The sequence below is a fragment of the Prosopis cineraria genome, unplaced genomic scaffold (genome assembly GCF_029017545.1).
Source record: "Prosopis cineraria cultivar Desert tree isolate PC_DT_omini unplaced genomic scaffold, ASM2901754v1 PC7, whole genome shotgun sequence".
In the NCBI taxonomy this organism is placed as follows: Eukaryota; Viridiplantae; Streptophyta; class Magnoliopsida; order Fabales; family Fabaceae; genus Prosopis; species Prosopis cineraria.
Genome location: NW_026555338.1, coordinates 16,653,314 through 16,725,402, shown reverse-complemented (window position 1 = coordinate 16,725,402; position 72,089 = coordinate 16,653,314). Strand labels below are relative to the sequence as shown.

The 72,089-nt window shown below is 33.6% G+C and overlaps 3 protein-coding genes and 1 pseudogene across 3 annotated transcripts; 3 read left to right on the top strand and 1 right to left on the bottom strand.

The window, feature by feature from the left end:
- The first annotated feature begins 14,941 nt into the window (after positions 1-14,941).
- Positions 14,942-15,921, top strand: LOC129316520 (uncharacterized). The gene is made up of 2 exons (XM_054960943.1): positions 14,942-15,232; positions 15,382-15,921. Exons 1-2 carry the CDS (start codon positions 14,942-14,944, stop codon positions 15,919-15,921), a joined length of 831 nt encoding a protein of 276 aa, XP_054816918.1.
- A 19,821-nt stretch (positions 15,922-35,742) lies between these two features.
- Positions 35,743-42,652, top strand: LOC129316519 (uncharacterized). The gene is made up of 4 exons (XM_054960942.1): positions 35,743-36,174; positions 36,262-37,449; positions 37,519-38,975; positions 39,202-42,652. Exons 1-4 carry the CDS (start codon positions 35,743-35,745, stop codon positions 42,650-42,652), a joined length of 6,528 nt encoding a protein of 2,175 aa, XP_054816917.1.
- Positions 42,653-53,525: 10,873 nt separating this feature from the next.
- LOC129316518 (mannan endo-1,4-beta-mannosidase 5-like) lies at positions 53,526-58,081 on the top strand. The gene is made up of 5 exons (XM_054960941.1): positions 53,526-53,670; positions 56,357-56,518; positions 56,733-56,857; positions 56,968-57,170; positions 57,721-58,081. The coding sequence occupies exons 1-5, from the start codon at positions 53,526-53,528 to the stop codon at positions 58,079-58,081; spliced, it is 996 nt and encodes a 331-aa protein (XP_054816916.1).
- A 12,719-nt stretch (positions 58,082-70,800) lies between these two features.
- LOC129316517 (alpha-farnesene synthase-like) overlaps positions 70,801-72,089 on the bottom strand; it is a 3,813-nt pseudogene continuing 2,524 nt past the window's right edge.

The window sequence follows — 72,089 nt, the reverse complement described above, 5'->3', positions numbered from 1 at the left end:
GTGACCACGAAAATGCCCTTATGAGCTACGACCACGTGAAGTGAATGGGGGATGTCAACCTCTGCCACCATGATAAAATAAAGGAGATGGGATAGTGTTGGTAGAGATTTTGTGAACAGCATTGGCAGAAATATCATGGGGTAGAGTAATGGTATTTTCTCTAAGCAAATGATCTTCAAAGGTGAGAAGATGACTGAGAATCTCTTCTATAGAAAGGAAACAACATCGAGTTTTCAAGGATGTGACCATAGAGTTGAAATTAAAGCCTAAACCAACAAGAAAATATGTAATAAAGTCATCGTTTGCTACTAATTTTCCAGCGACAGAAAGTGAATCAACAAGAATGGTGGTTTTTCAATGATACTCAGATAGTGTCCCCTTCTTTCTTCATGGTTGTGATTTGTTAGTGAAGATGAATAAGCTTAGCCTAAGTTTGCTGTGAGAACAGAGTTTCAAGAGCAACCCGCATCGCACAAGATGTTTTATGGTGAAGGACCTATGGAATAAGTTTTTCTAATAGGAAGGCAATGAGAACAAAAGGATCTACTGGTCATGTTGAAACCAAAGATGATAATCACGGTTAGGGAGGCTAGCAGATGTTATGAGAGGTGATGAGGGAATAGAACCATTGATATATCCAAATAGTTGCTGCCTATAGAGGTAGGACATGAGTTGAGCTCTCCATATGAGATAGTTGTCCGCAGTGAGGTGCATAGTAACAAAATGATGGAATTGGGATGAACGAGCAGTGTGAGGAGCGAGAGGAGGAGGTGGTGGTGGAGATGAATTGGTGCTTGTAGATGAGGGTGGTGGTATGTGGGGAAAAGACATCCTAGAGGTTGGTTAGCAGCTCTGATACCATGTTTGAGCAAGAAAAATAGCAAGAACACAATGAATTACATAAAAGCATCATTGTATTTCTCTTAATATTTCCATGTACATTGTAGGTCTATATATAGAAAACTTTAACCAATACAAGTGTAACAGGTGTAAAGCTAGGAATGTTCTAGAGATAAACAAAGCTATACTATCACATGACTTCCTTGATGTTGGTTTGATTATGAGCTGGGTTGTGTATTTCAACAAATGTAATCAAACATTAAATGTAAAAAATGAACACTCGAAATTTTCAAAATTACAGTTGTGTCAAATGATAAAGCCACTCATTCTAAACTTTAGATAGATGAAATCATGTACATTTACTACTTTCATGACTTTGAGATATAACCATGATACAAATAATACTTAAGATAGTCTTGCTTGTAAAAGAAAAGTTTATGTAATACTTTTAAGATATTTATATTTCCACAACTATATATAGGCCATAACCAGTTTTGGTTTCAAACAAACTCATTTACATTTAAGCCCATAATAGGACTGAAGCATTTAGAACAGTAACAGCCACTTATATATTATGCAATTAATTAAAAAATCAATGTATTTAGTTTAAAATTAACCAATGCATTTGTAACAAACGGATAATTTACCTTCATCGAAATTGAAGTCAATATTCATTCTTTCTGGCCGCACGCAGAAATCATGTATTTAAAATAACAAGAAAAACAATTTTCTTAAGAGAAAATCAAGATCAAGTTTTCTTAAGTCAAAGCAAAACTTGCTATTTTTAAAAAACCAGACAATTTTTTTTTCATAAGTTAAGAGCCAAATATCGAGTTCCTTGATATGGAACACGAGCTTAAATAGTTATAACAACAAGAGCAACTTTTAATTCAAAGGAATCCAAAAATGGAAATTTCATTTGGCCGAAACAAAAATTAAAATTCTCCCTTTTGTAATTTGCGGAATTGGACCAAGAACTTGATCTGCTCCAAAATGCATAAACTATAATCAAGTAGCTTATCATTGATTTTAATTTTTTTTGGTTAAATTTCTCCCTTTTACCAGTAATTTTAATTTACCTTAAATTTCTGTGTTATTTCACATCTAATCCAAAACTTTTAAATATACACTTAAAATATCTTATAATAAATTTTATTTATTTTTTCTAAAATTCCAGGGATATTGCTTATATACAAGAGTAGCAAAAGTGAAAAGCAACAAAGGGTCTGGCAGAATGGTACTGCACCGACCAACACAATTATGGTTACTTCATTAACAGCGGCTTTCATGGTTGAGTGGGAAACACCGAGGCATCAATATGTAGTATTTAATTTGTTACTATTAATTGTATTGATTAATTTCGCGCAGGCCATGTCACCGTTCTAATATGGACTTGTATACTCTTTTTTTTTTTTGGGATATAAATGGACTTAGATACTTTTTCATTGTATCAATAATTAATCAACGGTGTGAGGACTGTGTAAAGCCAATAGCCGACAAAAAAGGCTAATATTTAGAAGGTTTTGTTTTTTTTTTTTTAAGGAAAGGTTAACATTTTATTATCAATAAAAATTTTTCTCCGTAGCCTACGTTTCAAAAGCAATTTTGCAGTACATTTATGTCCTCGTAGTGGATTAATAATTAAAGTTTTGAATATCTATTCATTGTTATATTGGACCATTTTCATGCTCTTTTAAATCATCCCAATAAAGATAAGTCCGGTTTAGTAAGGGTTTGACCATAACCCACAAAATCGTTGGATAAAAATATAGCTATATGAGAATCTTGTTAGTAGGCAACCTATAACTATCTCTATAAGCTCACTTAGTGCCTGATGGCATGTTCTAGCTCTGATGAACTCCTGGGACTCACGTTACTAGGTTCCATCGTCTTGCCCTATATATACAAGGACTCGTACGTTCCCTCTCATCGCTGATCTCAAGTAATTCTTTCTCCCATATTCGTCCTCCAGGCTCCATTGTCTCTCCATTGATTAGTACGTTCCCTCATGTTCCCCCATTATCATCTTCGTCGACCATTATCATCTATCAGCACTCAAATTTAAACATCACAAAATTTCGACATGGTTTATCTTCGCGTTGCTTTGGCAGTCTTCTTGGTTCTCTTTGGTATGCATATATTCAACTCTATCTCACTTACTTTAACTATATCACAGTTTTCTCTTCATTTTTTCTATTAATTCCCATACATACATGTAATGTTATAATGTACATTATTTTCATGTAGAAACTAACTCTGGCATTTTTACTAAGGCAGCAAACTATGATTTTCAATTAGGGTGACGTTTAATTTCTTATCTCTTAGTAATTTATTTATCTTTTATAAAATTTATGTGTAACAATCAATCTCGGTAACGTTTAAAAAGAGACAAAGTTTATTTGATTTTTCAAAAAGCTGCAGTGATTTTTTTTGTTTCTTTAAAAAATAAATCCTTCCATTCTGTAACAGACCCTTAGACATTGGAAGTTTTTTTTTTTTTTTTTCAAGCGTTACCGACTGATTATATTGTTACTCATAATTTTTTATAAAATTTAAATAAATTATTTAGAGATAAGACATTAAATTACCTCACCCTAATTGAAAATCATAGTCCGCTTCCCCAGTGAAAATGCCAGAGTTGGTTTTCGCATGAAAAAAACGTATATTATAACATTATACACACATTCATATATATATATATATGATGAAGAAAATAGCATATGGAAAATTAATATAAAAAACTTAAATGAGGAGAAAACTAAGATGTAATTAAAGTAAAACAGCTATAATTGAATATATATGCATACCAAAGAGAACCAAGAAGACGGCCAAAGCAATGCGAAGATTAACCATATCGAAATATTTGTGATGTTTGAATTTGAGAGCTGATAAATGATAATGGTGGGCGAATTGAAGGGTGTGTTTGCGAAACTTTCTGACCTAGCTAAGTTGGGCTCATGAGTGGAAATAGTTGGGTTGAGTTAGGCTTTGACTAAATAGGACTAAGTCTAATCTAAAGTCTATATAATACATTTTTTCATATTTCAAGCCTGATAAGTCTGACTTGGCTTTGAAGCCGATTTAAAAGTCTACTTAGCAGGCCCTCCCTTCCGTGGTCGTCGTCCATTTTCAAGTTCGCCAGATCTGCTCCTGCATGTCCTTCATCTCCTTGCCAGGTAAAGCTTGGCCTCCTTCCCAAGAGGTCTCAACAGAAGAGACCAAATATGCATGTTGTTTTGGGCTTTGATGTGATCGGTTTTCGGTTCTGATCTGATATGTTTTTCTGATCAGATTTGTTATTCCTTTGCTTTCTGGTGTTTTTTTTTTTTTCTTAGAAAGATTGTGCCGTTTCTTGGTTTACGATAGATCGAACTGGTTAAGTTTCTTAAGTACTTTCATATTTTGTCTGGAGCTGATAAAAAAATATTATCCCTTCATTGTGACTGCTTCTCCTTCAAAATTGTGATAGTTTAGGCAGGATAGTATTACTATCATTCTCATCCTTATATTTTTGGGCAAAACCTTTATCCTGCATTCCCTTTGTTCTTATATATTCTTTGTTTACTTTTGTTCAAATTTCTGTTCTGTTTTGTTTTTCTTTGTCAGGAGAAATTCAATTACTCGTGCAATTTATACGATCTAAAGATGAAAGATTATATATGAGCACGATTAGGACAGTGATACTAGTGAGACATCATCATAGTAATAAAACTAAACATCAAATTGTACATAATAAGAATTGAATATTATGTAATTTGTATATTTATTTTAACATTTTAGAATTGAATATTTTATAATTTATGAATTTATTTTATCTTTTTAGAATTGAATATTTTGTAATTTATGAATTGAATTTATTTTTTCATAATTGAATATTTTAAATTTTATCATTTAATTATACCTTTTTAAAAATTTAGATTTTGGATTATCAATGTATTTTATAGTTTTAATCTATTTTTTTAAAAAAATGTAATTTTAAGTTTAACTTTTTTTCTAAAAATATCAAATTAGTCAAAAAAAAATTATAGAAAAAAACTCATGTTCACTTTTGTCATTGTATATCTTAATTGAATTTTGAATCAAATCATCTAAATAAATTTCAGTTTGTCTAACTTACTTCTAAAAAAGATGTTGAAACATAAATCATGTTACATCACATATTTTTATTTTAATCTCCATTTATCTAACCTTAATTGAGCCTAACCTTGGTCCAGAATTTTTTAATCCAAACATACCTCATGATAATGAGAGAGAATGGAGCCTAGCCAGAAACATACATTTGAAATATATTTAGTTTACATAATTACAATATCAAAATATATTAAATAAATATTAATATATCAATATATGTGTTTACTGAGGTATTTATAGATCGCCTATTAACAAAATTTTCATATCAACAATAATATTTGATCATAAGACCTTGTCGATTCTAGGTCAAATCCTTAACAAGTAGACCAACCTTTGTTGGTTATTAGAGTTTATTCATTTTGTGGAAACTATGAAAAACAGCATCTTTTTTGTTCTAGGTTTGAACTCTATATAGCGAAAGTACATAAACTATTATACAATATTTATATATAGTCCCACGAGCATATAACTTCTAAAAAAAAAAAAAAATCTCCTCCTCATGTTTAAATGCATTGCGTCATTCTTATTCACCCAGATAATATAATATTTGCATATGGAGGATCTATATAAGGATTGATTTGAGCCGCACGCAATTAATCCAGCAAGCTGTTGTTAACTCTCATTGTTATTTAAAATGTAATAATTGGAATGTGCAAATTTTGTTTTTTTAATTTGTGGACCTTGAGATGGAGCTGTGTATCAATTGGAATGATTTAAAAGAGCATGAAAATGGCCAAATATAACATTGAATAAATATTTCAAACTAATTTTTAACCCACTAAGAAGACATATAGATGTGCAAAATTGCATTTGAAACATGAACTACAGAGAAAAACTTTTAATGATCATAAATTATTAACTTTTTATCGGCTATTGCAGTAAACGTAGCTTTACATTGCTACAATCTGAAAATAGTATGCAAGTCCATATTGGAACGGTGAAATAGCCTGCACGAAATTAATCAATACAATTAATAGAAACAAATTAAATACTACTAAACATTGAAGCCTTGGTGTTTCCCTCTCAACCGTAAAAGCCGCGGACCCTTTTCCAATTTTTAGACTTTGCCATTAATGAAGTAGCCAAGTATGCCTCATGAGTCACGCCCCATTTTTGTCCTCATTCATCTAACTATTAACTCCGTTCACACTATGCTGTACCATTCTTTATATATATATATATATATATAAACAAAAGCAAGTTGGATCTCATGAGCTCATCAGAGATAGGATATATCTTCAAGCTCAAAAGACAAGAGGAGATGAAGAGAGGAAGGCTCTGATATAGCAATTAGAAGAAGGATTAGCATTGATGGAGAATGCTTAGCACAGCATTATTTAGCAAAGGCAAACCCTTCTAGTTCTATGGCTGTGATCGGGTCGGGTATCTGGATATCTCATTTGGGTGCTTCCTTGCAGATGGCTTAGGGTCGCTGAGACACATGCTGGGCTCAAATTGTTAGACCCTACTAAGACAAGTAGATTTTAATGTTCGTAAAATATTAACATTTTCTTAAAACATTTCTTTTCTTTTCTTTTTTTTTTTTAGTGGGGTAAACTTTCTCAAAAAAATTCTTATCTCTTAATATAAAGCGCTTCATAAGATATTAAGAAGCATTTATGAGTTTTCTTTTTTAAAACATATCATTCATAAGTTCATTCAACAGATACCTTCTCTATCTTCTTTTAGAAAAACAATGAAATGATTAGTAATTTTTTTTTGGGGGTAGAAATAAAGACTTTCAATTATATGACCTCACTCACTTTCTTTAATTGATTTTTTATTTGAATCACTTTCAACTATATTAGTTAATTCTCTCCTTTAAATGTTGTTAAGAAAAATCTTCAACTGCTGATATTCAATTATAAAATGAGGTAAGTTTTCGTAAGTACTTTAGGAACTAAATCATAAATATTACGAGGACTGTTGCTATTCCTTTCTAGCTTTTACAATCATTCATCATAATGATATATAATTTGAACACCAAAACATAATCATTGTCCATTCTAATTTTATTTTGATTTTATTTCCCTCTTGAGTGGTTTTCTTCAATTAATTTGAAAGTAAATTGATTGCTAAGTTTTTGAGTGATTTTTGTTGTTCATAGTCATGAGGCTATGTATCTCCTATATTTTCCATTTCATTTTTGTAAAAGGGTATTGCGTTTTCATAGTTAAATCAAATGGTCAAGTCTATTAACATATTAGTTTCATGCATTTTGAACATTAATGAGTTTGAAATTCAATAAATTTTAAGTTAGTACGAGAAGTAGAACCTAGTTCTTCCCATTAATTAGTTCTTGTTATCATACGAAGGGGGTGATTTGACCTGAGTTGCATGACGAAGTCTTCTCTAACTTTGCATTGCTTGCAAAGGGAGCAAGAAAATAATAGGCATTTTGAAGAAGCTTTATTCATTCAACTCAGGTATGAGAATTCTATTTTGATTATACTGTTCTTAACATATTAAATATTTTGAAGGCCCTACATTTTATCCAATATATATATCTTAAATTCTTACAATCAGATGCTCAAAAACCATATTATAGTGTTCTTACCCCTAGGTTAGCATTTATTTTCATTAAAAATATTTATGGTTGAGGTAATTTTAATGTTATAAAATGTAAGGGGTTAAATAATCCTAGGTTCCATTTTACACTTGAAGTTTGAGAATCATTTGCTTTTTTTTTTTCAAGTTTTAATCTTATTTTCAAAATCAATTTTTCCCAATCAATTGTATTTTTCTTAACTTGATTGAAATTTCAAAGTCTTTTACTTGACCATATTTTTAATACAAATCTCTATGAAAAAGATACTCTAATCACTTTATATTACTTGGTACAACCTATGCACTTGCAAGAAGCACAACAGACCATTCAAGGTATTAGGCTAGATTAGACCAATCAGCTTTTCAACCGTGAACCGGAATATGAAATGAGGCACAAATTGGATCAGATACTAAAGAACCAGAACGAAATGTAGAGGAGGATGAAGAAGAAAGAGGATGACAAAGCTTAAGATAATGAACAAGAAAACTAAATTAAAGAACAACAGGGTTTATACTCTTATGTGCATGACATGGAAACGATTCTTCTCTGCTCTAGTCTTGATTTATACCTCTCCAATTTTCACCACCATCCTTCATCTCTGACAACAACAACTAAAGCAACGGGGGAAAAAAAAAGACCATGACACAAGGAAAAGCAAGAGATGGAACCAGGGGATTGAAGAAGATGAAGCCTTAGGAGTAAAGAAACTAGTGAGAAGAAAAGAAAGCCTTGATAGTTGGGAGTGAAGATAGAAGAAACGTATCTCATATGCTTGGTGACAGGAAGTCAAAACTTAAAATAGGGAGGTAATCTGAGTTTTGGAATTTCATTTTCCAATATCAACTTCTTCGATGATGGGATTGAATTAATTGTGGGATTTGATTTCAACTATCCCCAATTATAGCAAAAAAATTATTATTTATATTATGTTTTGATTATTACTTTTAAAATAAAATTTATTACTATGAAATTAAATTATAATTTTTTAAATATTTTTAACTATCTTTATGTAATATTTGTTAGCATACTGTGCTTATTTTGCATACTTCTGTTTATTTTGTAAAGTTTATTTAACACTATTTTTATACATGAGTTATCACAGATAGACAGAGAGTGAGAGAGAATATTTTTTTTTTTAATTATTGCATCACTAGTTCAACATATTGATTCAACCAATCGGACTATTAAAACCATTACCTGCTTGCATTTTTGGTTCAATGTCCAATCTAGTTATTAAAGAATTGATTTTAGGAATTGAATAGGATGGATCGTCAACTGATCCTTCCTGACACCTCAGTTTGGACTTTTAAATATTTTTCATGGTTGAGTTAGGTTAGATTAGAGTTGAGCTATCATTAAGTCAGAACCTAAAGTTGAACCAAAAGCTGGAAAAAAAGGCCAATTTTGCTTTTGCACCCTTCACAAGTATATAATTTCTAATAATTATTATTTGCATTTGAATACATCCCTCATATATGGGAGCTGGCAACTTATTAGCAAAAATGGATGAGCTTGGTGAGAAAGAGTGATCTTGTTCTTCATAGAGTCATGAAACCATTTATCTAACAAAATCAAATTACCAAAGAAGCCTTAGGAATGAGTACATAGTCAAAGGCAGCATCCTGATCAAGAAACAAATTTAGGCGTTGTGACTTGTACCTTATCCTTGCAATATTACCACATACACTAGCATTTGGGCAAAACAAAAACTTATAGTCACCAAATAACTTATATTCCTGAATCCTGAAAGGCACTCAAAATGTCACTACCTGGATGGTCTCGAGCACTCCCAAGGCCCACAAACCAAAAATCTTCACCTTTCTCCTTAACAATGATCCACTTTGATGTTTCAGCACACTTTATCTTCTTTGAAAATGAGATCTCTAAATCATCATTTACACAGATAATCCCCTTTTTCCCAAGTGTTGAAGATAGTCTCAATAGCTCTCCCTTGTTTGTGTTGTGTGTGTGTCAAAAGTCCCACATTGCCCAAATGAAGAATTCTCTTGGTGTATATATACTAAGGAAGGAAGCAAGTTAGTAAAATGGGCTTGGAGGAGAAGTGAGGTCGCGCACACAAATTCAAAAGGCATTGGTTTTTTTTTTAACAAATTATTTTTACAAAATAAATAATTATTTTTAGCTTACTTGAATTTTCACTATTTAAATTTGAATTTGAAGCCTTGGTAGTTTTTGGGTGTTAAACCACTTCTCAAAACTGATTTTTTTAGTTAATTTCTTAAATGCCCTTGTCTGCCAATGGCTTCAGGTTAATGTGTTTTACGTTCGTGTAACCCCCCCAACGTTTTCAGACAAGAACTTAAACATGTTTTACATTTGTGTAACCAATGCTTAATGGGGTTTAATTGGAATTATGAGCCCAACATCTACCTTTGGCCTATATATAGCCATAGGTGCAGACAGGATCAATGCCAGCCTCTTGAGCTTTCAAGGCATTCTTCTCCCCCTCCAACTTCTCTTCTTTGTCTAAGTTTTTTGTTAGTGCTGCTGTTTTGTGTCCTTGCATTATGCAGAAAATGCTTGCTTAATCCTGGAATACTATCAGTCCATTAACCCAGTGTGTCAGAATAGTTCTTAAGAACAATGTCCTTCTAGGCACGACTCAAGTAGCTTGTGATTTGCGTCCGTACCGCCAACAGTTTGCAAGGTCTTCGATGATACTAACTAGACAAGTCATGTTAGAGATCTTGCCACGACCAAATTCACCTTCATCAGGAGCTTGATATGTTATGAGCCAGTAGTATTCAGCACCTGCCACAACAGCATGACCTTTAGTGTCAATGATTGGTTCATTGACATTTGATAATGCTACTTCTATGAAAGCACATGAAAGCAAGAGGCTAAGTATAACATAACTCATTGATATATTTTGTTTTGTTATCGTCATGAGAATGGTACATGGAGAGAGAAGCCTTGACTTGTAGACGTGGGTACAATTTAATTTGCTCGTTAAGGCATTTAATGTAATAATCTAGGAATTTTAAGTAAAAATTTAAAATATATAATATTGAGTTTTAATTGTATTTATATTAATTTTGAAAATATTTTACCAAGAAGGAATATTAGTCTAGTAAGAGTGTAATGACCTTAAATTTTAACTTAAATAAATTCTCTCCCAATTAATATTAAATTTAATTATTTTAATTTTATGATGAATGAGGAGGTAGTGGCCTGATTGAATTTATACTGGTTACTCATATGGAAATTTAGATTTTAAATCTTATTTAAGTCAAATATGTTAGTTTTATTTTTATATAGGGAAATTATTAAATGTGGCCTTGCCTATTGTTATAAAAACATTATAATAATAATAAAATCTGATGGGGTATTTTTCTATAATTTTTGCCATAAACTTTACATTTTATTTTCTTCTCCTTTTCTATTCCATTCGGCCAACTTCACAAAGCTCAAATGGAGAAGGATCATCATTTTTCTTCACTGCTCTTCTCCTCTTCCCCGTCACACTTTCCTCTTCCTATTGCCATTAATTCGTCCGCCATTCTTCTCTTGGTTCACTTTTGTCAGCCACAATGAGTTGGATCACTAGATTCTCTAATCTTCCTCCTTTGTTTATGTTGTCTTCCTTCTACTCTCCATCACCAGCTATTCCTTCTTCTCCTTTATCAGAGTCGTGTAGCATGTTCCTCTATTTTGTGTTGTGGGAGGTGGTTGATGGGTGTGAAATGTTCAATCTATTTGTCTTTTTGCTTTCCACTATGACGTCGCTCTTCTTCTTCCTTGTTCAAGTGTTGCTGTTGAGTGTGTGTAGCTACGGGAAGTATTGAATCTTTATTTCTTCTTCGCTACTCTGCTGGGCGTGACACCATAGGACCACTAGCCAAAATCAATGTTGAAGATACTTTCTCACCTCCATGCCGATGTCAGCTGTGTTCCTTTGCATGTATAGTTGCTCAAGTGGGTCAAGATTTTTCCTCTCATCATGATTTACTTCTTGTTTGTGTTGTTGATGATTTGAGGTAATAAACTTTGATCCTTTACTTCCCTGTTGCTAAATACTTGTGTTATGGGTTGAAATATTGAAATTTTTCTTCTTCCTTTCTCTTCCGTCATCATGGCTTGCTCTTATGATTTCATCGAGATTGCCTACTAAGCGTCATGCCGTAAGCGAAAAAAAAAGAAAAAAAAAATTCATATTCTATAAGCCTTGATTAATTAGAAATTAAGCTAAAATATTGATGTATGTAAGTTATATATAATAATAAAGTTTGTAAAGTTTTAAATATTTTGTAGAAATTTTGAAATAATCTTTCCTATAATTTAAACCTCTTGAAATTTCTATAATAGCAACAAAACCTACCAACTAGACCAACAAAGAGACTAGCTCTATTTCAGTAATTTACATAATAATAAAATAATGTTAGGACCTAACCATGGTGTATGTAGAGTACTAAGTTATCATTACAAAATATAATAAATAGTTTTACCAAAACAATAATCGTAATAGGCTTTCTCTTTAAAAAAAAGAAAATGGGCCCTATAATAATCTGCTGGAGGTGTAGGGTCAATTACAATATTTGAGACCAAAGTAATTACTGGTGAGTAGCGTTCCAATCAAATTTATAATAAAGAAAATATGAGGATAATAAATAATAAGATAACTCAAAATGGCTTAATGAAATAATAAATCATATACTTAACTAGAAATAAATAATGATTTTTTTCAATAATATAATCATAAAATTAAACAATGCTAATAGAATCACATGTATGTATTATTTTTTTTTACTGCTCATAAATATAAAAATTTTCAATAATAGTGCATTTTAATAAAATTCTTTCAAATAATTGCAAGAGAAATGATAAATTTTAACTTAAATTTAAGAGGGCTTTATCATAATGAAAAACAAGCATGAACACTGATGACTTCCAATATTTTATTGAACTTATTGGTATTTTTAATGTAATTGGAAGTCATCTATTTAAATTTTTGTTAGTAAAAATATGATTAAGTGGATGAATGTGTGAAAATGAGCTTGAAAATATGTTAGAAGTTAGTGGACCAATTCTATCATTTATTATGGGTTTTATGTATGTAGGGAGGCCTAATTTAGGGGCCTAAATAGGATAATTTCAAAGTTAAAGTCAAAGGAATTAAATTTAAAAAGAAAATTTGAACAGGTCATGTTCATTGCAACAAAGCGTGATTTTAGTAAAACATATAGTTTTGACTCTCAGTAATTTTTAGGGTTTGGGCATGTCATTTTCAACCATTCTTCACCTCTAGCAATTACAGAGTGTTCAGGAAGAGGGAAAAGAGCCAAAGAAGGGTTAGAGAAGCTTGGATTTGGTGGAAAATCAAGGGTTTTGCTCAAGATTACTCCGATTTAGCTTTTCTTCTCCTTCTTCTCTTTACTTTACTATATATATTGCTAATTTTACTATCATGGAAGTCATGTGTGGCTAGTTTTTTCTTAATATAGGGTGGCTATGAACTGATTCTTGGATTAGAGTATGTTTGAATCATTTATTTAAGCTTAATATTAGTTTTGTTTACTCAATCTTATGCTTGTTTGTCTACTTAATGCTTGGCCACCATTGAGTGTGAATTTAGGGGTTTAGGTTTTGTCTTAGAAGAGAAAAATCTAAATTTGACTATTAGATTGAGTAATGTGAGATTAAAATTTATTCTAATCTGCCTATAGGATAGAAATATACCTATTGGACCCATATAATCATATTAGAGTGAATTTGTGCCATTTTGCCTCTTTGGTAATTGTGTTAGAAATAGCAAATTAATTCAAGAGAGGGGTATAATTAATTAGAAGATAATTATTCCTATTAATACTCTGGATTAACATATTAATATTAATTAAATTTATTTGGATAATTACATGCTCTATGAATTAAAGAAGGGAATAGCCACCCTAGGTTTCCTTAATTGTTTATGCTTGTTGGAATTTTAATTTTAATGAATTTTTCTAATTTCCATCTTTATTTTGCAAAAAGTCAAATTCATATCTTGGTTTGCTCAACTTAAATGAAAATGGAGACTTTATTGCCTAATTACCAATTAACTTGATTCTTTGTGGGATCGACCTTGATTTGCCACTTACTAATTATGAATCGTACACTTACAGCAAAACATAATTGTGTGCTTCAAGTTTTTGGTACTGTTGTCGAAGAATCTAGGCAATTGGTGATTAGAAATAAAGGACCTTGGGTAGTATTAGTTTGAGCATTTATTTTGTCTTTTTTGTTTGTTTCTTGAGTTAGATCCTTGATCTTGTCTTGTTTTTGTAGGACTATTTTGCATGCCACATAAAGCTAGATCAAAAAAGACACTTGTGAGAACAAGGAGTCTCAATTTTGGAAGCTATTTCACCTCAAACTTAACCTCCAATTGGTGAAAAAGTTATAAATGAAGAGATGGCTAAAGATGAGAATGACAGGCTGTGTGTCACTAATTTCTTGGGCAGACAAGCTAGAAGATACCAATCTGGGATTAAAGTGCTTGACTTTCAAGTGAACAACTTTGAAATTAAGCAAACCATGCTTAAGATGATTAAGATGAATGGGAAATTTCCAAGAAATCAAGATAAGGATCCTAATAGACATTTAGTGAACTTCCTTGACATATGTGACTAATTCAAGCAAAATGAGGTCACTTAAGATGTCATCCGTCTTTACCTCTTCCCTTACTTTCTACAAGGGAAAGTTAAGGATTGGCTAAATAATTTAGATGAGGGTAGTGTCTCATCATGGGAGGAAATGGAAAGCAAGTTCAAATATAGATTTTTTCTCACATAACAAGATGTTCAATTCTAGAGTCAACATTCTTAATTTTAATCAACAGTTTGGAAAACATTTATATGAAGCTTAGGAAAGGTTTAAGCAATTGGTGAAGCAGAGTCCTAGGCCTAATCAAGAGAAATGAGGTTTGATTCAAGTTTTTAGTTGCTGTTTGAGACTTGAATCCAAGTTAGAAATGAATTCAGTTACTAATGGTGGGATTATAAAGCAATCGGTGAACTATGTTTGGAACTATTTAAATGATCTTGCTATTGCTTACGTCTAGAACAACAACAAGAGGTGACCTAGGAGACCATAAGAAAGAGTTACTGTGGTCTATGGGAGCTCATGCCATATATGCTCAGTGTAATTATTGTGGAGATGCATATGCTGCTGAATATTGTCATCTTTCTCAACAAGTTGAGATGGTAAATTATGCTGGGAATTATCACGGTAATAATCAAGTCAACCCATTTTCAAACACTTACAATCCTGGGTGGCATCAGAATCCTAACTTTTCTTGGAGAAATAGTGCAACGCTCAATCAAGCTTGATCTTCTAGTGCAAAGCCACTCATTCCTCCAGGTTTTTCCTCAAGTAGAAAAGCAATCTATTCCTATTCAAGAGTTAAAAATTAACTTGGAAGAAGTGATGGCAAAACTAGCAAAATCTCAGATTAAGAACAATCAAGAACAAGCTACCATTAATGTAAGAGTTGATTCATCTCTGAAGAATCTTGAGGTTCAAATGGGGAAAATTGCAACTGTAGTGACTACACTTTATAAAGGGGGATTACTAAGCAATACGAAGACTAATCATCGTAGAGAAGGAAATGAGGAGTGCAAAGCAATTACCTTATGGAGTAGAAAGCAATTATTTGAAATTTCCCCTCCTACTTCTAAGTCAATACTTAAGCTAGAAATTGATCAAACTGAGCAAGAGGTATCTTGTACACCTACTAAAGCTAAAGTTGTGATTGTTGAAAATGATATTAAGAAGGAGCCTCTAAAAAAGGCAGTGACAACATTTAAGAAGAAGGGACCGACTAGTGATCATCTTTCTTGAGTGCCACCACTACCATTCCCTCAAAGATTTCAAAAGAAGGTATTAGAGGAGCAATACAAGAAATTATTAGGAATCTTCAAGCAATTGCACACATCAACATACCTCTTATTGAAGCATTAGAGAAAATACCTCAACATGCTAAATTCTTGAAGAAGATATTGAGTAAGAAGAGGAGGTTGAGTGAATGTGAAACAGTTGCACTTACTGAAGAGTACAATGCCATTCTCTTGAACAAATTGGCTCCAAAATGCCATGATCCAGGTAGTTTCTCAATTCCTTATGTGATTGGAGATAAATTTCAAGGTGGGGCATTATGTGATTTAGGCTTAAGTATCAACTTGATGCCAGTTTCTATATTTAGAAAATTACAACTTGGTGAAGCTAGTTCCACTTCAGTAACTCTTCAATTATCTTATAAAAGTTTGGCATTTTCTAAAGGTAAAATTGAGGATGTGTTAGTCAAGGTTGATGAATTTATCTTTCCTATAGATTTCATTGTCTTGGATTATGATGAAGATAGAAATCTCCCACTCATTGTGGGTACATCATTTTTAGCTACAGCATGAGCTCTCATTGATATTGAGAGAGGAGAGATCAAGCTTAGAGTAAATGATGAAGAAGTTAGCTTCAACATGTATAAAGCAGTGAAGTATCCTGGGGAGTCTGAAATTTGTTCTAGAATGGAGATTCTAGATGAAGTAGTTCAAGAGACTTTAAAGTCCTTTGTTGTGAAAGACTCATTACATGTTGTATTATTAGGAGATAATGTGGTTGAAAATGATAATATTGTTGAAGGCAAGAAATTACTTCAAGCAACTCCTCAATTTCTGAATTCAAGAAGAGTATTTAAATATCTAGAGTTGGAATCTAGGCAAGCTCCTTCTTTGAAGCCTTCAATTGAACAGACACTAAATTCAAAGCTCAAACCCTTACCACCACACCTTACTTATGCTTATTTGGGTGAATCTGAGATATTGCCTATTATTATTTCTTCTACTTGGTCTAATGGTCAAGAGGTAAGGTTACTCAAAGTTCTTCGAGATCACAAGCAAGCTTTGGGATGGACAATTGCAGACATCAAAGGTATTAGTCCTTCTATTGTGATGCATAAAATTTTGTTAGAAGATGATCATAAGAAATCTATTCAAAATTAGAGAAGGTTGAATCCTGTGATGAAAGAAGGGGTAAAGAAAGAAATTATTAAGTGGCTAGATGCTGGGATAATCTACCCCATTTCTGATAGTACATAGGTGTAATAACCGTAAAATATAAAAAATAAAAATATTCTCCCAATTTATATTTTATTTAAATTATTTTCATGGCAAATGGAGAGTGATGCTTAGTGAAACTTATTTTAATAACTTATATGAAGATCCAAAGTTTGAATTCTTTTGAGCAATAGGTTAAATTTTATTAGTTTAAAATTTTAGGAAAAATTAAAAAAATGCCCATTTCACTTATGTTATTAGAAGAAAATGCCGTGTTGTCTTTTGTAAATTTTGCAATTTTCCAATACTCAAATATTTATTCTCCTTCTTCTCGGTCAGACACATGCAAAAGGAAAAAAAACAATTTCTGGATCCTTCGACTGAGGTGGTCTAACGATTGCTGTCTCCCTTTATTCTTCCTTGATTTTTTTAGTGAGTTTTCATCGTTTTGCCTCTGGTCAAGTCTTCCCCATTTTTCCTCCTCTTTTGTTCTCTTTTCTGATGGTGCACACACGTTCTGGATCAGAGGAAGAGAGAGTTAGAGATTATTTTTTTCTCGGTTCCAGTAGCTTCGAACCTTAAATCCAAAAATCTTTTCTTGTCATCTTTCTCTTCGTGGTCTTATCCTCTAGCCAGTGACAATAGCATGCTTGCCATCACCTAGTCGTTTTCCTTGTTTGATGATTTGCCTTCTCCACTCATGGTTGCGTCTTTGTTAGTGTGTAGGAGTTGATGCAAGAAAGCTGAAACACTAGACTGAGCTGCTATCCATGATTCCTTTTGATTCTTGGTTTGATTTTGCTAGCTCTATTCTTCTTTTTTTTTTTTGCATGATGTATCAGATTTTCCCTCCCCTATTCAACTTAAGGTGTGATTTCTTCTTCCTTTTGCTATCTTTGTTTGGTAATTTCTATTATAGGAACTTCAAGTCTTCTTCCTATTTATTTTTCATGTGAGCGAGTGTGTGAGTTGATGACTTGAGTTGTAAAAATTTTCTCCTCTGTTGCTGCTGCTGAACATGACTGGTCGTATATGTGTGTATGAAGGAAAAGCTTGATTTAAGATAAAATTTATGGTCGTATAAGAGAAGGAGATGATGGAGTGGGTTTGAGTTTTAGTTGAAATTGATTGGATTATTTATTATAACATTGCTATTGAAAATTTTAAGGAAGTGATATTGAGGAGGAAGAGATTAATATGAGCTTAAAGATTGACGCCCATAAAGTGTTTCGTTAAATGCTCGTTTGGAGCGTTTTTGCTTGACTATGTGTTTCTAAAGTTCTATTGGTTGAGGCAAAAAGAACGATTGATTCAAATGTTATTTAGTAGAGTTTTAATCTGAGCATCGCAAAGAAATTGTGACATAAATGATGATGTTTAGGGTAATTATGAATCATTTAGATGGACTACGGTTGTGTTAAGGGAAAAAAATTAAAATTAAATTAAATTTAGAATCATGTTTTGCTCTTGTAAGATGTTGAATCTTGTTATCAAATTGAATATAGGAAACTTTATTAAGGACTTGTTGATGCTTGAGGATTGTATGGTTGGCAATTTATAAGCTTTCATACCTATGTAAGATTTGATTTTAGAATGCATATAAGATGTTTGATGAGGTGTTGTGTGAAGAGTGCAAATGTGAATAATGGTATTGTTTAGTTAAAACATGTTAGTGGATTATTATGATTTGGGCACTAAAAAAAGAAATGCAAATGACATGATTTCTTTGGAAAAAAAATTTAAAAATATTAGTGTCTAAGAGAAATGTGAGAATATACTACAATAAGTGAGTAAATAATTATGAATTTTATTAAATTTTAAAGATTAATTATTATTATATTGGGTGTTTCAGGAATAAACCTTGTTGTGAGGAATGTTAAGGGATAAATTACAATGTTGGGATTACCTCAGGTAACTGGATAGCGTCCCAACTAATTTTTTTCAATCAAATTTTTCTCTACTAAAATATTACATTTTTGTGTAAATCATTTTAAAAACAACAATGTGATTATTGTTTATTTTGATATTTAAATTACTTTATTTTGTGAAACTTTTTACCAGATTTGATAGTTTAATAATTTGAGATTTTATTTGAAATTTTATAGAGTCATTTTATTAAACTTTTATAGAAATTGTTGTCTCTTTAACATACATAATTATTTCAAACTTTCCATTTTATTTATGTTCTATTGTTTATTATTAGGACGTTATTCACTAAAAAATTATTTTTGATCTCAGATACCTTAATTGACACTGATCCTCTTGTTGATCCATGAGAACTCATAGATATGTTGGGTAAAGAAGTGATCAAAATTTCTCTTTTTATGTAACTATTAATGCTTATGTATCTTTTTTTAGAAAAGTCTGGTTAGTTGCTCTACATATGCTATATCTAGGGCTTCTATTTTAGTATATATGCTATTTGTTTGTCGAAAGAGCTAAGCTCCTGTTTGACATGATATTTTGTAAATATTTTTGTATTGTAAAGTTTCAAAAGATCCTATTTATAGGTGAGGTTTTGCTGAAATAATTTTTTTATTTAACTTTATTATGATGACCAATATCAAATTGTTAAAATTTCAATATAAATTTGATTACATTTTAGAAATGAAATGAGTTTAAGATTAGAGGCTTATGGAGATGTGTTATATAGTTCACATCCCGTGTCGGTTACCCTCTATTTTTGGAGCGTGACAATGGGTTAGCCCGGTGCAATGTATTCCCAAGAAAGGAGGAATGACAGTAATTACCAATGAGCAAAATGAGCTAACTCCAACTCCAATAGTTACTGGGTAGCGTATTTTCATGGATTATAGGAAGTTGAATGATGCCACAAGGAAAGATCATTTTTCTCTTCCATTCATTGATCAAATATTGGATAGACTAGCTGGTAAGGAGTTCTTTTACTTCTTGGATAGTTACTCAGGCTACAACTAGATTGCTATAGCCCTTAAAGTTCAAGAGAAAACTACTTTTACTTGTCCTTATGGCACATTTTCCTTTAGAAGGATGCCATTTGGTCTTTGCAATACACCTGCTACTTTCCAAAGGTGTATGATGAGCATCTTCTCTGATGTGATTGAAGAGATTATGGAGGTGTTTATAGATGATTTTTTTATTTTTGGAGAATCATTTGAATAGTGCTTGTCTAACTTGGTAAGAGTCTTGAAAGATGTGAGGAGACTAACTTGTGCTTAATTGAAAAAAAATGCCATTTTATGGTAACTGAAGGTATTGTTCTGGGTCATAAAGTCTTCAAGAAGAGTCTTGAGGTGGGTCAAGCTAAGACTTCAATTATTAAGCAATTGCAACCGCCCACTAATGTGAAGGCTATAAGAAGTTTCTTAGGGCATACAGGCTTCTATCGTCGATCTATCAAGGACTTCTCTAAAATTTCAAAGCCTTTATCTCAACTACTTAAAAAAGGCACTCCTTTCAATTTCAATGACAAGTGTACAAACGCTTTTAAAGAGCTTAAGAGTCAATTAATTTTGGCTCCTATCGTTGTTGCTCCTGATTAGTCACTACCATTTGAGGTTATGTGTGATGTAAGTGACTTTATTGTTGGAGCGGTGCTTGGACTGTAACATCCCAATTTAAATTTTAATAGTTAATTTGGGTTAATAGAAATAAAAAAATAATATTTAGAGGTAAGAAAATTAGTAAGAGATGATTATTAAATCTAACTTAGGATATAATTCTTAAAAAAAATTAATTAAATAAAAAAATTAAAAAAAATAATTAAAAAAATAAAATAAAATAAAAATAAAATATATTATTAAATTATTATTATAATAAAAAAAGGAAAAGGTTTGCAAAAAAAAAAGGAAGAAAACGTGCCGCCGCCTCAATAGTAACAATAGTAAAGAAAAATAATAAAAAAAACAAGAAGAAGAAGAAAGAAGAGAGAGAAAAGAATAAAAAAATGTGTGGGACCCACTGAATTTTTATAAAACTCACCCGTTTCCTTTCATTTCTGCAATTCTTTTCCTGCGCGCGAGCTGAGGCGGAGAGAAGTGAGTCGCCGGTGCAAAATATCTAAATTTTTAAGGTAAGAGTTTTTAATAGGATATTTAGGGTGTGATTTTAAGCTTTTCAAGACTAAGTAAGTGTTCTAAAATTTTTTCTTAGTCATCCTTCTTCTTTAGTTTCTGAGTTTGTAGTGGTAGAAAATTTAAGATCTGGAAGAGGGATGAATTTATGTTGAATAAATATGATCTTTGAGGTTGTCAGTAGTATAATGAATGTTCTGGAGTATAAATTTATTGATGATCTTTGAATATGTGGCTTATGGATCAAATTCTAAACTAGATCTGAAAATATATGTTGATTTATTGAGGTTTAGATGATTATTTGGGATGAGAAATGAATTATTATGGTTATAGGATTATGATTCTAAGCTAGAGACTTAATTTTTAATTTTTGGGTATTTTAGGTACGAATTTATAAAATAAAAAGAAAATTTTGATAATAGAAATTACTTTAAAATTTGATTTTTAGATTATTAATGTTTATTGATAATTAAAAGAGGAGTTAAAAATTTTACTTAATAGTATTAACCATAGATTTGTATTAAGATTGAAATTAGGAACTATGTTATATTTTTAATTCTATTATTAGAATTATTTTATTAGTTTCAAAAATTGAAACTAATATTTATAAATAATATGTTATTTTGTAGATTGTATTACTGGTGAAGATTGTGGTGAGAGAGAAATTTTAAGGAATAATTTATTGAAAAAGCCACGAGGTAACCATGTTTTTAATTTATGATTAGTGTTACTTCATGTTAATTGGGTGATTATTGAGAAAATTATAAATTTTGTAATATTATATAATTGTGCAATATTATTATAAATTTATTTGATTATTGTGGGAGGTGTTGGAAGACTTGCTATTGTTGTTGTATTTATGTGCCACGTGGTATGCCCCTATTGGAGCTCAATAGGTGGTTTGTAAGGACTCGGGCTAATCTACCTTTGGCCGGGTAATTTAGCACCGAGTGAGGGCTACGGCTCGAGGTTAATGGAGGGATATAAGGATGGTTGTTTGTGTGTATTGTAATATTTCTTATATTTGTTGGAATTATATTATTTTTAATTCTCACTTAGTAAGCACACACTTAACTGTTTGTATACACTATCATAAATTGGCTTTGGTTACTGGGACTTTTGAGTCTCATTATGTGGTTAATAAATTTTCAGGAGAAGAGCCACGAGTGACACGTGGAGGAGTCCCAGAGGCTTAGTGGTATAGATCCACTGTCTCTTTTGGGTATTTAATTTATGATTTATAATGTGTTATATTGCCAATATTAGGGCTTTTTGTTTATTGTCAATTATATGAATATATAAATGTAATCATGCCTTTCAAACTATTTCTATTTTTGGTACAATTTGGATGACTGTAATTTTAATATTTGGTTTACTTTGGATTGGTTAAAATGGCATGATTATAAGGCCAAATAACTGGCTTGTGTTGAAAATTGATTAAATTGCTTATTTTACTTGTTGGGAGTATAAGGATGGACAAATGTGATTTAGTTTACTTGTTAGGAGTATAAGGATGGACAAACGTGATTTAGCCTAATGGCATGTGGGAGGTAAAAATTTATCTGAAATGTTATAGTGTGTGAGTTGAAACCAATTATAAAATATTTTATATCAAAATTATTGATATAAAAATGTGTTGGGTGGCTGTAACCCAATTATGGTTGAGTTAAATTATTTAAAAAAAATTTTGGTGTGTTACATGGACAAAGGCATGAAAAGATTTTTCATCCTATCTACTATGCAACAAAGACTTTAGCTAGCATACAGATAAATTACTCAACTACTGAAAAAGAAATGCTTACTATTGTTTTTGCTTTTGAAAAGTTTAGAGTTTATCTAATGGTTGCTAAGGTTATAGTTCATACTAATCATGCTACTATTAGATATTTGTTGAATAAGAAAGAATCTAAACCTAGGCTCATTAGATAGGTTTTGTTGTTGAAAAAAATTGATGTGAAAATTGTTGATAGAAGAGGAACTAAAAATCAGGTTGCTAATCACTTGTCTAGAGTTGTTCATGTTTCTGATTGTGGTGATGACTTGTTGATTGTTGAAAATTTTCCTGACGAGCAATTATTTATTGTTAGTACTTGTGATTTACCATGGTATATGGATATTGTGAATTATCTTGTGTGTAGAGTGCTACCTCATGATTTGAAGCCTTTTCAAAAGAAATTTTTTTTTGCATGATGTTAACTTTTATATTTGAGATAAACCATTTTTGTTTAAAAGATGTGTTGACTTGATCATTAGAAAATGTATTCTTGAAATAGAACGAGAAGCCATTTTACATGCTTGTCATGCATCTGTATATGGGGGCATTATGGAGGATAAAGACATCTAGTGCTTCAATGATAATGCAATTGAATGAGTTAGAAGAGTTTACACTCCATGCTTTTAAAAGTGCTAGACTTTATAAGGGGAGAACTAAGAGGTGGCATGATCAACATATATTGAATCAGACCTTTGAGCCAGGACAACTAGGATTGCTCTTTAACTCAAGATTAGGTTTGTTTCCTGGAAAGCTGAAATCTCGATAGTCTGGCCCTTTTAAAGTACTTTCTGTAGCACCATATGGAGTAATTAATGTTCTTGATGAAAGAACAGATAGATCTTTTAAAGTTAATGGATAAAGACTCAAGCATTATTAGGGAGGTGACATAGAACGATTGAAGTCTATTGTCCACTTAGTTGATCCACCTTAATGATCTAAGAGAGTCTAGCTAAAGACTATAAACCAAGCGCTTTTTAGGAGGCAATCCAAATTTATTTTCTCTTTACTTGTGTTTTTGGTTTGTTTATTTTCTTTGTCTTTGGTTTGTTCTTTTTTTATTTTGGTGTGTTTATAGGATTGCAGAGTTCTTAAAGAATTTTAAAGCTCAAAGCCAAGTCTTGGAATCAAAGAATGGGCTAATAATATTTTAGGGGAGTATTCTATCCTTGTGCTTAATTGATGGTATTTTTATGTGTTTATATGGGATCAAGATCTTGTGTTGATGAATTTTTGGATTGAAAGTTGTTAATTAAATGTTAGAAGGTGCAGAAGCGGGATTGATATGATGGCTATATTGATTAGGAGGTGTTTTGACTATTTTCTTTATGTTTTTTTTTTTTTGCTTCATTTGCATATTTTTCTTGAATTTTGAGTATTTTTGTTCTTTGTTTTGTTCACCTCAACGAAAGAGGATTTTGCCCTAACAAAAGGTCTCTCTATGTTCTTGTCAAAAAGTTTAGAGAGTACCTTCGCCGCAACAAAATCTCATTTTGGTTTAGCAGTAGATGTCTTTGCAACTTTTCATCAAAAATTCCAAAAAGCACCTTTATTTATTTTGCTCTAGCGGTAGATACCTCTTTGACTTTTCATCAAAAATTCTAGAGAACACCTTCGCTAGAGTGAAACTTTTCTTTGCTGGAGTAAACGATTATTTTGTAAAATGCTTAACCAATTTATAGAGAGCATATTTGCTAGAGCGAAACTTTACTTCGCTAGAGCGAAATCTTTAGTTGAGTTAAAAAAAATCTTAATTTTCTTTAGTTTAATAAGAATAAATTGTAAATATTTGTTTTCTAAAAAAAATTAAAAAATTTAAATTTTTTTTACTAAAATATTATTTTATTTTAAGTACTATAAAATATTTTATTTTGAATAATTTTTTATAAATATATATATATATATTATTTTATTTATTGTTTTTATTTGACTAAGAAAATTTTAAAAAAATATATTTATATATTTTACTGATTATTTTATTTTAATTGCACTAAAAAATTTGCATATTACTTAAAAAATATGGCACCGTGCATTTTTTTATTTTTTAAATAAAGTTAAATTAAAAAAATATTTTCTTTTGTTTTTATGGTTTTACCCTACTTTATTTTCCCTTTCACCTTTGCTCTCCCCATCTTTAACCTTCTGCCGTCACTCTCCTCCTTCCTCAGTTTCTGCATCTTTGTTCCTCGTCCAACCCATGTTCACTTCAGCCTTCCGCCATGTGCGGCGTTCCTCCGTCGAGCATTCTCACTGCTACACAGCCACAGTGTTCTGTCATTGCCAGCAGCTTCGCATTCATTTGTCTTCCCTCTGTTCAGCTTGTCACAAGGTTCACCCCTGTCTACAACTCATTCTCCTTCCTCAGCTGATGCATCTTCGTTCATCGTCAATTTTCCAGCTGTATTTCATCGTCCTTCACTTTGCATAGCATTATTCTGCCATTATCATCTTCTTCTTCGGCCGCCAATAGTTTCGTTCCAGCATCTCCTTTGTGTATTAATCTGTGTTGCTTCCTTTACTCATTGTTCACAGCCCTTGTTCGCCACTGTCCCTGCTCCTCGTTACTTACTTCCTTGCTCTGTTCTATTTCACACTGTATGAAGCTCGTTTTCACTGTTCATAACCTCAGCTCTCAGCTTCTTCAGTTTCGCAGTGGCTCATCTCCACCTTCATAACCTCTGTCTATCGTCTCCCCTCTCTTCATCGTCCTTCACTCTGAGCCTCTACCGTGCCCCTGCTCCTCGTCACTTACTTTCTTTTCTATTTTGCTCTGCTTTTCTGCTTCTGCCCGTCGAGCTCTGCTATTTTTTTTTTTTTTCCTTTTCTCTTTCTTTTCATCTCCTTAATCACCGTATTCATTTCTTTTGCACATCAGTACGCTCACCACCGTCTCGGCTTGTTGCTATTTTAGCTTCTATTTTATTTTAAACCACTCACACAGCCATTTGTAGTCATCTCGTTTTCCTTGTCCATTTGTGTAAGTCATCATTTAACACTTCATTACTACACCTGTGCATGCTGAATTCCCTTCCTTTCCTATTGTGCATATTTTCGGTCAAGCTCCATGTATAAATCTCACACACATTATGTCTGATATGAGGTGTGTATATTTCGTATAGCCTGTGAGAATTGCAATGGGTGTTGGTGATTGGAATTGGTTCTGTTGGATTTATGCTCTAAATTTTGAATTTAATATTTTTTGTCCATTGTATGGAACCATTCTTATCTCAATGTGAAATTTATGATTTGAACTACCCCTACAATTTTCATTTGAGATAAATTTCAGCTGTGAGCAATGTTATATGTTTTTCATGGTTAAGTACTTTGAATATTGCGCCTATTGCTTTGGCTTTTTGGATAATGGTTATTTAGCTTAGTTGACAAGTTGAAATTTTAAAGTGAGAACCACTTTATTTGTACTACTGGTGGTACAATGGTTTAGTTAAATATACTGACTTTATCAATTTTGACACTGAATCTTAAAATTTAATTTTTTGTTAGCTTAAGTTGAATGTTGGGGGTTCTTACTTTGTCATCTACTGATAGATGACGTGTTGTTGTCATGATTTGATTAGAGTCATTTCTTTTAGCCATATTTTGACTAGCTCACTTTCACATATTGGCATAACTCTTATTTCCACTTGGTTGTCTTTATTTAATTTTTGGCATATGATTACTTTTGTGGTCGTTATTGTGACTTATTATGGCTTGTCTTTTATTTGTGTTTTAGCCATGGGTCACAAGAGTATAGATAAACGCAAGACTGCCCCCTCTCCATCAGCTCAAAAAGCTGCTAAGAAGTCAAAGCAACCATTCAATAATGAGAAATTCATGAATCACATATGCCAAGACAGATTTCTCTCTCTTGTGGGATCTAAAAATTTTATTTCTGACCGTTATTGTGCAATTTTATGCTCTAGAAATGCCTTTCAAACAATGGTGTGAAGGGGATGGATGGTGTATTTGACAAATGAAAAATTTCAATATTATATCCTTGCTCTAGTTAGGGAATTTTATGCAAATGCATTTCAATAAATTTCAAAAATGAATAAGGATTGTTCTTTCCTCATCTATTACATTATGGGGAGAAAATTAGTTGATCTAGCTACTATTATTTATGACTCTACGAAGCGATGTATCAATGTCAAGACTAAAAGAGCACTTGTCTTTCCTCATTTGATTACTGAGTTGCTTCTTGTTGCTAAGGTTCGCACTACTAATGATGAGGACCAATAACAACCCGATCAATCTATCAAGTACCACAAAATACATGCCAAGTCATCTTGGGTAGAGGAGTCTTCAGTAGAACAAGGGCTATGCAACAATTGGAGTCATTAGCGGATGCTGTCAAGAGGCTGGAAGAGCATTTACGCCTCATCATGCAACATTTATACATGCCAGGTCATGACATGCTTGGTTCATCTGTGGCACCTTCTCCTATTCCATCCATGGATCCCTCCTAAGCTAAACCTACCACAGAATTGAGCTTCCACTCTACTTGATTTGTGTCTTTTTTATTAGTATCTTTATTTCTTTTGCTTTTAGTTCTTTTTAGTTATTTTGCAATTTTTGTGAATATTTCATTTACTATTTTGGTTTGTAATTGATATTTGATAACTCTTTACTTGATGGTCTGTAAGTAATTTTATTTCCAACTTATCCACTTGTCTATTTGATGTGATTAGCAGGTACCTATTCTCTTAAGGATATGTCACTCTCATCCCTCTATCAAAGTCTTTTTGTCTGTCAACTCGCCATGTCTGTTGGTTAAGGGAGTTTCAATGTCCCTCTCTCTCCTTGTTTGTTTTCTGTCTTTAAACATTGGGGACAATGTTCAATTCAAGTGTGGGGGAGGGTGTACTTGCTTTTATATTTGTTATTTTACTTGTCTTTGAGTTTGTTTTATTTTAGGAATTGATTGTATATATTTGTACATAGTTTAAAAAAATGATAAAAAAAATTTCTAAAAATTTTGAAAATCTCATAAACATTTTTGTTTTGTTTTAGTTAGTTGTTTTGATGTCTTTTTGGTGAATGTGGCTAAAGTTGGATCAGTTTGAACTTGAGAGAATTAAATTTGATAAAAAGTTAGTTCTACCTTCCTAGAATTTTAGTAAATAGGCAATGGATTAAGTTTGGATAATTGACAATAGTTTGTCCAAAAAGCTTGTGAGAAATTTAAGCATAAATGTTCATTTCTTTTAAGAGAGAGTACATTTATTGTGATTCCATTTCTAGAACTTATTTTGAATCTTTTTTGAGACTTATAATAGCCATTTGCATATACAAAAATGATTTAGGCATTCATTTCTTTTAGCTAGTATGGCCAAATATCTATCCCTTTTTCACATAAATCTTTTGTTTCACCCATTTTTATTATCATAAGTCCTTTTACTAAGATTTACCCACTTTTTATCCATTTTTATTCTCATTTACTACTTTAATTAGTGCTAAGTGTTACATTCATGAAAGAAAATGAAAGACTTAAAATTTAGCTAGGGTTTAATAAATAGTTCAAAAGAAAAAAAAAAGAAAGAGGAAACAAAAGAAAAGAAGATGAAGAAGGAAGAAAAAAAAATATGGAAAATTTTAAAAAATGATGAAAAATAGAAAAAAAATCAAATGAAAAAAAAAGGATGTTGATCTTCATTGATACTTCTTGTAAATAGTTGTGATTCATCCTTTAATTTTCATGATCTTCATTTCATTTGCTTAACACTAATTAGAGTATATAATTTTGACCCATTGAATAATTTCATTTCATTATCCTACCTACAAAATTACAACATTTCAAAAGTCCTTTTGATTTGTCTGTGTAATGGCATAATTTAGTGAAGATTAAGATGAAAAATAAGTCTATGATAGATGGATTACAATACGTGGAATTGAGTGAAACACAACCCTTAAACACGTTGAGCATAGAATGTAAACACTTGACTATTGAGCAATAATTTATTAAAATTTATCTTTGCTTAATTTAGTACCTTGTTACTATTATTTTTGGAAGGGAGGAAAGGTTTCTCATTAAATTGAGTTCTTGAATGTTAGAATTGCGTTTGACCTTGAAATTTCACATTTGCTTTTGCCATTTTTGTATAGTTATTTTCTTTTGTTTGAGGACAAGCAAACATTCAAGTGTGGGAGTTTGATGATTTCCAATATTTTATCAAATTTATTGGTGTTTTTAATATAATTGGAAGTCATCTATTTGAATTTTTGTTAGCAAATATATGATTAAGTGGATGAATGTGTGAAAATGGGCTTAGAAATATGTTAGAAGTTAGTGGACTAATTCTATCATTTATTTTGGATTTTATGCATGTAGGGAGGCCTAATTTAGGGGCCCAAAGAAGAGAATTTTGGAGCCCAAGTCAAAGGAGTTAAATTTGAAAAGAAATTTTAAACAGGTCATGTTCGTTGCAGCAAAGTGCGATTTTAGTAAAACGCACATTTTTGACTCTCAACGAGTTTTTAGAACTTGGGCATCTCATTTTCGACTATCCTTCACCTCCAACAGCTGCAGAATGTCTAGGAAGAGAGAAAAGAGCCAAAGAAGGGTTGAAAAAGCTTGGGTTTGGTGGAAAATCAAAGGTTTTGCTCAAGATTACTCCAATTAAGCTTTTCTTCTCCTTTTTCCCTTTACTTTACTATATATATTGCTGATTTTGTTGTCATGGAAGCCATATGTGGCTAATTTTCTCTTAATCTAGGATAGGTATGAATTGATTCTTGGATTAGAGCATGTTTGAACCATTTATTTGAGCTTAATATTAGTTTTGTTTACTTAATCTCGTGCTTGTTTGTCTACTTAATGCTTGGCTACCATTGAGTGTGAATTTAGAGGTTTAGATTTTTCCTTAGAAGAGAAAAATCTGAATTTGACCATTAGATTGAGTAATGTGAGATTAAAATTTATTCTAATTTGCCAATATGATAGGAATATATCTATTGGACCTACATAATCATGTTAGAGTGAATTTGTGCCATTTTGGCTCTTGGGTAATTATGTTAGAAATAACAAATTAATCCAAGAGATGGGTGTAATTAATCAAAAAATAATTATTCCTATTTGTGAACACCGTATTTTGTCCGGGCATTTTTTTAAAAAATAATAATAAATAACCAAAAATATATAAAAATACAAAAAATTTTAATCCTTTTTAGGATTATATTTTCAAGAAAATAATAATAATAATAATAATCATCATCATCTAACAAAAAAATCCTCTCTCCTTTTACCTTAGATAACCCTTCTCTTAAAAGAAAATTAATTAAAAAAAATATACTATGAAATTGAATAATTAAATAAAATAAAATAAAGAGGTAGTATCACGTGCATGCCAATTTGAACTGCCCAGCTTCAGCAACAAAAAGACAGCAGACATGAAACAGACAAAAAGAAGGAAAACGAGAGAGAGAACAGTCAGCCACGCATGCACGAAGAGAACGCCGGAAAAACGCACTAGCAGACGCAGAAAAAAGGAACTTTCAGCCATGCAGAGAAACCAGAACACGTCAACGCACAGCCACAGCTACACAGAGAACACACACAGAAAAAACAAGCAGAGACGCACAATGAAAGGAAATAGAAACATGCACGTACATGAGAAAGCAGAAAGAAAAACACAGCACCAACACATACGAAACACACACAGAAAAAGTAGAGGCATGGACACGACAGAAGAAAAAGGGAAGCAGAAAGGCAGCACCCACACGCAAAGAAAAAGAAGAGCCATGCAGAAATGAAAACAGAGCAGAGAGCTTTCGGCGCACGCAGAAAATGCAGCGGAAGAGAAGGGAAAAGGAAGAAGCAGAGAAAGGGAGTAATCATTCAGCTCTTCCATCCTCTATATAAGGAGTGACAGGGCTGGGAGAAAAGAGGAGGAGACGGAGGAGGTGAAACAGAAAAAGAAAGACCGAGAGGACTGAAAACAGAAAACAGAGACAGAGGAGAGAGTCCGGGAGAGGAAGAGAAGAGAGAAAGAAAATAGAGCAGAGAAGAAGCAGCAGAAAAGGAGAGGAAAAATGGAGAAACGAGGCGAGAAAAACTGGAAGAAGGAGATCAGAAGTAAAAACAGAGCATAGGAGAACTGAGAGAGAGCACGAGGACGAGCGAAGACTGGAGACGAAAAGAATAACAGAGCAACTAGAGAGAGAGAGAAAGTGTGGAAGTTTGCAGGGGCTACTGCCATCACTGACGGTGCACTTCGTCCTCCTCTGTGTCTTCATCTCCTCTTCCTTTCTCAGTTACGGGCATCGCGGGAGCGTGTAAGTTTGCAGGGGCTACTGCCATCACAGACGGTGCACTTCATCCTCCTCTGTGTCTTCATCTCCTTTTCCTTTCTCAGTTACGGGCATCGCGGGAGCGTGTGTAAGGTTAGTTCACACCTTATTAATTGCTTCTATGAATTTTATATCCAGGTGAATAAGTCTCGAATATACGTATTTATTTTTATGTTCATATGCTAAGCACATATATATTTTTTTTTAAAACTTAAAACAGGAGATTTTGAGAATTTTTACAGGAATTTAAAATGATCTCATACCATAAAGATCAATAAGATTTTACAAGTATGGGGATCAATTTTGCAGATACTTATACGGGTTCTAAAGGCCCATTATTAAAATTAACTCTTTCTTTATACTAAATATTTAAGTTCCATGTGAGATTTTAAGAATCTTCGTAGGAACTTAAATTAGTCACATTATTATGTGGGACAGTAAGTCCTCGTAGATATAGTGATTTTCAATTTTTGTAATAAATAAGTAATTTTTGCAAATAATCATATAATATACAATTTAAGAAACTTAATTAACCAAATTAAATGTATTTAAATTGTAACCATATTTACCAATTATATCTTTTAGCCACGTGAAATTTTTGAATCTCCGTAGGCTTCTAAGATCATTGTATTATCGTGTGAGTCAATAAGACTCTGCGGATATAACGATTTAGTTTTTAAAATATATATACATATATATTATATAATTAATTAAATCAATTAATTAAATTTAATTCCTGTCTCGTGTGAGATTTTAGAATCTCCGTAGATATTTAGGATAATCATATTACCGTATAAGTCAATAAGGCTTTGCAGGTATGATGATTAAAATTCTTCAAAACATGTATATACATACTTAAAATATATTTTTGATACTTAAAATGTACATAAGAATATAAATAAATAAATTGAATTGCCAAACTCTTCTATCATGTGAGATTTCAGAATCTTCGCAAATACTTAGAGCAATTGCATTACCGTATGAATCAATAAGGTTCTACAGGTACTGCAATTAAATTTCTAATCATAAAATATAAAGAAAGATAATTTTAAACCCTTTCATTTCTTTATTCAAAATTCAAAAATTGAGAAAATAATTAAAATTAAATTACCTTTTGCAATTTAAAACACACATATCAAAATTTCAGAAATTATTTTATTTGCAAAATGGTGAGTTATTTCTAATTAATTTCTCTTCAAAAAATATTTTTACCGACAAACTTTTAAGCCCGAACTACGTGGACTTTGATCCCCATCACAGGGTACGTAGGCCTCAGAGTCAGATTCTGAGTCAAGTCCTTCCTCTCTCGTAAATAAATAAACATTTCTCACTCAATTATCATTATTTTTATATCAAACACATGAATATAAAAGGGATAATTAAAATAATTTTAAAACCATATTAATAGAGCACAACAAACTTCAGGTAACTGTTCTCACGAACGGGTGTTGTGGGGTGCCTAACACCTTCCCCACACTCAACCGACTCCCGAACCTATTCTCTGATTTCGCAGATCACCCTTATCTTCCATTAATCGGTTTCCCGAGATTTACCTCAAAATCTTGGTGGCGACTCCTCGTTCGATCCGGTTCCCGCCGCGAAGGCCGGGACCTCCGCTCGCGCGCCGTCCGCGTCGCATTTTTTTTCCGGGTGCGACAGTTGGCGACTCCACTGGGGAGAGTTAGAGAGTCAAGCCTATAAGTCTGTTATGCTCAAAATATAATATGGTTTATCTTTATTATCCCTTTAAATTTATGTGTCCTTTGTTCCTTTCTCTTTTTCCCTTTTCTCTTTCCTTTTGTATTTTATAACATGTTTTTAAGGTAGATAACATGCGGAATAAACCTTAAGATAGATGACTTTTATGTTGGGTAGCATATGAGAATAAGATAGCATGCTTGCATGCTCTCATCACACTATACACTTACACAATTTGACACACACATATTTTAGGGGTCTCTGTGAGTACTATAGGTTAGTAGAGGTTAGTAGTGGTTTCCCTGTGGAGTTTTTGAACTCTCGGAGGTTACCATGAATACCTCACCCAAGCTGTTACTTGCCTAATAAATTTGGTCCCTGTAGAGCTTATGTTCTTGGAGGGCCAAGATTATTAAGTAAGGTCTTCACCTTTGTGTGAGGGCATCTTGAGAGCCTTTTAGGAATATACATCCACCCGTGAATTACACGTTTCAGACAACAGCTAGTAGCCAACCATTCTAGTGAGCACCCGATTATGAACTTAAGTCTCCCTGAATAGGACGCAGGATGAGAGTATTGATCTTTTATTGCATCATTGTCATAGCATGTCATCATAAAGTATTCGCATTTTTTAAAAAAAAACCACAAATTAAATAATTTCTCTTGTCATTGAGACTTTAGCCATGTGTCAGTTTTAGCTGCACATAGGCTAATTAATCCCTTTCTCCCTATGGGGCAATAAGCACATTGAGGAGAGAATGGATTTTTTTTTTCTTGCATATTATTATCAAAATCATTTTTATCATTTTTTTCTCCTTTCTCAAAAATAAGATTGTAAGGCTAAACCTTTCAACATTAATCATGTAGGGGATTTAAGCCTCTCGTCCATTAATTGTTTACTCCATCTCCCTATGGTGCAATAAGTATCTAGAGGAGAGGGTTTTCAAAAAAGTGAGCCAGATAGCTTGCTAAAATTATGAGAATTGTATATTATTAACCTTTGTTTTGATTAACAGGAACCGTGAGTTATCCAGAATCTTTGTGAAATTGGCATAAGGGATAAATGGCACTCGAAGGTAGTACAAATCTAAGTCATACTGGAAAATTATATCAGGGAAAAGGGATCAAATTATCTGTAAAAGTTGAGCCGCTGGAAACCTTAATTGAGTTGAGCCGTCATATCAAAGGGAAGATTATGCAAGATTTTAAAAGGAAATATGGAAATATCTTGGATCTTCTGCCAGTCACAATACATAATGATGCAATAATGGAATTAAGCCAATATTGGGATGCCTCGTTAAGATGTTTCACATTTCAAGACTTCCAAATGGCACCGACTTTGGAAGAATATGGAGAAATTTTGAGAACCCCTTAAGGAGAACATGGCAGTATATCTTTATCCTGGATATTTACCATCTCGAGGCACGATAGCGAAAATTTTGGAAATTCCTAAGGAAAAGGTACGAATGGTTTGCCCAGGACAAACAGAGGGAATCTCAAGAGCTGATGTAGAAGCCCACTTGAAAGTTTTGGCAGGAAAAGAGCTTGGGTTACATTTTGCAGAGTCTTTGCCTTATGCATATATGGAATAATCCTGTTTCCATCATCAATTGGCATAATTGACTTAGGAGCCATTAGTGTATTCCAAATGGTGGAATACCATAACGTGAATCCAGTACCAGCAATCTTGGCAGAAACGTACTTGACCTTAACTCAATGTCACGATAAAGGGAAAGGAAAGGTCAATTGTTGTATTGCATTACTGGATTTATGGATGCTTGGCCACCTTTATGGAAAGACGCTTCCTTTCAGAAAGAAGAACGACTCAGACAGTAATCCACTCATGTCTTTTAAAGGCCAATTCATGATTGACGGAATGAGCTACATGGATTGGAAAAGAACCTTCTCAGAACTTAAAGAAAGTTCCATTTTATGGAAACTAGACTGGTGGTGGAAAGAGGAGGTTATTTACCATTGTGGTGACTTTCCGAATGTGCCTTTAATGGGACCCAGAGGGTGTATCAACTATAACCCTTCCTTAGCGTTAAGGCAACTGGCCTATAAGCAAAATGTTCCTTCTAAGAAAGAGGTGCAGGAGTTATACTTTCTACATAAGGAGGATGGGACAAAGTTATTAAGCCAGAATGTCAAAGAAGCATGGCAAGAGATAGGTTACAAAGGGAAGATTGAGCTAGGGATACGTGTAGTAAACTCAAGTCCAGAATACACTACTTGGCTGAAGAGTATGATTCAAGGAGCAAATCCTTTATTTCATCCTCAAAATCCCTTGTTAGGCAATGACTTGAAAGAGATTAATGGCCAATTGGTTGAATGCTTGAAGATGAAGGAAAATGAGTTACAAGCGCTTGCTAACTTAGAGTCTAAGAATAAAGAAGAATTGGAAAAATACCAAAACGAATGCGTTGAGTTACGGAGGAAGCTAGCAAAGGAAAGAGAAGGGCATAACCTTGAAGAAACACCTGAGACTAAGAAATTGAAAAAGGAAAATGCCAAACTGAAAAGGGAAGTGCAAACTAGTGATAACAAAGTTCAAAGTACTAAAGCAAGACTTGTCAAAATAGTCAGGGAAAATGATGCATTGAAGAAGGAATTACAAGACATCAGACCCATTGAGGAGATGCAGCAAGAAATCAATACGCTCACAAGACAATTGGAAAGGAAGGTGAATGAACTAGCCAGGGTGAGAGGAAGTGCAGCTGAGACAGCACAGAACTTTGTTCAGAGGCTTAATCAACAAAATGAAGTCTTAGAAGAGTGGAAATCACTTTGCCTTGATCAAACAGAAGAAACCAAAGAGTGGATGTTAAAATGTAGGCAGATAATTGATTTGGCTAATGACAAAATTCCAGAATTTGCAAGAGCATTTAAGCAAGCTGAAGGCATGGTTCTCCCTGGGGGAACTCCATTAGAGATTGTTGAATTCTTCCATTTGTGCAATGAAATTGTAAAAGAACTCAATAGCGTGACGAAGTTCTAAATCTGTATTAACATTTGAATCATTGTATGAGGATCTACATGACGCTTTGTGGTTGTGAAATTATTGATTAATTTGTACTACCATCATTTTCTTAAGACCTTGAATTTCGATAGGATCCAATGTCCATCTAATTCAATGGTCAACTTTAAATCCCCTATGAAGTAATAAATTTCTGGAGGAATTTAAAGGGTGCCAGTGTCGCGAAACCCTTATGTCTACACAATGCTGGATATCTTACGAAACAAACGTAAAGGTAAAACTTATTAAAATTAATTATTATGTTACACAGGTAAGCCAACATTGCGCCTCGAAAGAAAAACTCGGTTGACCAGATTCCCACCACTCGAGCATACAACACACGATCGCGTAGTCGTGCAATGGAAAATTCAACCGGGAATGAGTCAGCAACCTTAAATGATCGGATGTCTGCAGTGGAGTCTAAAATGGCTGAAATAAGTGACATGATGAAATTGCTAACAGAGGCTCTAAAAGGACGGAGTGATGATAACCCACCACGAAATACCGTAGCAGATGAGAACGCGGTTAATAGAACAATTGAGCCAAACAGAGGATCAGATCCTAAAGTACCCACGCCAGAGAAACAAGATTCTGGGATAGGGGCCTTTAACATACCGGATGGTCCTGGGGAAGATCATGCCTACATGTTCCAAATCCCACAAGTGCTACATAAAGAGAAGGAGTTGAAAGAAGAACTTGGAGAGATGAAAGATCAATTGAAGGCTCTTCAAGGATCAAACACGTGGGGTTCCTTAGACTTGAAAGAATTATGTTTGACCCCAGAAATCGATGTTCCCAAGAAATTCAAGATGCCAAGCTTCGATAAATATGATGGTACAAGTAACCCAATTTATCATTTGAGGGCCTATTGCACAAAGATGTCCATATGGTCACAAGATGAGAAGTTTCTGATAAACTTCTTTCCCGAAAGCTTAACTGGAGCCGCATTGACTTGGTACATGCAACTAGACCAAACCAAGATTAAAAGATGGAAAGACCTTGTGGATGTTTTCATGAGACAATACAAGTTCAATCTTGATACTGCTCCGACCAGAGAACAATTGAAAGCAATGACCAAGAAATCATTAGAGTCATTCAAAGAATATGCTCAAAGATGGAGAATAGTGGCTTCGCAAGTGCAACCTCCAATGGTTAATTCCGAACTTTGCTCGTACTTCATCCGTGCGTTGCCTAAGCCATTTTACCAACACATGATAGGAACACATGTCACTGATTTTGCTGATTTAATGGTAATTGGGGAAAGGATTGACATAGACATACGAGAAGGGAAGATAGCCACTTCTCAAGCTGAAAGTAGTTCACGAAAGAACTATGACCAAAAAAAGAAAGAAGGGAATGTGAACTATATTCAACCTATAAGACAAGCAGCTACCAATTCTCAAGTCCCTTATCAAGTAGAGGGAAGGAATCAAAGACAGCAACAATTTGGGTTCAGGCCTAACAAGCATGGACAGGATGGAGAGAGGAGAAATGTCCAATCCAGGGATAGTCGCCCATGGCCCAATTTTGGATTAACAAATGCTGAATTGTACCATAAACTTTTGACAGCCCAATTATTAGGTCCGCGACCTTATAAGCCTCTTGGTCCGCCTTACCCGGCATGGTATAATCCAAATGTTGTTTGTGAATACCACATGGGTGCACCTGGGCACTCAATAGAAGACTGTGTGACGTTTAAAAGAAATGTGCTAGACCTAGTTGATTCTAACCATATCCAGCTTAAAGAAGAGGGAAGCTCTACCCTTACTACTGATCCACTCCCAAATCACGAAAAACGAGTCAACGCTATTGAAGAAGAAGATGCGTGCTTCAAAAGCTCCGCAAGAATCAGGATGCCTATGAATGAGCTTTATGCTCATTTAAAGGAGTATGGCTATATGCGAGAAATGCTCCTCACGAATAATATCAGTGATCAAATGCCTGGATACTGTGAATATCATCAAGAGAAAATAGGCCATGACATAGAAAGTTGTGAACAGTTTAAAGGAGCTGTTAGAAAAATGATGGCGTTAGGGATCGTGTCTGTAAAGAGGGGAGACGCCAAAGTGTGCATGGTAGAAAAAAAAACATGTTGAGCTTGTCATTAAAAATTTGAGCCCAAAAAACGGGTTCAGGCAGTCTCTTTTGTGATAAACAAAGCCTCTGCAGATCTTGTACCTCACGTAAGACAACCAACATTGACCATAAGCACGCCTCATCCCTTTCCCTATGAAAGTGATCGAGCAGTCCCGTGGAAATATCAAAGCATTGTGGAGAACCACAAAAACCCAACGTTGATTGCCGGGACAAGCAATGAAATGGCCAACCAAGGGGGTGTTACTCGAAGTGGAAAACCATACTTACCATCTTACATTAGGAAAATGGTAAAAGAGAAAAATGCAAGTATTAATAGGCCAAAGGAAGACAATCCTAAAGAAATGGAAAAATTAGAAGATGAGTTTTTATCGATTATGAAGCAAAGTGATTACAGCATTGTGGACCAATTGAAGAAAACTCCAGCGCGTATCTCCATACTTTCTTTGATTTTAAGTTCCGAAGCGCATCGTCAAGCATTGCAGGAAGTGTTGAATCAAGCTTTTGTGCAGCCTAATATAACCCCTGAGAAGGTGGCAAGTGTAATGAATGTTGTAAAAGCCTCCTCTACCATTTCCTTTTCGGAAGAGGAAGTTACAGAAACCGCTGTTCACCAAGCCAAGGCTTTGCACATCACTTTGAAATGTGAAGGGTTCATAATCGCAAGAGTATTAATTGATGGAGGATCAGCGTTAAATGTCTTGCCGCTCTCCACATTTGAATCATTATCACTAGAAGCTTCAGGTGTACATAAAAGTAATATTGTGGTAAGAGCATTCGATGGATCAAGACGGGAAGTATTAGGATCCATTTGTCTCTCCCTGGAGATAGGGCCGAGCAGGTTTAAGGTGGATTTCCAACTCATGAACATAGACCCAAGTTACACAATGCTGCTAGGAAGGCCATGGATTCATTCTGCTAGGGCTGTTCCTTCTACCTTACATCAAAAGGTTAAGTTCATCAGTGATGGGAGAATTATAGCAGTTAAAGGAGAGGAGGAAATCATGGTGAGCAAACCAAGCTCACTCCCTTATATTGAGGCTGCAGAGAAAGATTATGGAGTTTCCTTTCAAAGCCTAGAGGTCGAGGGTATTTGCGGTAGTACTCACAACATCAATTCCGTCGTGGCTAAAATCATGGCGAAGAGTGGGTTTATGCCAGGGAAAGGTTTAGGCTCTCATTTACAAGGAATTACGTGTCCAATTAAGGTTTTGGATAATTGTAATCGCCAAGGGTTAGGGTATGAGCCTACCCTGGAAGACCAGATGAAAGACAAAGCAAGTTTGGCAAATGGCAAAAAGGCCAGTAAATTGGAGATTCCACACATTAAAGAATCCTTCCCAGGCCCGTCCGAGGTGATATATAAACCAGCTATCTCAGTGATCTCTTTTAATGAAGATGTACCATGCAGAACAAGTGCCTCAATTGCAGTCGATGATTCCAACAAAGTTCTGGCGAATTGGGAGTTTGAAGAGGCCAATGATGTCATTAGCTTAGAGTAATTGTTTCAATTATGTTGTTCCTATTTTATCCACTTTTGAGCCCAGGTTTAGGTAATAGATCTTGGGTATTCACTAATGCAAACTTTTGATATACATAATTCATGAAAATGAATTTCAATTGCATTCATGTCTATTTCTTTATTCCACCCTATCTACTTCAATACATCTTTCTCCGTTTCATTCCTGTTCCTTATTTCATCTCGTTCCATATTCATTATCCAGGGATTTTGTTTCTTCTGATTCCATCTCCCACCCAGAGATTAATAAACCCTGTGAAGATGATTCATTCGTTGCCACTGATATGCATGATTGTGAGTCTGATGATGAAGACATAATCCAAACTTTTTCAAAGATGCTTGAATTGAGTGATAAGGGAATATGCCCACATGAAGAAGTGATTGAGATGGTTAATATGGGAACCGAGGAGGATCAAAGAATGCTCAAAATAGTAGATAATCCTGAAAGGGAACAAATGATTGAGTTGTTCAAAGAATACATAGATGTGTTTGCATGGTCATATAAAGACATGCCTGGGCTAGACCCAAGCATTGCTTCTCATAAAATACCATTACTTCCCAAGGTCGAGCCTAAGAAACAAAAGTTAAGGAGAATGAACACGGGGGTGTCCTTGCAGATAAAAGAAGAAGTAATAAAGCAGTTAGAAGCAGGATTTTTGGAGGTAGTAACTTACCCACAATGGGTGGCAAATATTGTTCCTGTTCCTAAAAAAGATGGTCGGATTCGAATGTGTGTTGATTATCGTAATTTAAATAATGCGAGTCCGAAAGATGACTTTCCATTACCCCACATTGATGTATTGGTCGATAATACTGCTCGAAGCTATCGCTATTCCTTTATGGATGGTTATTCAGGGTACAATCAAATCCCTATGCATGAAAAGGATAAAGAGAAAACAACCTTTACAACCCAATGGGGAACTTATTGTTATCGGGTAATGCCTTTTGGTTTGAAAAATGCTGGGGCAACTTATCAACGAGCTATGGTAGCACTATTCCATGACATGATGCATAAAGAAATTGAAGTATATGTAGATGATATGGTAGCTAAATCAGCGGAGAATAAGAGTCATGTTGGAGTCCTTAGAAAGCTATTTGGGAGATTACGCGAATATCGGCTAAGATTGAATCCTAACAAATGCATTTTTGGAGCTCTTTCTGGGAAGTTATTGGGATTCATTGTGAGTCGTAAAGGGATAGAAGTAGATCCAGATAAAGTGAGAGCAATTCGAGAAATGCCATCTCCCCAAACAGAGAAAGAAGTTAGAAGTTTCTTGGGACGATTGAATTACATTGCTAGATTCATTGCCAATCTAACAGCCACTTGCGAACCAATGTTTAAACTGTTAAAGAAAAATTGCAAGGGGACATGGGATGATGATTGTCAAAAGGCCTTTGATAAAATTAAAGATTATTTGTTAAATCCCCCGATTTTGGTACCTCCATCACCAGATCGTCCACTAATCCTTTACCTAACAACTTTACCTCGCTCAATGGGAGCAATGCTAGGTCAACTTGATGATTCTGGAAAGAAGGAAAGAGCGATTTATTTCTTGAGCAAGAAGTTTAATGAGTGTGAAGCTCGTTATCCGGTGATTGAGCGAACTTGTTGTGGACTAGTATGGGCAACTAGAAGGCTAAGGCAATACATGCTTTACTACACTACCTGGCTAATCTCACGAGTGGACCCACTTAAATACATCTTTGAGAGCCCGCACATTACTGGTAGAGTACTAAAATGGCAAGTTGTACTATCAGAATATGATATAAAGCATGTGATGCAAAAGTCAGTCAAAGGTAGTGCAATAGCAGATCACTTGGCCGATAATCCTTTAGGGGATGACCAACCATTAGATTTTCAATTTCCTGATGAAGTCATATGCACTACAGAAGAAGGTTGTGGTGAAGGAAACAATGAAGAGCGAGAATGGGAAATGTATTTTGATGGAGCCGCCAACATGCATGGAAATGGGGTAGGAGCGGTGATCGTTTCACCCGAAGGAAAACAATTTCCAGTGGCCATCAAATTAGAATTTGATTGTACTAACAACATAGCAGAATATGAAGCTTGTGTTAATGGTCTTCGAGCAGCTATTACCCTTGGTATACGGTGTTTGAAGGTATTTGGTGATTCAGCTCTCATTATTCATCAAGTAACAGGAGAATGGAGAACAAAGGATGTAAAATTGATTCCCTATCAAGAACTCCTAACAGATTTGATTAAGCAATTTAAGGTTGCTAGCTTTCATCACTTGACTAGAGATAAAAACCGTTTCGCTGATGCTTTAGCCACTTTAGCAGCAATGATCCAACTTGATTGTGGAGTCCATATCCAACCCATCCAAGTGGAAGCTAGAAGCTTTCCAGCGTACTGTCTGAATGTTGAAGAAGATCGAGAAGAATATCCTTGGTTCCAGGATATTAAGGATTATATCACTAAGAGATCATACCCAGCTGGAATGACTGAGAATGAAAAGAAAACCCTTCGTCGTTTGGCTATGACATTCTTTATCAGTCAAGATGTTCTATACAAGAGGGGTTATGATGGTACTTTACTTCGCTGTGTGAGTTCAGAAGAAGCAAAGAAAATCATGGTTGAGGTACATGAGGGCATATGTGGCACGCATGCGAATGGTCACACTATGGCCAAACAGATTCAAAGGTATGGCTACTTCTGGCTAACAATAGAGAAAGATTGCTTTGAGCATGTCAAGAAATGCCATAAATGTCAGATCTATGCTAATAGGATAAATGCTCCTCCAATCCCATTATATAATTTGGTATCACCCTGGCCATTCTCAATGTGGGGCATTGACATTATTGGCCCAATTAACCCAAAAGCTTCGAATGGACATCGCTTCATCCTTGTCGCGATTGACTATTTCACAAAATGGGTAGAAGCAAATTCATTTGCTAGCATCACGCAAAAGACGTTCCTTAAATTCATGAAGACAAATATTTTATGCCGATATGGGATTCCTGAAAGGATCATTACTGATAATGGTCCCAATCTCAATGGAACGGAAGTCAGGAACTTTTGCGAGAAGTTCCAAATCAAGCATCATAATTCAGCCCCGTATAGACCTCAAATGAATGGAGCAGTTGAAGCAGCCAATAAAAATATTAAGAAGATCATTGGAAAAATGACAGTAACTTATAAGGATTGGCATGAGATGCTTCCCTATGCTTTACATGGTTATCGTACTACTGCACGCACATCCATAGGGGTGACCCCATACTCCCTTGTTTATGGAATGGAAGCTGTTACACCCATTGAGATAGAAATACCATCTTTAAGAGTATTGGCAGAGGTAGATTTAGAAGAAAATGAATGGATACGAACCCGATTTGAGCAACTTAACATGATTGAAGAGAAAAGGCTCATTGCAATGTGTCATGGACAATTGTACCAAAAGAGAATGGCAAGAGCTTTTGATAAAAAACTTCGCCCACGGGAATTCAGTGCTGGGGATCTTGTACTCAAGAAAATATTGCCTAACCAAGAAGATAATAGAGGCAAATGGGCTCCGACCTATGAGGGACCTTATGTTGTCAAACATGCTTTTTCTGGAGGAGCACTGATCCTAGCTGACATGGACGGTCAAGAGTTAGCAAAGCCCATTAATGCAGATGCTGTCAAGCGTTACTTTGCTTAAACAGAAAATGAAAAAGAATGAAGCGCTCGTTAGGTTGAAAACCTGTAAAGGCAACCTAGGCAAAAGTTAGAGCTAATAGAAAATGAAAAGGAAAGAATAGCTCGTTAGGTTAAAAAACCTGTAAAGGTAATCTAAGCAAAAGTTAGAGCTAAAAAAAGGGGGGCAAAGTCATGATAAGAAGAAGAAGAGTTCGCCAAGACAAAAGGATGTCTTAGGAGAAGAAAAGGAAGGCATCAAAAGTTAATTATGTTTGGGAAAGTTATCTCCATCGTCTCTCATATTATGCATATCAATAGCAGCTCAGTGAAACACCTGTTGGGGTTTTGAAAAGCTAAAGGAAGAGATGTGATAAAGTAAATCCATATATCCCATTCGCGCTTTGGCCATTTGTACTCATAAACCAAGATATTCCCATTTCTCTATGAACTTTAGCCTCAGTGAATGAATTTTTTCCGCCCTTGCTCCTTTGAGACCATCTTTCTTCTCGTTTCGTGTTATCATATTTGGATACAAATCTCATATATTACAGCAGGTTCGCATTCAAGGAACAATATTCATTGACGCATTTACTTGACGTAGAATGCTGGTATCTTTATTCTCGCCTTTCGCCCTTGAGGTATCAAGATCATTACGTAGGTGTAAAATGATAATGAGAGCATGTCTACTATTAGTGTTTGGTTATAATAGTTAATCTCATCAATTTGAAGACAAGATCAAGTGACAAGAATTTGGTCATTGGAATTTTCTAAAGAGGGGCAACGGCATACTGTGATACTACACCTATTAATGAATAAAGGTTAAATAACAGACTTGGAGGTATTACCTTATGTTCGAAATGATTTATTCAATGTGCACAAAATTTTCAAAAAAAGGGGGATAAATACTAAGATAGTTTTCAACATTAAGCTTTCCAATAAAATTTTTGCAATACATTTGCATTATTCATACATTTGCATTGGGGCAAATAAGCACGTCTTACCCTTTACATTGCAAATCATCCATCCAATGTATATTTAGCGCCTATAAACATCATACATGGCACATTACCACATTGCATGCCTTGTCGTAGAAACACGCCACACTTAGATTGGGGAAAATAAAAAATCATGCATTGCATATCACCCCATTGCATGCATTGCTACAGAGAGTATGCCCTATTTAGATTAGGGCAAACTAAAAACTTGCAAAACCTAAGGAAGTAAGCGAAGAATTAACAAAACTCACCTTTGAGTTTCTCATATTTTCCCCGTGAGATGAAACCTATTCTCACACTCAAAGCCCAGTACCGGCTGGCACGATTCCTTAAAGCCCTGTAACGGCAGGCCCCCAAAGCCCTGTAACGGCAGGCACCCCAAAGCCCTGTTACGGCAGGCACCCCAAAGCCCAGTACCGGCTGGCATGATTCTTTAAAGCCCTGTAACGGCAGGCACCCCAAAGCCCTGTTACGGCAGGCACCCCAAAGCCCAGTACCGGCTGGCATGATTCTTTAAAGCCCTGTAACGGCAGGCACCCCAAAGCCCTGTTACGGCAGGCACCCTAAAGCCCAGTCCCGGCTGGCACGATTCTTTAAAGCCCTGTAACGGCAGGCACCCCTAAAGCCCTGTTACGGCAGGCCCTCAAAGCCCAGTACCGGCTGGCACGATTCCTTAAAGCCCTGTAACGGCAGGCCCCCAAAGCCCTGTTACGGCAGGCACTCAAAGCCCAGTACCGGCTGGCACGATTCCTTAAAGCCCTGTAACGGCAGGCCCCCAAAGCCCTGTTACGGCAGGCACTCAAAGCCCAGTACCGGTTGGCACGATTCCTTAAAGCCCTGTAACGGCAGGCCCCCAAAGCCCTGTTACGGCAGGCACTCAAAGCCCAGTACCGGCTGGCACGATTCCTTAAAGCCCTGTAACGGTAGGCACCCCAAAGCCCTGTTACGGCAGGCACCCTAAAGCCCAGTCCCGGCTGGCACAATTCCTTAAAGCCCTGTAACGGCAGGCCCCCAAAGCCCTGTTACGGCAGGCACTCAAAGCCCAGTACCGGCTGGCATGATTCCTTAAAGCCCTGTAACGGCAGGCCCCCAAAGCCCTGTCACGGCAGGCACCACAAAGCCCAGTATTGGCTGGCACAATTCTTTAAAAGCCCTGTCACGGCAGGCACCACAAAGCCCAGTATCGGCTGGCACAATTCTTTAAAGCCCTGTCACGGCAGGCATCCTCCGAGCCTTGTAAAAGCAGGCATCCACCTGGTCCTTTGGAACATAGGCAATTCATCTCCATTGAGGTTTTGTTTTGTTTAGTTCGTAAATCACATTTCATTTTAAACCCTTTCTTTTATTTTGTTTTGTTTTGTTTGGTTGTAGATACCTAAGAGTCTTGCCCCTCCTAACAAAATACATGTTTCTCTCTTCATTCATTTCTAAGATAAGAATATCATCTCATGAAATTCTCACTTAGAAATCAAATGAAGAGGGGGCATCTAGTCAACATATATTTTGTTTAGATTGTTGTCATTTGATTATTTTCATTCACATCACATTGCTAAAAATCAAAAATCATGTCACTGTGTTTGTTATGCAATAGTCTCGCATTTAATCATATCTTGTCGTGTCAGGGGCAATTAGGTCTTTTCATAGGTATTGCATGGCCGACCAAAATACATGTTCTATCTTTACTTGTCACTTATGTAAGAATTCAAAAACACACTTTTTCATATACTTACATAAGAAACAAGTAAAGAGGGGCAACTGTGAACACCGTATTTTGTCCGGGCATTTTTTTTAAAAATAATAATAAATAACCAAAAATATATAAAAATACAAAAAATTTTAATCCTTTTTAGGATTATATTTTCAAGAAAATAATAATAATAATCATCATCATCATCATCTAACAAAAAAATCCTCTCTCCTTTTACCTTAGATAACCCTTCTCTTAAAAGAAAATTAATTAAAAAAATATTCTATGAAATTGAATAATTAAATAAAATAAAATAAAGAGGTAGTATCACGTGCATGCCAATTTGAACTGCCCAGCTTCAGCAACAAAAACACAGCAGACATGAAACAGACAAAAAGAAGGAAAACGAGAGAGAGAACAGTCAGCCACGCATGCACGAAGAGAACGCCGGAAAAACGCACGAGCAGACGTAGAAAAAAGGAACTTTCAGCCATGCAGAGAAACCAGAACACGTCAACGCACAGCCACAGCTACACAGAGAACACACACAGAAAAAACAAGCAGAGACGCACAATGAAAGGAAATAGAAACATGCACGTACACGAGAAAGGAGAAAGAAAAACACAGCACCAACACATACGAAACACACACAGAAAAAGTAGAGGCATGGACACGACAGAAGAAAAAGGGAAGCAGAAAGACAGCACCCACACGCAAAGAAAAAGAAGAGCCATGCAGAAATGAAAACAGAGCAGAGAGCTTTCGGCGCACGCAGAAAATGCAGCGGAAGAGAAGGGAAAAGGAAGAAGCAGAGAAAGGTAGTAATCATTCAGCTCTTCCATCCTCTATATAAGGAGTGACAGGGCTGGGAGAAAAGAGGAGGAGACGGAGGAGGTGAAACAGAAAAAGAAAGACCGAGAGGACTGAAAACAAAAAACAGAGACAGAGGAGAGAGTCCGGGAGAGGAAGAGAAGAGAGAAAGAAAATAGAACAGAGAAGAAGCAGCAGAAAAGGAGAGGAAAAATGGAGAAACGAGGCGAGAAAAACTGGAAGAAGGAGATCAGAAGTAAAAACAGAGCATAGGAGAACTGAGAGAGAGCACGAGGACGAGCGAAGACTGGAGACGAAAAGAATAACAGAGCAACTGGAGAGAGAGAGAAAGTGTGGAAGTTTGCAGGGGCTACTGCCATCACTGACGGTGCACTTCGTCCTCCTCTGTGTCTTCATCTCCTCTTCCTTTCTCAGTTACGGGCATCGCGGGAGCGTGTAAGTTTGCAGGGGCTACTGCCATCACAGACGGTGCACTTCATCCTCCTCTGTGTCTTCATCTCCTTTTCCTTTCTCAGTTACGGGCATCGCGGGAGCGTGTGTAAGGTTAGTTCACACCTTATTAATTGCTTCTATGAATTTTATATCCAGGTGAATAAGTCTCGAATATACGTATTTATTTTTATGTTCATATGCTAAGCACATATATATTTTTTTTTAAAACTTAAAACAGGAGATTTTGAGAATTTTTACAGGAATTTAAAATGATCTCATACCATAAAGATCAATAAGATTTTACAAGTATGGGGATCAATTTTGCAGATACTTATATGGGTTCTAAAGGCCCATTATTAAAATTAACTCTTTCTTTATACTAAATATTTAAGTTCCATGTGAGATTTTAAGAATCTTCGTAGGAACTTAAATTAGTCACATTATTATGTGGGACAGTAAGTCCTCGTAGATATAGTGATTTTCAATTTTTGTAATAAATAAGTAATTTTTGCAAATAATCATATAATATACAATTTAAGAAACTTAATTAACCAAATTAAATGTATTTAAATTGTAACCATATTTACCAATTATATCTTTTAGCCACGTGAAATTTTTGAATCTCCGTAGGCTTCTAAGATCATTGTATTATCGTGTGAGTCAATAAGACTCTGCGGATATAACGATTTAGTTTTTAAAATATATATACATATATATTATATAATTAATTAAATCAATTAATTAAATTTAATTCCTGTCTCGTGTGAGATTTTAGAATCTCCGTAGATATTTAGGATAATCATATTACCGTATAAGTCAATAAGGCTTTGCAGGTATGATGATTAAAATTCTTCAAAACATGTATATACATACTTAAAATATATTTTTGATACTTAAAATGTACATAAGAATATAAATAAATAAATTGAATTGCCAAACTCTTCTATCATGTGAGATTTCAGAATCTTCGCAAATACTTAGAGCAATTGCATTACCGTATGAATCAATAAGGTTCTACAGGTACTACAATTAAATTTCTAATCATAAAATATAAAGAAAGATAATTTTAAACCCTTTCATTTCTTTATTCAAAATTCAAAAATTGAGAAAATAATTAAAATTAAATTACCTTTTGCAATTTAAAACACACATATCAAAATTTCAGAAATTATTTTATTTGCAAAATGGTGAGTTATTTCTAATTAATTTCTCTTCAAAAAATATTTTTACCGACAAACTTTTAAGCCCGAACTACGTGGACTTTGATCCCCATCACAGGGTACGTAGGCCTCAGAGTCAGATTCTGAGTCAAGTCCTTCCTCTCTCGTAAATAAATAAACATTTCTCACTCAATTATCATTATTTTTATATCAAACACATGAATATAAAAGGGATAATTAAAATAATTTTAAAACCATATTAATAGAGCACAACAAACTTCAGGTAACTGTTCTCACGAACGGGTGTTGTGGGGTGCCTAACACCTTCCCCACACTCAACCGACTCCCGAACCTATTCTCTGATTTCGCAGATCACCCTTATCTTCCATTAATCGGTTTCCCGAGATTTACCTAAAAATCTTGGTGGCGACTCCTCGTTCGATCCGGTTCCCGCCGCGAAGGCCGGGACCTCCGCTCGCGCGCCGTCCGCGTCGCATTTTTTTTCCGGGTGCGACACTATTAATACTCTAGATTAACATATTAATATTAAGTGAATTTATTTGGGTAATTACATGCTCTATGAATTGAAGAAAGGATTAGCCACCTTAGGTTACCTTGATTGTTTGTGGTTGTTGGAATTTTAATTTTAGTGCATTTTTCTAATTTCAATCCTTATTTTGCAAAAATCAAATTCATATCTTGCTTTGCTCAACTTAAATGAAAATGGAGACTTTATTACCTAATTACCAATTAACTTGATTCTTTATGGGATCAACCTTGATTTGCCACTTACTAATTATGAACTGTACACTTATAGCAAAACATGATTATGTGCATCAAACACACAATCTACGAGGCTACATAACCAATCTAGCATGGACATACAATCCATGTGGGTAAGTAACCAGTCAAATGTGGTTGAAAACCATAAAATAAGTGTAGGCATAAAGCCTACGAAAACAAACATGAGTATGATGCTCATGAATAACTATCCCTCTACTCCACATGCGTTGGCCATCGCATGGGCTAATACCTCCTATAAGCACCTTGCTAGCTAGACATACAACAATGGCGTACCAAAGGCTAACGGGATTGTCATTAGCATCTAGTTTTTTAAATTCAGTCCTCTTTAATAAAATGAAGTATGTATGGAGCAAGAAAACAATTGCAAAATTTTCTCTTTCAAACACCATTCAACCATCATTTTCTATTGTCCAAATTTATCATTATTTCCTCCATTCATGAATCATTACATTAAAATAGTTTATATCAACATAAAATTCAATAACTAAACTATATAAAAAAATGTGCATCATTTATCATATGTATGTTTCAATCATTACTTTTCAACAATACAAATCATCAATAAAATCAAGACACTATCTTTAATAAGAAAATTATTATAAAAAATAGGATTAGCAATAATATTTGTACAATTTATAAGGGAATAATAGTAAAATTTTAATAAAGGATTTTATAAACACTTCACTAGAAATTTATTCGAAGCACTACCCACTCACCTGATAGTTTTCCGAAATTCTAAAGCATGCTTCTTTAAATATTTCACTTTAATTCTAGCAGTGTTCTGGATTTCCTAACAAATAGATCATAATTCTAAAATCATATAATTTATCAAGAAATTTTCCAATCACTTACTAAACATTTGAATTCAATCCAAACAACATCAAAGATAATACTCTAACAATTTATGTTTCAAATACAATTTAGTTAAATCATTTGAAAACTTTTAATTTATCCTCGTACTTCCTTATGATCCATACTCATTCATAAATAATAATAAACCATATTGATCATTATTAAGCTTCCTCTAGACTGAAAAAAAAAAGTGGAACAAGTATCCTATATAATCCTTTCTCCTGCTTTAGTATTTTAAAATTTTTAATTAATAACTTGATCTAGAATTATAGACACTTCTTCAAGCTATAACATAAAAGCTTTAACAACCCATAGTTCACCAAATTCTTCTTTCACACATTTTTACAAATACATTAAGAGCATGCATTTATCATTAACAAATTTATGAGATAGGCACCCATGCAATTCAACAACTTTCAAATTGTTAATTCCATCCTAAAAATTGATTTAACATCACAGCATGATAATATTCAGCACTAACCGACACATACACCTCAACTCTTGCTAGAATTGCATAATAGTAGCAACATGGAATAGGAACATCACTTATCAGCAAAGGAGGAAAAGAAAGATACTGTGCTTTTATAGAAACTAAAAAGGAAGAAGAAAAACAGCAACTTTCATCAACGAAACACAGTGACAACAACTTAAATCAAATGTGCTTAACACTGAAGAAGGACCAAAGAAAAGCTTTGAGTTTCCACACGCATGAGAAGGAAGAAGACCAAAATTCAACCAGAAAACAAAATAGTCGAGCTACCATACGAACATAAGGAACTTTTAGCAATTGAGAAGGAAGAAAGAGAAGGACCGCACATGCGTGCATACACCATCTTTGTAAGCCACAAAAAAGAGTAGAGCTAAGGAAGGAAGAAGATAGAAAATTTTAGCTAGCAAACACACAAGTTAGATAATTACCATACACATATAGACTTCCAACTATTAAGGGGAAAGAAAAGAGAAGTTGAACATACATGCATGAGCGCACCTTTTTCCACCCCAGAATAGCAAAGAAAATAGCAGAGGTTTAGCTTAGCACAAGATGAAAAAAAAACAGACGAATAGTAGAGATGATCCAGTAAAGCAAGAGGCATGCCGATGGTGAGGAGATGAAAAAGTCGGACGCGAAGAGGAAGGGCTTGACAGTGACGAGAAAGGAAGTCTATGGTCAATGAAGAGAAGAGATGAGAATGCTCTATTTTTCAATCATGAAGAATATAAAATTTGATCAAAGAAGTATTCAGAAAAATTACAAGAAAGAGCACAAGAAAATCAAAAGGAAAGGCACAATAAAATTATGAGAAAGGGTACTACATTTTTCTATAATTTTAAAACTGAACTTTTGCTCATAAAATTTTGAATCCTAGATCCTTAAGAAAATTTCTAGCATACATTCTTATTAATATGTTCTATGTGTAAACTACGGTCCTAAAACACTAAAGTTATTATTGTTAAATGTTGGTTGAGTTGATTTTTGAAAGGTATCTTGTTTGATTCAAGTATAGGCCATTAAAAATTTTTATATTTATATAGGATGTTGGGAAGAACTTGGTAAAGGTTGAAAAGGAGTGACTTTATGAATTTTGAAATTTGATAGGTAAGTAGATAATATCTCAATCACTTTATATATATTTGCAAATTTTCTCTTATCAAATATTATTTTCAACAATTTACAATTATTAATATGTTTCTTTAGTATTGATTATTGTTGTTAATTAAATTTTTTTAGCTCTTGAAGTTGTCATGATATATATTTATAAGATTGATGAAAATACTTTTATAAATTCAAGTACTCTTTTATTCAATAAAGACAATCATGAAAATTAGTGAAGAAGTTTACGAAACATTAGTTGAAATTTTCATATTTAAAAGAATTGATGTGTTAATAGTTCATATGAGTTTGATATTGGGAAGAGAAAAATTTAATTTTGAAAGTGATGAATTTCTAGCATGTTTGAAAATGGGTTTGAAGGAGACTTTATGCAAAACACTAGTTATTGACGGCAATTCTGTTAGCCCTTGGCATGCCATGATCAATAACTAGCTAGTTTGATTTTCGTGAGCTTTGTTCTCACATTTGTTATTCATGGGTCTCATACTCGCATTTGTTTTTGTGGCTTCGAGTCGTGTTTAGTTAGCATTACTCTAGTGGATTGTGTGTCCATGTTTGTTTTGTGACTTTGGCTACATTTAGTTACTAATCCTTATAGACTGTGTGCCCGCATTTATTTTTGTGGCATAAGCTACATTTAGTTATTTACCCTTATGGATTGTGTGTTCACATTTGTTAATTATTCTGATAAGTCTCTATAATCATAAATTAGAATTATTTGGTGATTTTACATCACATTATTTTTATTTAGTGATTTATTTATAATTATTTATTTTGTTTAGTTGCTTTCTTGAAATCATGTGACAATAATATTTAATTTGATAATTTAGTAGTTCAAAATTTTATTAAAGTTATATAGAGACATTTTACTAATTTTTTTTGAAGTTAACTTATATAATTGTTTCAAACTTTTATTTTATTCATGTTTAATTGTTTATTATTGGGACGTTATTCACTTGAAAGTATTTTATTTGGTCTCAGATACCATAGCTTATTCATGTAAGATTCAAAAACCTATATAGTATCTTTTGGAAGTTCAATTTAGAATACTTCACATTAACTATAGTTAGGGTCTTGATTTTTTTTTTTTTTGTTATGTTAATTACTTGCTGCTAAAGAGCAAAACTCTATATTGCTGGATATATGTTATAAACTTTCTGTTGTAAAGATTTCAGAGGATTCTACCTTTAGGAGAGGTGTTGCAGAAATTTTTATAAATAGTTTGATATTTTGATTTATATGAAAAGTAAAATTTGATACATTAATTCAAAACTTTTCTTAATTGAAGCTTTAGGGATATGAATTTATGTATGTATCTCATGTCGGTCATGTTTATATAGAGCAGAATCCATAACTATTAATGTCTTGTCCCGTCTTAATTTTTTTTCCTTTTGTCCAATTAAAGCCATTCTTCAATAGTCTTAGGACAAAAAAAAGTCGCTTCTTATACCAAAAAAACCAAGTTGCTTCTCTATCATGTGACTATGAGTGTTTATGGGATGGAATGAGATCAAGATTGCCTTATCCCTTGTCCTATCCCAAAAAATAAATGGGATTATTTTTGTCCCTTGTCTCTTCTTGCTCAGGATCAGGATAAGATGGGAGTAAGAGTCTAGGACATCTTGATAAAGAAAACAAAATGTTAAAGAGAGATCTAGATAATAATATTTATTAAATTACATAAATTGTTAAGTCTAAAAACCAAACAACATGAGTTCATAAGTTCAATCACTGAGTTACAATAACCAAGGTACGTAAAACTAGACCGATCATTGAACCAGTCATGGCACTAGGTCACGAGTTAGTGGTTCAATTAGGGTTGATCCAGGGGTTGAACCTGTGGCAAACCAGTCATAATTAAAATAATACAATTTAAATAAAAAGACATTAATTATAAAAACATTCAACTAAATCCGATCACTGAAAAGTCTAACAATAATAAAATACAACACTTTAAATATCTATCCTTACAATTAAAACCCTTCAATCTTAAAAGTCTAGAGAAGAGATGGAGACAAAGCTGAAGAAGAGACGGAGATTGAGATGGAAAAAAGATGGAGATAGAGTAGGAGCTTGGAGAAGAGACGAAGACTAGGCTAAAGAAGAGATGCCGATTAAGTATCCTGTGTAAGGAAAAGCATATACACATGTCATGATTCAACTATCCTTCAATATCTCTTTATAATTTTTCAAGATAAAAATAATTTGATTAATAAAGTATTAAATACGTAATATAATTATTATTAAATGAGCTATGTAAAAAAAAATATTTTTAAAAAATAATTTTATTAATAAATTAATTGGAATGCTGTGCAGTTACCTGCCATGTTCTCCAAAAGTAAAACTCACTCCTGGTTGGCACTCTTGCATCAATGCTTGTTCTCTAAATTCTCAATCCAAATCGCACCAGAGGAAAATGAAAAAGAAGAAGCAACGAAGCTCTCCCTCCGACATACACCAGAACAGAGACAACGCAAGCAAGGGAGGAAAAGAACTTGCAAGTTAAACGGTAATCTGCAGCAATGGTAGAACAGCAAGGAGGAAGAACAGCCAACGCTACATCAAGGAAGAGGAAGGATCTTACGATGCGAAACAGGGGAGAAGAACACGCAACGGAACAACACTCTGCACACACCCATTTGCTGGCTAACAGAGGAAGGATGAAAGGTGAAGGGGATGGCTAAAGATCTTTCCACCTCCCTCTCTCGTTTGAAAATGACGGTAGTGATGGAGAGAACTGAAGATCTCTCTCTCTCTCCATCTTTTTTGGACCCTTAAATAAGGGTGAGGAGAAGAGAGATATAGAACATGACCGTCAGATTTGTTTTCTTCTTGTTTTTATTTTGTTTTCTTTTTTGTTTTTAAGGGCATTCAAGTAATTTTATTGACTAGGCACAATAAAATATTACAGTTAAGGATTTGAACCCAACAATTAAAGTTATTTAGCAAGTAGAGCCTCCACTAAACCAATAATATACGTTGATAAATTTATCCCAGAGCTTTATAAATAAATAAAAAAATACTGTTCAATACCTTATCATAATTTTAGTTATTACTAAAATTAATGAGCTATTACAAGGGTTCTGAAAAAAAAAATTACTTGAACAAGTTTTTGAAAATCTTGTGCCTAGAAAATATGAACCAAGTTTTTGAAAATTTCAGAGTATGATATATTCACATTAATTTTTAAAGAGTTTATCATTGATATACATGGGGTTTATTATTGAAAATTTAAAATTTGACAAGGGATTCATCATTAATATATATAACATTATATCATTAATAAATATAATAAATAGACCATAATGCAAAATATAATAAATATTGAATTATTTATTTTGTTTGGTTCTATAACATTGGCTATATTACAAAAACCCCATTAATTAATTCTTCACACATTTGAATAAAATTATCTATATTTTAGGTCAACCCAACTCTCTTTTAAATATCCTACTCTCTCAAGTTCTATTTATAAAGAAGAGAGAGAAAATTATTTTATTTTTATTTATAAATCACATCATTAAATTTTTATTATAAATTTCATCTTTGACCCTCCATTAAAGTGTGTACATTTACACGATCTTGACGTCAAGGCTTTATGTTTATAAAATGGAAATAGTCTCATCCAGTAAGGTCAAAGTGCATATAAAAATAAAAGCATAAAACATATAGCCTGATCTAAAACTCATATAGAACCTATATGACAAATAGAAATACTATATATACTTTATTTGTTTATAAAAAATTTTTATAATTAATTATGATGAATATTAACCTTTCATGAATAAAAAAGAGTTAAATTTAATATTTATATTTTATTTGCAGTTTTTTACTAGGTCTTTTGAATAAAAAAATTTAGTTGAATAAATAATTATTATAAAATTGAGTATTTACTAATAAATATATTTAGTATTTAATTTGCATATAATATTGGATAATTATATTAGTTTAATTGCATCAAACACATGATTTTTTAGAGTTTCTATCAAATCTCTGTGTGTGTGTGTAAGACATCACTGTAATTTGTTTAAAAATATTCTATAATTATAAATGATTCTTATCTAATGATTTTTTCCATGTTATAAAAATATTTAATATAAACCTTTATTCTAAAACTAAAGAAATTAAAAATAGACTATCAATATATATTGCAAATAAGACCGACATGTGATTTGGCCCTACCTTGAGAGGGTTTTCATGTTAAATTAAAATCGTGGTAGAGTGTGTCTTGATTTATTTGTGTTGTTTTTATAATTTCTACTATATATTTGTTAGCAAGTAATAATAATTTATTTTCGTTGCATATATATTAACGTGTTGTTCTCATCACAAAGCTACATTATATATAATCCATGAATAATGTGTACCCATTTTAAGTTCTATATATATGAATACACAGCCCGCGATATCTGCTTGAGGAAAACAAAAACATCAAACCATTATCCAACTGGTATAATCATTCTGAATAGTTTTCAACCATTTTTTTTAAATAAGACTCGATAAAAATATTACAAATAAATATCGGAAACCTTTTTATATACAACATATTGGAAACATTTGAAATGTTGAAAATTGACTATATGTTTCTTGCATGCCCAAATTGCCTTAACAAAGTCATTTTCCTCCATACCATGATGTCTGCATAAAATGACGTATCTCTCAATAACTTTTACACCTCAATATGAAATTGGAATTTGATGCATCTCTTATATATTGAAAAAGACTAATTATATATCTTCAAATATTTTCTGCTGTGTACAAATAAAAAAGGAAAAGAAGGCTGGCCATAAAAAGAAGCAAGAGAAAGAGAGAGCCATAAAAGACAAGTACTACACGAAAAACGTTATATAACTACTTGTGATGTTTTCAAGTAACTACGTATATAAGCTTCAATCAAATACATATCTTCCATCGGCATATCTAGCTTCCATGTTCCGTTGTTCTTTTTTTTTTTTTCCCCTCCTAGGAAAAATAATCAGCAAGTCCTAATTTTCCTTAATTTTGTATTGAGTTCTTGTAGGTTATTTTGATTTAATCAAGTCTTTATAATTTAATTCATCACATATGTTAATCCGTAAGACTTAAAATGCTTAAATTTTTTATTTTTTAAAAAATGAAATTAAGAACTTTTATATTTTTATTAAAAGATTATATTAGAATTAATTACGTAATTTTTATAACTCAAAATTTATATATTTAGGTTATGTTTTCTAACTAAATTATATATATAATCTTCATAGAAAAGTAATAAAAATTATTTTTTCCTTTTTAGCTAAAAATATTAAATTAACTTTTTATAGATTTAAATTGTTTCTTTTAGAAATTCCAATCATTTATTAACAATTTTAACCTTGGTATGGAGAGAAATTGATACTAAGCTTGGTCAAACATTATAATGATTATGGAGGAAGACCTCAATATGTGCAATGGGCTAGAGATGCTGGAACTCCTATCAACAATGATGATGATTTTCACACTAACCCTATTATTAAGGATTACTACAAAAATCATGTCAAAATACGTACTTTAAAAATCTCTTAAATTTTACTTGTTTGTAATATTCGCACAATTCTTTTTTAAATATCTCTTAAGAATCACCCTTCCAAAGTCAGACTTGTTTTTTAATATATTTTCCCAATAGTTTTGCATTCATACAATAAGAGTTTAGGCATATATAATAAATATATGCCAAATTGCTAACTAGTATCTACTGATGATAATTTCATTACAGAATGTGTTAACAAGGATCAACACAATCACTGGAATAGCTTACAAGGATGAAGCAACCATCATGGCTTGGGAATTGATGAATGAACCACGCTGCCAAGTTGATTACTCTGGCAACACCGTCACTGTGAGCTCAAACTCAAGTGTCTTTCTTAGTTTTGGAAGTTAAATAATTAATATATATTTATAATTTATCTATATGCTAATAATTAATCATTAATGTTGTTTTATGAATAGACATGGGTTCAGGAGATGGCTCCGTATGTGAAATCCATTGACAGCAATCACTTATTGGGGGTAGGGATGGAGGGTTTCTATGAAGACTCAATTGCAGATAGGAAACAATACAATCCTGGTTACCAAGTTGGAACTGACTTCATTTCCAGCAATCAGATCAATGAAACTGACTTTACCACCATTCATGCGTATCCTGATAGTTGGTAAGCTTGTGTTGGTCCATGCATAACCACCATTAATTAGAAATCATGTTTCTTGTTTTCAAAAAAGGGATCAAAGGGCAATTTCACTCTTAGACTATAGGTTTAGGAATATCGAGAACTCTAAACTTAACTTTGGTGCAATGTCCCTCGTTAATTTTTAAAAATAGTGCAATGTTGCCCTTGTGGTTAATAAAGTTAACTTTGACCATTAGTTGACTAGAAAATGACCTAATATTATAGACATTGACTAAAAAATTATAGAAAAGGACCAATAAAATTTTCTTGGTCCTTTTCTTTAAATTTTAAGATCTTTTTTTGTAATTTTTCAATCAACTAACGGTCAAAGTTCATATTTGTTTACACAGGGCATAATATTGCATCATTTTCAAAAGATGAAGGGCAACATTGCACGAAAAAGAGTTTAGAATCCCAGACGCTACTAGACCTTTGGTTTAATGTAAAATTTATCATTTAATCCTTTTAAAAAAAGTCACTTTCATTTTATGAAGAATGATTGAAAGATTATATATATGAAACCATATCTGAACAGGCTAGCAGGGCAAAGTGAAGATGCACAAATGGAATTCATGCAAAGGTGGATGACTAGTCATTGGGATGACTCAGCAACAATCTTGAAGAAGCCAATAGTGTTTTGTGAATTTGGAAAGTCAAGAAAGGACCCAGGATATAGTATCTCTGCTAGAGATTCATTCATGAATTCTGTGTATTCAAGCATTTGCAATTTGGCACAAAAGGGAGGAACTTTTGGTGGAGGCTTAGTTTGGCAACTTCTAGATGAAGGCATGGACTCACATGATGATGCCTATGGGATTGTTTTGTCTAAAGATGCTTCTACATGCAACGTTATAAGTCAGCAATCTGATAAAATGACTGCTCTTGAGCTTCCTTGAACCTGTCCCAAGAATGACCAAAAGAGTTCTCTTAAATATAATTAGGGTTGGTTTCATTTTGTGGTGCTGAAATATGGAATAAAATATTGTTTCGTTTTATTAATAAATTTAATAAGATCATTTTGAGGTTTCTCATAAACAGATGAAGCATTTGGAATGGAAATGTTCTGTCAAATTGTATTGTTACGTTGGACTTCAATACATGTGTTGGTATATATCACTTGTGATAGATGAACTGTTGAATAATAAAATACTGTTTCATTTTGTTAATGATGATGATAAGATCATTCCAAGGCTTACTTACAACTAATGCCTTGTTGGACTTCACTGCATGCAATAGTCATGTTTCTTTCTCTTGAACAACAATGCAGGATACTTGTTTGATGATCAATGAAAATTGCATCTGCTTCGGCTAAATTCTAACTTTAGACGACCCAAGTCCAATCCATGCTTCTAGAAGGGAGGAAGTTATAGGAGCCAAAACCACCCATGCACGACGTCGGGGAAATTGGAGGAAATGAATGAAGATTTGGATAAGATGGCAGCAAGTGGCCATAAAAAAAGTGGAATTCAATGTGCAGCCTAGAGGAAAACTGCCGCTTTGGCCTACAAAAGGGCAAGTAAGAGACAATTGGAAGCCCCTTAATACTTTCTTCAACACCTTCAACACAGGAAACGTACATACACTTCCTTTTGAAAAATCCTCTCAAGTTCTTCCAAGGTAACAAGCCTCCAGCATCTAGTCGAGCAACAACACCTAATAAAATTGTAGCCTCGCCACTCTGGCCTTTTTCTATTTTTCTGTCTTACAATTTCTGTAATTTATTACAGAACAGTTACTTTACTATATCTACTCCCGTTATGCAGTTCTTACATTTATCTCCATCTCTATTTATTTATTTATTTTCTTTATTGTTAAGTACTTGCATCCAAAGAAATTGTGTAAAAGAACCCTGAAAATTCACCATTTGATTTACAAGTGAAGTTCATCGCACCATTTGAGAATTACCTCCTCTGGCACACCCCTACAAAGGCAAAAAATAACACCAACAACATTGTCAAATCATTTGTACAAATGAGTCTTAAAAATTGATGCACACAAAAATGTAGCACGTGCATGCCAAAATTGTAATATAATGGAGTGTCAAAGTAGTAATGAGGCATTAGAGGTCCCATTTTTCAGTTAAGTTAAGCAAAACAAATTGGAATTGATTTTGTAAAATAGAATTGAATTTAAATAAATGACTAAAGTTCTCAATCCAGCAACCATTTATGTTTAAGGCAATTTAAAGTCACTAATCCCTTACTAGCTTCATAGACCTTGTGTTTACCCAATTGATAAAAGGGTATTTTACTTGGATTTATATATGATTTTCACTCTTTTATTGACTGAATAATGCATAAGATAAGGATAAATAGATAAAACACATCATTTGGTAATTTTGGAATGTTTTCAAGAAAAGGAACAAAATAACATGGGAAAGGGCTTAAAACGTGAAGCCTAGAGTCAACCCTAAGAATCATGCCCACCACTAACCTCCGTTCACACACACACAAGTTCTAAAGGATATCACAGTGGACGTAACCATGACGAGAGAAATTGATCTCTCTGCATGAGTTCGCCTTTGCTAACAACCCAAGAACAAAAATCTCTCAGTAAGCGGACAAGTAGCCCAATGAAGACCCAGAGCTCTCTATTGAAGACCGTACACAGACAAACTTAGAGCATTTCTTCTCCATCACCAAACCTCTAGATCCTTCGCTCTTCCCCTGCACGTAGACAATTAAATGAAGAAGAGGCCTCTGGTTATCTCCCGTGCGCGGACACATTACAACTGTCTCCGACAACACGCGGACAAAGCCTCAGCACACATGGCAACTGCGCCTTTCATATTTAAATTGAGCTTAAATCAAATATTTGAGAATCAGATAAGATAAAGACGTGATCTAGATATATGAAAGGCCAAAGGGGTGAAGAAAAATTATCAATAAACCTCTTGAGAGCCTCTCAAAAGCATCCAATCTTTTACCCTAGAGAAGTGAGGCATCAAGGAGTCTGCAATCATGAATTCTTATTTGCGAATTGCTCTTAATATGTTCTTTAGTTTTTAAATTCCATGTCAAGATACGGAGTAGCGTAGCTGGGATGAAGTGTCTTTTTTTGGACTTTTTATTTCCCGTTGAACGCTTGATTTTATTATTTATAAAATTATTTGTTCCCTTTGCATCTATCTCTCTAGAATGTTATTCTTATCGTATGATGGGCCACCGTATGATATTTCTGTGGGGCTGTTTCACATATTGAGAGGTGAAGAACGGACCAAGACTTAGAGGGATAGACTTGAATAACTAAATTAAAGATAAATTAACGATTCAAGGCATTTAAAATTGTAGTTTAATGGTTAGTTTAAGGGTTCAAAAGGATTAATGAGAGCTAATTTTAACCTTAAATAAATACAGACTAATATATTGAGAAGTAATTAGGATTCCTTTGGAACGATTTTTGTGGTAATTGAACAAGAATAGAAAGATAAATAGGAAAGAACATCCAATGGATGAATCCTGACCCAAAGTAGTTATTGATTGGATAATTTTATATTGTTTTCGTTGCTTTTGATTTATTTAATTAATTTATTTATTTTTTAATTAAAAATATATTTTCTTTTCTTAAAATAACAATTATTGTTGTCCCTTTCTAGGAATTTTATTTAATTAATTTAGTTATCTTTTAATTGAAAATATATTTGCTTTTCTTAAATAACAACAATTATCGTTGTCCCTTGGGGCTAACTCTTGAAATACTCTAGGAATTTTACTACTCCATGGTATAGAAACTGGAAGGGAGAAAAAAAAATTCTTTGAAAAGTTGTTTATTGCTCATTATCCCCTCCCTTACACCATGGAGAGGTCATATTTATACTAGAATTAAAGGGGCAGGGTTACATAATGTTAAAGCTAATTATGAGATTTAATGGAGGTTACAAAACGAATGTTAATTTTCCATTTCATCCTCCCAGGGTTGGACAGAACTTGTCCTCAAGTCAAATCTTAGCATCTTCATCAACATATGGAGATAAATCGGCAACGTTAAAAGTGGCAGACACTCTATAGGCACTAGGCAATTCTACTTTGTAAGCATTGTCATTTATCCTTTGTACAATTTTGAATGGGCCATCAGTTCTAAGAGATAACTTGGCATTGGGTTGCTTAGGAAAATGCTCTTTTTGCATATGTATCCAAACCAAATTAGCCACATTAAGACTTATTCCTTTTAGTGTTCGTCTCACTGCTACTTGACTTTTAAATTCTGCCTTTGGATTCTTCCTCAGACCTGCGCATGTAATTTCTTTATTTCTTTAGCCTTTTGTTCAGCAACTGCACTATAGTGTTGCTTGTCAGGTGATGGTGCTAGATCTAGCGGGCTTAGAGGTCCTGTGCCATAAACAACTTTAAATGGACACTTTTCTGTCGCTTGTTTGTTTGAGTTGTTGTAAGAAAACTCAATTTGGGTAATGAGGCAATACTATCTAAATTCTTCCCCATAAAACTACAAAGAAAATTTTCAAGAATCTTGTTTACAGCTTCTGTTTGGCCGTCTATTTATGGATAATTTGCACTACTGAATTGGAGTTTTGTTCCCATTTCCAAATAGTTCTCCCAAAATGGCTGAGAAATTTAGCATCATGATCAGATGTGATCATCTTAGGAATGCCATAAAGTTGAATAATCACTTTAAAGTATAGGCCAGCAACTTGCCTATGAACCTTTGCATGCTCTTAGGGACTCATTATATAGGCAGGCTTGTTAGGAATAATGGTACCTGGAATGAAATCAATAGCACATTGTATGTCCTGCATCGATGGCAATCCAAATGAAATGTCATTTGGTATCACATCCAAAAACTTAGCTAACAGTTGTTAAATGTCTGCTGAAATGGTGGAAACTGCAGTATTAGTCTCAAGTATTAGGATCAAGCTCAAAACTTGGACTTCTGCTTTTGTCACCTTGAACTGCTCTCTAGTTACTAGGGACACCAATGGCTTAGACTCTTGCTTGCTCTAGCTATACTCCTCGGGCGGCAAAGGCGTTAGCTTAATTTTCACTCTGTCCTTGTTGAAATAATAGGTATTCGTACGGCCATCATGAAATGCATGTCAGTCATATTGCCAAGGTCTTCTATAGAGTAGATGGCAGGCATCCATTAGCACAACATCACACCACACTTCATCCTAGAATTTGTTACTAATGGAAAAACTAATCAAACAACATTTAGAAACCTTTACCTCACTACCTTTGTTAAACTACTGGAGCTTGTAAAGATAGGGATGGTTTTGGGTAGGCAATTTTAGCTTTTCCACCATGTAGTTAGATAATACATTCTCATAGGTTCCATTGTCAATAATGACATCACACACTTTCCCTTGAGCAGTGTAATAGGTGTAGAAGATATTATGATGGAGCCAAGGCTCTTCCTTTGCTTAGGCTGTGTGCAAGTTATGTTGAACCACCAACATCTCTCTGTGGTCAGCAAGTACAAACTCTTCATCATATACTAGCTTTTAGGTGTCGAATGTGGATTCTTTTTCTTCTATAGTCTTAGATGCATCATACTCGTCTCCCTCTATATTGGTGATGACTTTGCAGTTAGGACACTCCAAAGCAATGTGACCCATTCCCTAGCATTTGAAACATTTAATTGTCTTAAACCTATATTCTCTAGCCTTTGGTGGAGGCTTATTGTTAATACCAGAATGCTGGGGATGAGCTCTGGAAGAACTGGGGAAATCCTGAGCCCATGAAGATAGCTAGTATGAGGCCTTCCTAGGGGTTTATTTTTCAATATGGATTGCTAGTCGAAACACTTCATTTAGAGTCTAGTATTGTTGCAGCTGCATTTGATGGCTAATTGTAAAGGGTGTCCTAAATTAAGACTTAAATTATCACACTAACTATGGTTAATCAAAGATTAACCTAAAAGGATTATCCAATACGAGATTAACCTAAATAAATTCTTAACATGTATTTTTACAAATGATTTAAAACAAAGGGAACCCAAGTTTTTAAAATATTTCAAGAACCCATATCATTCAATTAAACATATGCGGAAGCATGATAAAAGAAACACATTAACATGAGATAAAAGCTTCCCCTTTATTTTCTCCCTATGCCTTACTACACAATACATATATACATATTTACAACATAATACTTAGCCACTCAAACCCTTCCATAACTGGTAGCGGGGGACCATGGTCTCAATCAAATTTATCACAATGACTATTTCCTAATCATCATACTCTATATATCATCTATTCATTAATAGCCCATCATATGCATGAATTTCTCTTTTCATTCACATATAATTAATATCAACTACTCACCCTTGGACATAAAAAACATAAGGGGAGACCATAACAACATTCAAGTTCTCAAATTAAGCAGATAATAACTATTTCCACTTGTATAATATTTTGACCCATTAATATAAACACAAGTAACAAACCACATTCCTAAGGGCCCAAAATATATTTTCACCTAACATAAAACCCATAATGCAAGTTGATCAAGAATATACTATCCTAGTTGACAATATCATAAACTAAATACACATATCAAAATAAAAAGAGAAAGGCCTATAGAAGTGATTATTATCATTTGGCCTAATGCTCATTTCTTTTGTTCTTCCTAAATGAGCTAGCTCTTGTAATATGTTAAAAGAGAGGGGGTGAGTACAGCCATTCAATAACCAAGGTACATCTAAGTTATACAAATACAAGATAATTAATCATGAATGCAAGTGGCTAATAAATTTATCAAGGTGACTATGTGAACAATCACATTAATAACATGTTAATCACATTAACATCTAACTCAAGTGAATAATCTCAGGAATAAAGTCAAGTATAAAATTTGCACAAATTGCTACATATACATTATTCGTATATTTACTACATGTTATCATTTTCACAATTATAATCATATTCTCAACATAGCCATCAATCACTCAAATGACATGATAATAATAATATGCATGATCAATTTCTTCCTTATATCTCCCCTTATTTCCTTTGACATGAAATATGTGGGCCAACAATCGAAAGGGATCATTCATGTGATGAGACTATTAAAGGCCTTCATCATATTGTGAGGGGCTATCGGGCTAGGACTACCTTACTCACTTATTAACAAGGTTTCCCCCAAATCATACACTATAGAGTGTCATACCCAAAACTAGCTCTACCCAAAACTCCAGGTAGGCCAATAGGGTAAAGTCCCTTAATAGGAACAATGTTACAACACCTTATAAGGCAAGTAGTAGCTATAACCCCTGGGATTATTGGTTAATAGCCAAGTACCATGTAGATTTTGCATAACAACTAACTCCTTTACTAAGGCGAACTCCCACCATATGATCATGCTCATAAGAAAATACATTTCAAAAACTCATATATATATATATATATAGATAATTCACAATTATCCTACATGCTCATTAACTTTCTTGCTCAACAAATATCAAGAATCATTATTTTTCAATCATATCATATAAAACTCAACATGCTCATATACAATTCATCACTATGCATAATCCACAATTTATAATCAAAAGTGTGCACATCATCATCAACCATCAATCTCATTTTTCACACCAAGTCACAATTAACTTGGTCACAAATCATAGGGTCTCAACAAAGCCACATATGCATTACAAACAACCATTTCAAAATTTAGATATATATATATATATTCTTTTATTTCACCAACATAAATAATTAATTAACATATAAATGCATAAAATAAATTTCTTCCAGTTACCTCAACCTTTGAGTGGTTAAAGGTTACCCCTCAAGTTACAATACTTTCAAAGTTTTTCAAAGCTTGAATGGTGTTAAAAGAAAATTAATCTACAATTGATCATATTCCAATGTGTCAATAATATTATTAACATAATTTTCACTCATACTCTAATGCCGAAGTATTTATTTTATTTTATTTCATTTTTTAATACCTTAGTCTTAGCCTCTTGAGTTTTAAAATTTAATTTCATGTATTTGAACCTATCTACTTAGTTCAATAGCCTTCTTCACAATAATTTCATTGAAGTTTGGCTAAAAACATCATTTAAATAATTTTTTAATATAAAAATTTCCTTTTTTATTTCAAAAATTCGCACATAAAAATACTCAAAAATTAAAAACTTGATCTTAAGCCTAGAATCATTATTCTATAGCCATAATAATTTATTTCTCATCTCAAATAATCATCTTAATATCAATAAATCTATTTATATTTTTAGATTTAACCAAAAATCTACCCATAGAAATCTAGGGATAAACTCAAAAGCCTCAAATTCCAATCCTATCAATAAAATAATATTCTAGGATATTTATTATACTACCAACAACTTCAATAATCAGATTTACTCATCAAAAATTCATCCCTCTTTCAAACCCTAGGTTTTTTTAAATATCAAAATCTACAATCTCATGGGGAAAAACGACTAAAAAAATGTTTAGAACACTTACCTAATCTTATAATACTTAAAATCTCATCTTAAGTATTCTATTATGGAAGCCTATCTTCTACTTTAGCTCTGGTCATCAGCGTCGTACTCGCTGTCTCTGTTCACACCAAGGAAGGGGAAATGAAATGAAAACGTAGGGAAAAGAAAAGGAAAGAGAGGGATGATATATTTAATTGGTTGTGGGTCCCACAATCCACTCCCTCTTCCCCCCCTTTTTTTAAAAAAAAAGAAATATCAAACACACACACACAGAGATTGCCGTTCCCATCTCCTTTTCTTTTCTTTTTTTTTTTTGCATTATTTACACATTAACACACACACACATAAGTAAAATTACTTTTCCCCCTCTTTAATTTTTTTATGTTCCTTTTCCTTTTTCTTTCTTTCTTCTTTCTTTTATAATATTATTATTACTATTTCTATTTTCTAAAAAAAATAAATTAGGATTTGGATTTATGCTAAATTAAATCCAACAATAATCTCCTAAAAAAATTATTTATCTCTAAATATTTCTCCAAAATTACTCACTTGCCCTGATTAACTTAATTAATCTTGGGTTAACTTTTTGGGATGTTACACTAATAGTGTTGTTTAACCCTCTCCTTCTCTTGAATGTCACATTTCATTATAAGCTTTTCAAACTCTTAGGTATACTCCTCTATAGACAACATTTTCTGGCACAAATTCTATAGCTGGATGAAGTTATCCTAGCAATAATGTGCAAGCAAAAACTTCCTCATGAGTTCACGCTTCATTTTTTTCCTAAGTCTGAATATTGGTCTTTCCTTCTCTCTCATGCTTTTTCTTTAGGTTTTCCCACTACTGGATGTGTGCTTCTTAAGTTTGGTAGCCACGATCTTTCTGCTTGTCGGGCACCTCTTTGAACTCAAATATGCATTCTACTATTTGTAACCAGTCAACAAAGTCATCAGGCTAGAGTTTTCCCTCAAAATCAGGGATGTCTACCTTAATGTTATTAAGAAGGATTTGTTGTTGTCAAGGACGGTGGCGGTTGTTATTGGATGATAAACTGTTGCTTCCCGAATCACTTTCTAGGTTTCTGTTATTGTCTATTAGAGTTCGTTGCATTTCCATAATAGCTTTCAATTCTCATATCCTACATCTCATATCTACTATCTCAACCTCTTACATATTCCTACCTCTTGGAGGCATTTTGTTAGATGTCAGGGCTAGGATAAGGAATTTTTAGAAAGAATCAGGGTAAATGAGAATTTTGGTGAATTTGAGGACAAATAGGAATATTGGAAAGACTTAGGAGAAAAATGAAAATGTTGAAAGGATATAGAGGTAGAATGGAGATTTTAAAAAGTATAGGGGCAAAATGGGATTTCATAAAGTATAAGGGTAAAAAGGAAATTTTGGGAAGTATAAGGGTCAGAGAGTAATTTTGGAAAAATATAGGGTCAAAATGCAATTTATGTAAATTTAAGGGTCAAAGCATTATTTTTGGAAATATTTGGGGTGAAATTTTGAAAACTTTTGGGTTCAAAATGGAATATTAGAAAGTTTAAGGGTCAAAATGGAAATATCAAAAGTTTTGGGGTCAAACTGTAATTTTGAAAAATAGGGCTGACTAGGTAGGATGACATGGCTCTCATGACACATGGCATATCCTAATTAGGCTGACCTATGATTGATTGATCAAAGGGGTGACATGGCAAATGATGCCATTGTCCTCAACCTTTACCAGACTCATGCAGTGCGTGGATCAGCAACGACGACCCATGGTTTTCTGACGATGGCACATGACGGCATGTGATGACATTTTCGGAGATGGGGAACCTCCTGTCGCATGTTTTCGGACCTCCTAAGCATGATGGTAATGACAATTTCTAGAAAAATGCCTAGATTGCGAAACACGAAGATGTCAAGGACTTCTCCTCTAAATCTCTTTCTTCTCTGACATAATTCCTCAACTACACCTCACTCTCTCGCTCTCTGGACTTGCTCTGATACCAAAATGGTATAGAAACCCGAAGGTAGAACAAAATTCTCTAAAAAGATGTTTATTGCTCAATTTCTCCTCCCACATACCATGGAGAGGTCATATTTATATTGTAATAAAAGGGGAAGGGTTACAAAATGTTAAAGCTAATTATAGGGGGTTACAAAGGGGTTATAAGGGTTTATTATGGGGGTTATGAGATTCAATAGAGGTTACAAACAAATGTTAATTTTTCATTTCACTCTAATCTCGTGCACTTGCAAGATCGTTCAAGTTTTTGGTGTTGTTACCAAAGATTGCATATAACCTTGTTATTATTTTCCTTGTTTACTTTTATTTCTTTGTTATGCTTACGAGACATTTTAAAAGTCTTAATGATCATGCATTACACCCTATTGATTTGGAAATTGAGCATGCTTGCAAGAAAAATCAAAAGAAGCGAGAAAAAGCAAAAATGATTGTAGACAACAACAACAATGTGCCCCATTAGAGGGACATCACTATGCCCCATGTTATCTCTGATTTATCTTCCATTAGGCTGTCTGCTCATGCTTAGAACTATGAGTTCAAGGTCCATCAATTAAATAGCTTTCCTTAATTTCAAATGAGGCCAATTGAGGATGCTTTATCAATCATCAAAATATTATATAATGTCCTATTTTTACCTCTCAATGAGATAGAGAAAGATGAACTGAAAATGAGGTGCTTTGCTCATTGCCTGTAAGACCATGCAATTTAATGGCTGCTTAATCTACCACAAGATTCACTAACTACTAGGTTAAAGGTGCATGAGGCTTTCATGTCTCACTTCTACTCACCTCATTGCACTGAAGATCTTTGGGAGAAAATATTCCATTTTTTTCCAACTTCTTGGAGAACCATTCCATGAGTGTTAGAAGTGCTTTAACACAATCTTAAAGCAATGCGCACATCACAACTTCACGGACTTAATGATAGTTGACAAGTTCTATAAAGGACTATCTCTAATATATTAGATCCACGTTGACACAATTGCTGATGGATATGGTGGCCTCTATATCTCTAATTGGAAGATGTCAATTAATGAAAGGCTAGCCAAGAATTCACGGCAGAAGGGAGTTAGTGGATAGAAGGTAGAAACTTATGAGATAGAGACTAGAACTATTGTGACTTCTTAACAAGAGGAGCTGAATAGGAATATCCAAAACCTTGTGTCTTATATTCCTATTTCTAATTTATATGGTCTTATTGCTACATCTGATCATGATCATAGTTAGATTGAGGGGGAAAATTTCATGGGAGCTAATCAAATCCAGCCAATAAGGAATCGAGGACGTCCTTACAAACCATACATAAATACCTATAATGAAGGGTGGAAAGACAAACCAAACCTTCATCAGAGAAATTTTGAAGCCACCTAACCCATAAACTTCAGCAAGTTGCACTATAAACCACCAATGCAGCCATCTTGTCAACCATTCAACATTGATCAAAGGTTTTCTAAATTGGAAGATATGGTCTCCAAAACATGCACCAACCATAGGTGTGCTCAAACTAGCATTAAGAATGCTATGAAGAATATGGAGGCTAGACATCAAGTATCCATATGGAGCTTAGGGATATAAATTAAGTTACTATTTTCAATTTTGTTTCTTTTCTAGTTTTAAATTTTTATTTTTCTGTGTTTTGTTTCAAAAGACCAAACTGATAGAGAATAAGAGCAAATGAAGGACCACGTTTACGTCAAACACATACAAGTGCACATTGTGTGATCTTGAGTTAAATACAAGGAAGTATTAGTCTCTAACCTCCTTTTCGTATGTTATTCATATATAGTGAGGTCACTGTGACATCTAAAGTATGGGGGAGGATATGTGAGGATATAGTATTTCTACCACTTAAATTTTTTTTAAATTGCCTTAGTAAATTACATGACGTATTCGGCTTTATTCCTGAAAATGTTGAAAACAAAAGGATTTTTTTGTTCACAAGCACTATTTTATTTAGCTATAGTACTATTGAAAGCCTGTAGAGGACTATGTTGTTTTTATCAGCTATGTGTAACTAAATTATTGTCGTTCTAGAGGACTATGAATTTAGTTGTGTAAATAACTTTTGATTTACTGTTTATTTGATGAGTAATAAAGTTTTGATTACTTGTACTTTTCTTCATTTTTTTGGTAGAATGCTTTCTTATTCTTGTTTAGTATTTGACCACTATTAAGTGAGATTTGGACATTTAGTTAAACCTTAAAAGAGGAGATCCAAAATGGACCTTGAGAACTAGTAGCCTAAGATTAGCTTAGCTAATTTTGCCATGAGAACATGAATGTATCTATTAGACCTAGGTAATCCTTATGGATTTTGGTCTTTATTGCAATTAATTAATTAAGGTAGTAATTTATTTTAATTGGGTTAATTAGGATCTTTAGTAAGCAAATGATACTCTTAATCATTTCTAATTCTTGGGTTATCCAAATTAAATTTCAAGATAATTAAAATGATAAGCGAAAACATAACTTTAGGTTTCGGTATTTTACTCGCGTTTTGCTATTAGTCCCAATACTTTTTTTTGTGTTTTTGGTCCCTATACTTTTATTTTTCATTGTTTTAGGTCCCTCCATGACCAAAGTGTAGGGACCTTGAATGGACCTAAAATAATAAAAAAAAAGTACAAGGACAAAAAACACTAAAAAAAATATAGGGACTAATAGTAAAACGTAAGTAATGTACAAGGACTTAAAGTCATGTTTTTCCAAATGATAAAGGGAGGGCTATATACTTGAAACAATTAGGGGATAAGGACTCCAGAACACTCTCCATTTGATTTTTTAAGTTCATCTATGGATTGAATTTTTTTAAATTGTGAACTTTGCAATTTTATCTTGAGCTTCTTAAAACCACTCTCAAAATTTACTTGCTTAACTTGAATGAACTTGGTTTATTAAGTACTTAGTATTCATTAGTGAAAACTCCTTGTGGGACAACCTTGACTCATGGTTGTAATTACTATTTGGACCCATGCACTTGCGGTGGTAATTTTAGGCACATCAATTTATACTACCTTTATACTTACATTAAAGATTATCCTCGGTAAATATTTAAAATTTTACTTGTACTTAATTAAGATTAATCACATGTTTAGCAAAATAATGATCTTACATATTGTAACAACTATTCACTTTATTATAAAATAGGTTATTATACGAAGTAAAAATACAAACCCACCTAAATATTGTGCCAGGGACACATCAAGCTACCCACTAGTGGCCATTGCTAATAATTATTAGGTTCAAGTAATCAACAAAGTCATACTTCAGGAAAGGGTTCAATAACTAATGACAATATTTGCTTTTTAATGTCTCCATCTTGAATTCCAAAACCATCACCATTCTGGTAAAGAGTATGTGCCACACGAGCAGCATTCATGGCTTGATTTACAAATGCTTGTTTTGAAACATCTTGAGTACTGAAGAACTGTTCATTTATCTTCTTCCACGCTCTCTTTATCATTTCTTCAATGTGCTTCCTTGCTGTTTCCTCTGTCACATCCATGTGATTCATATAACACAATATTGATGATGTTGCATCACCTCTCTCTCTTTCGCCCTGTACTAAAAAACAAATGTCTAATTAATTTCATAACAACAAAGTTACACATAGTGATAAATCTTTGAAGAAGCAAATTAGAGCTTACCACTGTAGTTCCGAGATCGTTGCAGAGACGAATTATGATAGAAACATTGTAGATAAAGTCGTGATTTGTTAGTAGAAAATGTTGATGTGATGTGTTGGTTGATACAAAGTAGCAAAATATGCGTGCAATAGAATCACTGGTCCTGAAGATGAAATCCAAGCATTGTCGAGGTATTCTTCCAAATATGGTACGTAACCCTCTTTGTACCACTTTGCTTCCACATATAAAGATTTGCAAAAGTCTTTCCACTGCAAAACATAAAATATAAAAACAGAACCATGAATGTGTCATTCAATATTAGACAAGAGAAAAGGGAAAAAAAGCAAAAATTATATGATTAGTTAATCAAAAACCTCAAGGCTTAATTTATAAATCTTCTTTATTATAATATTAATTATTAATCCCAACTTTATCCTACTTCGACCTTCCCACTTCAGTTTAAATCCACACACATTTGGATAACCTAACAATTTCTCTTAATTCAGTTTAAAGTGTGGCTCAGAAACTTAAAACTTAGGAATAAAAAAGGTTAGAGTTGTTACTGCTTGCTTAATGTAAGGTAAGACTTTGTCAACGTTGTTTGGCGCAGCAATTTCTTGAGCAGTTTCAGCGGTCACATCATTGAGTGCTTGGAAGCAAATCCTCGTATAGTCTGGTACACTTTGAAGTTCTTTAGCATCCCACCTTAAAGTACAATGAGAAGCACGTGAAAAATTTACAAACAAAAATGTTTGACGTGATTTTGACTGACACACAACTCTCAATAATTCGTTTTGATCGTTTCATGCTCTTCTTCAGTTGTCGTATTGAACACTTTTTCTTTTCTTTATATTTTGAGTGG

Excerpts from the sequence above, each read along its gene's own strand:
- LOC129316520 (XM_054960943.1), top strand. The coding sequence starts at position 14,942 with ATGGCAAAACTAGCAAAATCTCAGATTAAGAACAATCAAGAACAAGCT. Across the intron at positions 15,233-15,381 it reads TTGATCAAACTGAGCAAGAG|ATTTCAAAAGAAGGTATTAG; the intron begins GTATCTTGTACA and ends ATTCCCTCAAAG.
- LOC129316519 (XM_054960942.1), top strand. The coding sequence starts at position 35,743 with ATGGAAAATTCAACCGGGAATGAGTCAGCAACCTTAAATGATCGGATG. Across the intron at positions 37,450-37,518 it reads TAAAGAGGGGAGACGCCAAA|GCAGTCTCTTTTGTGATAAA; the intron begins GTGTGCATGGTA and ends AAACGGGTTCAG. Across the intron at positions 38,976-39,201 it reads AATGATGTCATTAGCTTAGA|GGATTTTGTTTCTTCTGATT; the intron begins GTAATTGTTTCA and ends TTCATTATCCAG.
- LOC129316518 (XM_054960941.1), top strand. The coding sequence starts at position 53,526 with ATGGTAGAACAGCAAGGAGGAAGAACAGCCAACGCTACATCAAGGAAG. Across the intron at positions 56,519-56,732 it reads TTACTACAAAAATCATGTCA|AGAATGTGTTAACAAGGATC; the intron begins AAATACGTACTT and ends TAATTTCATTAC. Across the intron at positions 57,171-57,720 it reads CATGCGTATCCTGATAGTTG|GCTAGCAGGGCAAAGTGAAG; the intron begins GTAAGCTTGTGT and ends ATATCTGAACAG.